At 50.7% G+C, this 59,906-nt stretch overlaps 2 protein-coding genes and 1 pseudogene across 3 annotated transcripts; all 3 read right to left on the reverse strand.

Moving 5' to 3' along the window:
* Positions 1-6,405: 6,405 nt before the first annotated feature.
* On the reverse strand, positions 6,406-36,916 carry GGT5 (gamma-glutamyltransferase 5). Of its 2 annotated transcripts, XM_045457389.1 has the most exons (12): positions 36,254-36,915; positions 15,048-15,178; positions 14,059-14,154; positions 13,348-13,543; positions 12,593-12,750; positions 11,908-12,054; positions 10,880-11,016; positions 10,309-10,499; positions 9,795-9,901; positions 9,483-9,601; positions 9,264-9,374; positions 6,406-6,879 (listed from the first exon to the last, which is right to left on the reverse strand). In XM_045457389.1, exons 1-12 carry the CDS (start codon positions 36,424-36,426, stop codon positions 6,733-6,735), a joined length of 1,713 nt encoding a protein of 570 aa, XP_045313345.1. In that variant the 5' UTR covers positions 36,427-36,915; the 3' UTR covers positions 6,406-6,732. The 2 variants fall into 2 exon arrangements, with proteins under 2 accessions (XP_045313345.1, XP_045313347.1); XM_045457391.1 differs by lacking the exon at positions 14,059-14,154 and having other exon boundaries at positions 36,254-36,916.
* On the reverse strand, positions 31,057-32,975 carry LOC123588339 (annotated as a pseudogene).
* A 2,565-nt stretch (positions 36,917-39,481) lies between the features above and the next one.
* On the reverse strand, positions 39,482-53,956 carry GGT1 (gamma-glutamyltransferase 1). The gene is made up of 14 exons (XM_045457165.1): positions 53,548-53,956; positions 51,197-51,371; positions 50,272-50,446; positions 49,540-49,670; positions 49,298-49,384; positions 46,035-46,227; positions 45,542-45,699; positions 44,374-44,523; positions 43,865-44,001; positions 40,879-41,066; positions 40,534-40,661; positions 40,325-40,437; positions 40,131-40,244; positions 39,482-39,799 (listed from the first exon to the last, which is right to left on the reverse strand). Exons 3-14 carry the CDS (start codon positions 50,430-50,432, stop codon positions 39,653-39,655), a joined length of 1,707 nt encoding a protein of 568 aa, XP_045313121.1. The 5' UTR covers positions 50,433-50,446; positions 51,197-51,371; positions 53,548-53,956; the 3' UTR covers positions 39,482-39,652.
* Between the last annotated feature and the right edge of the window lie 5,950 nt (positions 53,957-59,906).

Raw genomic sequence — 59,906 nt, forward strand, 5'->3', positions numbered from 1 at the left:
TCATTGTAGAGGCCTTGCATACTGATGTTAGTTTCATTTTTAGGCTTTGATTTTGTTTATGCCTTTATGATTTCTGTTCCAAAAGATGTTTTTTGGGGCACCTGGGGGGCTCAGTCAGTTAAGTAGTCAAACGTCTGACTTTGGCTCAGGTCGTGATCTCATGGTTCATGAGTTGGAGCCCCGTGATGGGCTCTGTGCTCACAGCTCAGAGCCTGGAGCCTGCTTCGGTTTCTATGTCGCACTCTCTGTGCCTCTCTGCCGCTTGCACTCTGTCTTTCTCTCTCTCAAAAATAAGTAAACATTTAAAAAAATTATTAAAAAAAAGTAATTTGTGGCTGGTATGTAGAAATACCATTGGTTTTTTGTGTATTTTCCTTGATTCCAGCAATTGTGTTAAATTCGCCTATTTCTAATGGTTTATCTGTAGAGCAGCTATATAGCGTTATGCTCTCCTTTCCAATTTTTATGCCTTATTTTTTCTTCCCTCACCTTATTACACTGGTGAAAACTTACACAGATGAAAGGAAATGATGAAAGCTGGCCATGCTTATCTTGGTCTCGAAGGGATTGAGCCTTCCATCTCAAAAAAAAAGGCTTTTTGTGTTTTACCATGAAGTATGATGTTTACTGTAAGGTTCTGCAGCTGTGACTTATCAGGTTAAGGAGGTTTTTTTTTTCAATTTACAGTTACTAAGGGTTCTTATTGTGAGTGCAAGTTGGGAAATTTTATCAAACTCTCTTCTGCATGTATTGAGATGGTCAATCCTTTTTTTTTTTTTCTTTTTCTTTATTCTGTTAGGCTATTAGCGCAATGAATTGCATTGCTTGATTTTCTCATATTCGACCAATCTTGCACTCCCAGAATAAACCCAAATTGGGAGTGATTTGGTTTGCTTGTCTTTCATTTAGGAACTTTTGCATTTCTGTTCATGAATGAAATCACCCTCTACTTTTCACTGCTCGAAATGTCTTTGTCAGATTTTGTTCTCAAGATGACGCTGGCCTCGTTTAAAGCCTTGGGCAATGTTTCCTCTTTTCTGTTCTCTGGAAGTTTGTGTAAGACTGATGTGTTTCCCTCCATCAGTGGCGGGAAGAATTCACAGAAGAAGCCTTCTGAGCCGAGTTATTTACTCTGTCCCTGTGGGGGCCTCACTGTTTTTATTGGCCACGCTTACTCATGAGTGAGGTTAAGCAACTTTTTCTATGTTGAAGCGGCCATTTGTAGCTCTATTTCTGTGGTCTAATGTGCATCTCTCTACTGGATACTTGCTCTTTGATATTAAGTATTTAAGTATTTAAATATTAAAGAAACCAGCCCCTTATATTTTTTGTACTGAAACGATTTTTCCCAAGTTTTTCCCTGGTCTTTTCTAATTTATTTTTATTTTTTATTTTTAAGATTTTTCTTTAATTCCAAGGTATTTAACATACAGTGTTATTTTAGTTTCAGGTGTACAATATAGTGATGCAACAATTCTATACATCACCCTGTGCTCATCACGATAAGCACGTTCCTTCCTGCCATCACCTACTTCCTCCACCCCTCCACCTACCTCCCTTCTGCTAACCACTCTTTTGTTCTCTAGAGTTAAGAGTCTGTTTTTTGGTTTGTCTCTTTTTTTTCCCTTTGTTCATTTGTTTTGCTTCTTAAATTCCTCACATGGGAGAAATCATATGGCATTTGTCTTTCTCTGACTTATTTTGTTTGGCACTATACTTTTTAGATCCATTCATGTGTTGCAACTGTCCATTGGTCTTTTAAGATGTTTTCCACATCAAAATTTTTACTTTTTCTGTGTTCAAATGTATCTTTTTTTTTTGGTTTTTTTTTTTTTTTCTTTCACAACTTCTTGATTTTATGCCATGCCTGAAAAGGCTTTCCCCACTCTAAGAGTATAAATAAATTTCCCTGTATTCTTTGTGTTAAAAAAAAATTTTTTTTAATGTTTATTTATTCTTGAGAGATAGAGAGAGACAGAGAATACCAGGGGAGGGGCAGAGAGAGAGAGAGGGAAACACAGAATCTGAAGCAGGCTCCAGGCTCTGAGCTGTCAGCACAGAGCCCAACGTGGGCCTCGAACCCACGAACTGCGAGATCATGACCCGGGCCAAAGTCAGACACCTAGCCGACTTAGTCACTCAGGCGCCCCTGTGGTTTCCTTTGTTTTTGTTTTATATTTATATGGTTTTACTCTTAAATCTTGATCTGACTGGAATTTATTTTGATGTAAATAAAAAGGCAGGGATCCCCCTTCATTATTTGCCTAGATGGCTACCCATTTGGTCAGATAGATATGGCTAATAATCTTTTTCTTACTGCTTTGAAATGCTCCTTGTCTGCTAGAGACAAGATTTCCGTATTTATTTACATCTCTCTGTGGAGTTTGTATTGTGGTTGATTTCTTAGCTTTATTCACATGCTGCTTTAACAGCATATGCTTAACAGCTGCATGTTTAACAGCTGTATGCTTATAATTTGTTTTAAAATTTGGTGGATTTGTTTACTTAATTTTTAAAATTGATTTCTAATGTTTATTTTTGAGAGAGAGAGAGAGACAGAGCACAAGCAGGGGAGGGGCCGAGAAGGAGACACAGAAACCAAAGCAGGCTCTGAGCTGTCAGCATAGAGTCCAATATGGGGTTTGAACTCACAAACCACAAGATCATGACCTGACTGAAGTTGGACACTTAACCACTGAGCCACCCAGGAGCGCTTTGTCTTTTTTAAATCAAGAATGGGTGTTGAATTTTGTCCAATGCTCCTTCAGTCTCTATGGAGATAAATACGCCTGTGACTTTTCTCCCTGGGTGAAAGATAAGAGGTAAGAGTAACAGTCACACCAAGAGAAGACCTTCCTGGCTGTGCTGGTGTCGACACCACTGAGATAGGCAGGACACTTTATTGCTTTAATGCGTTGCTAGATTCTCCTTGCTAATACTTTCTTTAGGAACTTGGGATTGAGTTTCATAAACACAATTGGCCTGTGGCTTGCTTTGGCAGGTTTGGGGTCAGTGTTTTGCTGGCATCATAAAGTGAATGTGGACATTTTCCTTCTTGCTCCTCATTGTGGAAGCTTAACTGGCAGGACAGGTCTCTGGCCTTAGTGGCAGGACACACTTCACCTGAGGAACTTTCTAGAAGGGTGTTTGAGGTAGGCTAGTGGTCCTGCAATGTTCTTAATTTTTTCAATGATCATTGACACATCTAGATCTTTGCCCCTTCTTGGATCTGTTTGTCATTTATATTTAAGGTTGCCAGATTTAGCAGATAAAAGTATAGGAGGTTCAATTAAATCTGAATTTCAGATAAGCAACATTTTCAGTATGAGTATGTCCCACATATGGCAACCCTACTTATGTTGTCCTAGAAAGTAATTTATTTTATCAAAGTTGCCAGCTTTATTTGGACGAAGGTGAGTGATCTTTTATACTTTTTTTAAAAAATGTCTTAATGTTTATTTATTTTTTAGAGAGAGACAGAGCACGAGCTGAGGAGGGGCAGAGAGAGAGGGAGACAAGAATCTGAAACAGGCTCCAGGCTCTGAGCTGTCAGCATAGAGCCTGACTCAGGGCTTGAACTCACAAACCACAAGATCATGATCTGAGCCAAAGGCAGATGCTTAACTGACTGGCCCACCCAGGCGCCCCAGGTTTTTTATACTTTTAACTGTCTCTATATCTTAGCTAATTTCCCCATTGTCATTTCTTCTTTTGTGTATTCACACTTCTTTCATTTATACTGTAGGCAGTTGAATAACGTTTTCTGACCTGTTTTTCTGATTTCAAATTTATCAGTCTCTCCTTCAGTGGTTACTGAACCTCTCCTCTTGCTTTCCTGATTGTTCTGATTGTTCCTGCACTAAATTTCACTTAGATGCTTTATTCATTTTGATTCTTATTATTAATGCAACTGTTTAAGGCAATGAATTTACCTTTGGTCCTGCATTAGCTATAGGCTCTAGGGGCTCATCTGTACTCTGCCAATGTTATTTTGAAGATACTGCAGCCCTGGTTTGTTTTTTTTTTTTTTTTTTTTTTTAATGTTTATTTATTTATTTTGAGAGAGACAGAGAAAGCGTGAGCAGGGGAGGGGCAGAGAGAGAGGGAGAATCCCAAGCAGACTCTGTGCTGGCAGAGCAGAGCCCCCGTAGGGTTGAACTCACGAAACCGTGAGATCACGACCTGAGCCGAAATCAAGAGTCGGACGCTTAGCCAACTGAGCCACCCAGGGACCCCAACCCTGGTTTTGATTTCCCCTGTGTAACAAGATGTGTAAAGAGCCAGCAGTAAGAGTCCCTTGCTGGGCTGGGAAGGGGGTGACTACCTGGCATTACTGGTGGGTGGGATGTGAGCAGGGGCTGGGCAAGTCCCTGAGGGTGGGAGGAGCAGGGAGGGAGAAGAGCAGGCTTCCTCCAGGAGCAGCAGGAACGAGGAGGAATCCATGCTGCCTCGTGGCAAGATCAGGTATGCATCTTCCAAGGCCCATCATTGTCTGAGTGGGGAGCAGATCGAGGCAGTGGCAGCAACAAGGAGGTGGAGAAGGATAAGGAAATGGAGGCAGGGCTGAGCCACGCAGTCGGAGAGAGGAAACTGGGTGACTGGAGGGGGAGAGGTAGACAACAGAGAGCTTCCGGTTGCCTCAGAGCTGGCTTCCAGTTTGGTGTGTTGAGTCCGAGGTGCCTGTGGCCCTGGCTGGTGTGTGGGTATGGGGTCTGATGACCCAGAAACCTGAGACAGAGCTGGGATGGGGACCCATCACTCATGTGTGGTAACTGAGCCTCAGGGAGAGACCCATTGGGCCCATGAGAGCCGGGCCTGGGACTTTTGTTAAGCCTCAAAAGCAGTGTAGAGAAGAGAAGCTCTGTCATCCTTTCTGGCTGTGAAGTTCAGTGAATGATGTGCTAGAGCCACCGGGATGGTGGCCAAGGCCAGCCTCTGGATCCCACTAGGTCAGAAACACCCCCACTCCTGCTTGTCTGAGCCCACTTTTTCTGCACCCCTGACTCCTGAGCCATAGCTGCCTTTCCCTAAAGCCTTCTTCCCACTCCCTCCCAAAGTCAGACTCTAGGAGGAGTTGCGGCCCCCAGGCTGCCTGGGTGCAGCAGTGAACGGCCCCGAGGTCTTTTCTCTTAGAGTCTGCCAGAATACCCCCCTCTGTCCTCCCAGTCAGGCTCAGATCAGAGACTTGGCCCATCCAGCCCTCTCTCCCCGTTTGTGGTCAACTAACAGTCCCCATCCCGATCCTTAGCACGTTATATGGCAAAAGTGCCTTTGTGACTGAGTTAAGGATCTTGAGACAAGAGAGCATCCTGGAGTATCTGGATGGGCCCTATATGCCCACAAGTGTCTTTACACACTTCCCGAGGGTGCCTTCTCCACCCAGCCCTGCCCAAAGCAGAGGGAGACTTCCACACATACAGAGGAGAAGGCCACATGACCTCCCCACAGACGGAGCACCTAGAGTGATGTGGCCACCAAGGGACACCAGCAGCTACCAGAAGTGGGCAGAGGCAGGAAGGGTTCTCCTGAGAGTCCCCTGAGGGAACTCGTCCCTGGCTTCCCCTTGCTTTGGGCCCCATCATCTGATTTCAGACTCCTAGCCTATGGGAACATAGATTTCTGTAGTTGGAAGGCACTTCGTGGTATTTTATCTCAGCAGCCATGGAAACAGTACCTACTCCTGCCCTGCTTGGCCAAACTCCAGAGCAGGGTGGGAGGCCGTGGCTCAGCGGTAGAGCTGATCCCCAGAACCTGCCAGGTGGAGGTATGCCCCTGAGGGACATTTGGGCGACACTCAAGTGCTCCCAGGAACCGGTGTGGGGTAAGACCCCCCAGGTCAGTCCAGCGAGGCCCCTCCAGGACAGGCAGCCCACCCAGCAGCTGGCAAAGCCCTTCTCAGCAGTGGGGGGCTAATGGGTCCAGAACAGCAGTTCTTAACTGGGGATGATTTGGCCAGTGGTTGTGGTAGCGGGTGCTGCTGCGTTTAGCGAGCAAAAGCCAGGGATGCTGCTCAACATCCACAATGTGGGGACAGCCCCCCGACAAAGACTATTTCACCAAAAGTGTCAACAGTGCCGAGGGTGAGAATGGGGCCAATGGATGGGGCTGGGGGCTGAGGTGGGGTCCCAAGTTCTACTTCATCCAGCCTTTTCCTGGCACACAGGACAAGATCCAGAGATGGTCCTCAGGCCTGGCAAGACTGGGGGGCAGACGCCCCCAGGCCACAGCCCTGCCTTCCCACTGATAGGTCCCAGGCAGGCACACTGCAGAGGCCCAGCAGCGGTGGCCTGGGCAGGGCCAGCCAGTCTCTAGGCCTCGGTTTCCACACCTTCACGGTGGTGTGTGGTGAAGGACTGTAAGAGCTATGTGTGTGCTAAGGGTCCCTTCCCATACCTACACCCCAAATCATGCCGAGGTCCACCCTCCTCTTTAATCTTGGACTAGAGGGTATACAGATGGGGAGTGGGGCAGGTGGGGAGGGAGAGTGGGCCACGGTCCTGAGTAAGAGGTCTAGGGGAAGCTTGGGGGGCCAGGGCAGGGCCACATGGGACTCTGGGAGAGGGCTCAGTCCCCACAGTCGTCCATCTTCCAGCCTGTCCCCACCTCTTGCAGCCCAGGCTGACCCTCCGCCGAAGGGTCCAGATCTTGCTTGGGTGCTGGGTCCCACAGCCAAGGCCCAGCCTGAGCACACACTGACGGTGGGCTGGATTGCAGCTGCCAGAAGCAGTCTCCTCAGTAGCCCGAGGCCTCCCCACCTTTCCTTGGGTCCGTTGCGGCATACACACAGGCCCCGTCCTGGGACACGGCCTGGACCACGTTCAGGAAAAAGGGCCTCATGGTCTGGTTGTGGCCCCTGTCCTGGAGCCCCTTCTGCACCTCCTGGAGAGGAGAGAAGGCCAGTGAACAGGTGAAGGCAGCTTAGCAACACCTGCAGAGGGGGCAGGGCCCCGGGTAGAGGTCTGACAGCCCCAACGGGGAAGGCAGGACTGGGCACCAGTGGCGGTGAGGATGGGGGGGTGCTAATGCAGCCTCATCTGTAGGGCGAGGAGCCTGTGACCTCCCACCAAAGGTCCCAGTGGAGAAGCCAGGCTCCAGGGAGCATGGTGGGGAGGATGTCACCCAGGCCAGAAGGAGCTAGAGATGCACGATCACTTCTGTCCTGGATCTGAGGATACCAGGGGCCTAGCTGCAACATCTGAGGAATCCAGCAGCTTTGGCAGAGAAATGGCTTATGGGGACTTACACTGCGAGACCTCTAATTTTGAGGACTTTGAGAGCAAAGCCTTCTTAAGGCAGAGCTTGGGACCTTTCTCAGAGTCCCAGATCCTCCATACATAGGAACTGCCCAACTGAAGGGTGGGGAGTGCCCAGGGGCCCTGGGGCATGGAAGAGGAAAGATCTTGGCACCAGCAGTCAGGCTACATAGGACCTTCCATCTCAACACTGACATGAGAAGACCAGAGATCCTGGTTGCCAAGAACATGGTAAACTTCTTAGGACCTTGGGCCCTGAAAGCTTAGGGCCCCAATGGTTGAGGAATCAGCTGGAGGAAGGACTCAAATTTTCAGATACCGTTTTCTCTGAAGATCCATGAGCCCAAGGACACTGACCCCCAGGCTAAAGGCACCAGTGGTCCTGAGGGTAAGGTGCTCAGAGTATGTGGCTCAGGTCTGAGACAGTGAGACTATGGAATTTGAGGGTGTCAGAAATCCAGGCAGGTGTAGGTTTCTAAGAACTGAGTACCTTGCCTTAGGGTTATGGCACTTACACATTTACCAGTCTGTAACATTTACACAGATCCTGGAGTGTAGAGGCCTGTGCTACTCAAGCCCCACATTTCCACTTAGCATTTTGGACCAAGAGACTAAGGACCTTAGCCCACTGACCCTAGGTGCCAGTCACTTCTATTTACAAAGACGTTGATGTTCTACAGTCCCCAACACCGGGGCCTCCAACCTGATATCACAGTGGTAGGGCGAGGTCTCCAGAGCACCATGTCCTTGGGTTATGTTTCTCTGCCTGATGCACCAATTGCCCAAGGTCCTTAGATTTGAAGGCTGAGGTCCTCATAGCTGAGGCCACAACAGGACCTGTGGTCATCGGGGATTCTGTTCCTTAGCATCTAGTGGCCAAACTCCAAGGCCCTCAGGAAGGAGGACCCTTCTGGCCTTTAGTCCCTGGCCTTGGCTATGATAACCCTTGGAGACTCAAGGTTTCCACCCAGGGTCTAGGATTTTCTCCATAGAAGGCCCTGGATGTATAGCCAACACTCAACCTCTCCAAGAGAGCTGAGGATCTTGGCCTTATGGGTTGCTGGATTCTCTGAGATCTCAGAGCACAAGGTCCTCAGGGAGTTGATGTTCACAGAGTGAAAACCTCAGTTAAGGGTCAAAGAGGAGGGCCCAAGAAGATGAGCCCTGAGGGCATACTCACTGTCCTTCTGCCATGGGGAGGACCCTATACAGGGAGGGAGCTCCTTGGACTCTGAGAGTCCTTAGTCTCCAGCCCCCAAGACCAAGGTTCTCAGGGACTATATATTCCCTTGGAGTAAATGTTCCTCTATCTATGGTCCTCAGTGTTCTAAAGGCCATGGGAGGCAGCTCACAGCAGAAATGGCAGCTTTGAGGACCTTTAACCCCAGCTGGCTGAACTGACCCCAGGCATGAAACTTGGAGGCTTGAAAAGCTGCCAGACTTTGAGATCTTAGTGAAGGGAAGGCTTCTGCCAGCCCAGCAAAACTCTGAGGAAGGTTGGGGCAGAGGAGTGGGGGCAGGGAGTTGGACAACAGAATTTAGCTCTGAGCACCTGCTTGTGTGGGGGAAACCAAGAAACATCCATAAGAACCAGCACCAGTGCGACCCTCATGCCCCAGAAAGAAATCCCTATGCAGACTGTCACAGGAATGATACCCTTACAAATAAACTCACACATGAAAGCTATAAATCACACAAGGAAACAGATTACCATGAGCAAGTCTGAGAGACCACAGCCAGGAAAACTAGCTTCTGGAGAGAACAGAATAGAGCAGGAACCAAGGTGCAGAGGTACTTGGCCTGGGAGAAGCATGGACAACACCCTGTTTTCTGACTTGGGGGCCACAAGACTGGCCTGGTGCCTCCCCCACTGAGCTTCTGAACCCGCGATGGCCCCGGAAGTGGAAGTGTACCCATCCTAAGACACTCAGCGACTGAGATCCTACCAGGGGCTTTGAGCAGCATGCACTGAGGCATCTGTCCTAGCAGTGTCAGGGACAGTGGCCTTACCCGGCTGAAGTTGGGCTCATATTCCACATGGCCCTCACTGTTGACATGTAGGATAGGGGCTTCAATAGCAGTCCTCAGGTCAAAGCCAAGCCATAGCTTGTTTATGATGGCCTGGGGGAGGGAAGAAGAACACAGGAAGGGAGGATACCAGCCACCCTACACCAACCCCTCCCTGTCCCTGGGAGGGAGGATGTTCCAGCCAGGAGTTCCCTGACTCACTTGAGCCACAGCAGGGATGATGAGCTCCCCACCAGCCCCACCGATCACCAGCTTTGACCCCTGAGCTGCATTGATCAAGATGGAGGGGACCATGGATGATGGAGGTCGCTCGCCTGGAACTAGAGGCCAGATGGGTGTCACCCGCAGCCGCACTTCCAGCCAGCACCCTCCAGACCACCCCTCCATTTCTGTCTCCATTCACCGCTGTGCAAACAGGGGCTGGGCGAGGCAGCGGGGCTGGCCCAGGGGCCAAACTGCATCGCCCAGCCTGCCTGCCTCCCCTTTTCTTGCCAGTGGGGTCCTCAGTCTCACCAGGTAGTGGGGTGACTCTGGAGTCCGGTGAGCGCCTCCAGCATAGGTCCAGAAGCTCATTGTTGAGAAGGATGCCCGTGCGTGGCGAGTACAGCATTGCTCCAAAGCTGCAGACAGAGGCAGAGCCTGGGCTCGGGCTGTGGGCGCCAGTCTCCCACACCAGCAAAGCTGTCGAGCACCGCTTTCCAGGAGTCCCTCATTTTAGTGGCAGCCTTCTAGCATGCTGGAGCTGCCATTCTCTCCCTGGCACTGCCCCCCAAGGATCCACCTGTGCCCCCCAGTTAGGGCATCCTTCTGGGTAAAGCTCATTCCCAAGCGGGTCGTGGTTCAGGGCCACCCATCTGCAGCCTTTCAGCCAGAAATGACAGAGGTGTGTGGCCCCTCTGACAGAGAAGAAGAAGCAAAGGGAAAAGCAAGGTACTGCCCCATGGACGCAAGCAAGGAGATACTAGGGGGCCCGTAAAACAAGCTGAGGGAGCAAAGGAGCAGGGCCTGGGAACAGGCAGGAACATACGGCGTGTTGATTGTGCTCGTGGCTGACACAGCACTGCCATCCTCCCCCAGCACAGAAACGTGCGCTGTGCCCATCCCGTGGCCCCAGGCGCCGGCCAGGCTGTAGTGGCTGAGATGGTGGTCACCCCGAGCGTCGATCTGCTGCTGGATGTGCTGGGCCAAAGCCTCTCCCAGCAGGTCCTGGGAGGCGTTCTGGGGTGGCCGGGCAGATGGTAGGAACAGTAAGGTGCCAGGTAGGCCCACAGAGAAGAGGGTCTCCTTTGGAGGCCCTCTCCCGTACACCCCCCTTGAGCCCAGGCTACCACCAGACGCTGCTCATCCTCTGGGCCCTCTGAGATATGGAGCCATCACAGCCTCTCTCACACCTGCCACTCTGGGCCCCTTCTAGTCCGCAGACCTCTTCACCCTCCCTGCCCTGGGCCACTGCCAGGCTGTCCTGTCCTAAAACCTCATACATCTCCCTCCAATCTCACCCAGCCAGACTCTTGGGGTCCAGGAACAGCCTGGCCTTCCCTTCACGCTGAGCCCTGGGGCTGGGACGGGGGCTCTCCACCAGCCACAGGCCATCTCACCTGGATATCCGGGTGGCTACGAGGGTCCCACAGTCGCCACCTCTGTCCCCCGGCAAACTTGAGCGTCTCCACAAGGTGATGGTACAAGTTCACGCTCCTCTCGGGCCTGGCCACCGACTCAGAGGAGAAGTTGAACCCTGGGAAGGGGAGAGGTGCAGATATGGATGACCCCGTGTAGCGGATGGAATGTTGGCCCCCCTCAAAAAAGATTTGTCCATGTCCTGATCCCCAGAACCTGTGAATAGTACCTTATATGGCAAAAGAGTGAATTTTATCTTATATGGCAAAATGTGTGATTAAGTTAAGGATCTCGAAAAGAGCAGATTATCCTGGATTATCCGGGTGAGCTCTAAATGTAATCACACAATTAAATGTAATCTTATAAAACAGACACAGAGAAGAGGAGGAGGCCCTGTGAGCAGGAGGCAGAGACTGGGAAGATGTCGCCGCAGCCTGGGAGTGCTGGCAGCCACCAAAAGCTGGAGGAGACAAAGAACAGATTGTCTCTCAGAGTCCCCAGAGGAGCCATGGCTCAGCTGACACCTTGATTTTGGACGTCTGGCCTCCAGAACTATGAGAGAGTGGATTTCTGTTGCTTTAAGCCACAAGTTTGCGGTAATCTGTTATGGCAGCCAAGGGAACTGAGATAGTCAGCCTCGGGCAGCTCCAACCCTGGACACTGCGAGGACCCCCTTTCACCATCTCACAGTCCAGGCCTCAGCTCTGGATGCACACACGGGCCGGACAGCTCACCACCTGCACCGCCCACCTGCTCCTGTGCCCTGGGACTGGATCGCCTGCAGGGGAGGACTCACTGGGTGGATGGTGTCAGACCCTTCAGCAAAGCCCCGAGTGTGGACTGCTCCAGAGGCTCTAGAGCACAGTATCTTGCCTGTTTCTACAGTCGCATCTTTGGTGTCTGAGGAGGAGGCTGAGCTGGAAAAGGAAGGCTGCCCAGAGCTACCGCTGGGCTTGGAGTTCCCAATGGGGGCAGGACTCTGGGTGGGAGGGCTGAGAGTCTTTCTTACCTTTGAGCACGTTGAGGATGAAGCTAAGAATCGCACCCCCTGCGGGTGGTGGCGGTGAGTATAGGGTGTAGTCCTCCAAGGGCATTGCCAGGGCATCCACTACCTCCGGCTGGAACTCTGCCAGGTCCTGCAGGGTCAGCTGGCTACCTGAGATGAGACAGAAAAGACTCCATGTACAGATGGGAAAACTGAGGCAAAGTGACAGCCACGGATCCCAGGTCACCTGGTGGGGCTTCCCCCATCCCCTAGGCTTCTAGAGCCCTAGGGGTGATGGAAGGTCTGTGGGCAGCGGCGTCAGGGCTGGGCCCTAGAGCCAGGCAAGGGATGGGTGGACAGAGGCCGAAGGCAGGCAGGTTGGTGGGGAGAAGAGGGGAAGGTGAGAGAGGCAGGGTGGCCTCTGATAGACTGTGAAGGTGGTGGACAGCTCCAGGCCCAGGAGCCCACTGTGGCCACCACTAACTCCCCTCTGTTGGCACTAATTTCTGGGAGCTCTGCTCCTCAAGGACTCTGACCACGGGGTCCTGGAGGCCAGCAGCCGGCAGGCCTGGATACATGGCCTCTCCAAGTCCTGGGAGCGGTCCACACTCCGGCAAGGATTAGGGAAGGGCCTGCCTTCACTCCTAGCATCCAGAGCCAGCTCCTTCTCAGGCAGAGCTGCGGGCTCTGGGAACGCAGCATAGCTGACCTTGATTGGCAATGTCCTCCAGCAGCGTCCGGCCCAGCGTCCCTGTGTAGAAGACCTCTGCACCTTCTGTGGCCACGGTTTCCAGGGTGGCAGCCAACGCGGGCCATGGGAATGGGTCCTGAGCCTTCAGAGGTTCTGTCCCATTGAAAAAGAGCTGCCTGGGGAATTGGGGGCAGACTCAGGGTGGGGCCGGGTCCTGGAAGGCAGCCACACTTCTGTGGGGGCTCTTGTGGGTTCTTTGAGACCCTACAGGGAGGCAGTCCTGATCTGGGGTCCTGAGGGCCTGGTGTAGACATCAGGGGAGATGGTTTCTCTAAGACTGGGTGGGGCTGAAGCCTCTCACCTCACCCGTCACCCTGGCCTAAGGAGTGTATGCGCCCTAGTCGGGCCTGGGACACCCCTGGGAAGACATGGTCAGCGGACTGGCAGGGTGGGCAAGGGGGGTGGCCAAAGCCCTCCTGCCAGCCCAGAGGGGCCAGAGGACGGTGGCAGAGCCCAAATCCACACCCTGGAGTCCCATCACGTGGATATGGCCTGAGCCGCTCGGATTAGGTTCTGCCACATGGAGCCTGAAAGTCTGAAACCGCAAAGTACTGGCCTTCCTGGCCTTCAGGCCCCCGATACCACCATAGGATCAACCCTCCAGTTTAAGGAGGCTCTGAGGTAGAACCGGGGTAGGAGCCAGACAAAGACAGGCCAGAGCCTGAACCCAGGAGATGAGCAGGAGCCCTGGGGCTCCCTGGGGAAGTGCTCACCTCAGAGAAGTCATGTACAGGGAAGGCCGTAGGAAGTCACTCTGCAGGAACTGACTGAGGATAAAGGGCATGCGGTAGTCCCCTCGGAGCAGGGAGATGGTGGGCCAGAACAGCTGTGCCCACGGCAGGTGGCCGTGGCGACGGTGGGCCTCAGCATAGCCACGGAGTTCCCCGGGCACTCCAATCCACTGGGCCCCTACGAGGCAAGTGGCATCGTGTCCCTGCCCCCAGGCTGCCCCCACCTTGGCCTCAGCCCTGTAGCCTGCCCCAGGGGTTCTCCACCACCCCCACCCTTGCCCCTCCAGCTTGGCCCTCTTGGCGTGGCAGCCAGAATGAGCTTTCTGGAGCCCACACCTGACCATGACCCTCTCTGCTCAAACCCCCATGGCTCCCCACTGCCTTCCCTCAGGGCCCAGCACAAACTGGCTCCAGGAACCCCCACCCCACCCACCACCCCATCTCCACTGAACCCTCCAAGCCTTTGCTAGGCTGGTTCCTGTGCTTAGATCACCACCCCCTACTCAGAGAGCCCCTCCCCCAACTCCAGCAGGTCAGGACCTCCATGGGGGCAGGTTAGGACCTCCATAGCTAGCTGCTATCTCCTGGTACCAGGGTGTCAGAGCCTGTCCAAGACGCCCCTTCAGGGGAGTGTTTTGGTCAGTCCCAGTGGCCTGATGGGGTGGGAGCCTGTGGTCCCTCCAAGGGCTTCACCTGTGCCCAGTGGCTGGGCCTGCTCACACTGGTCCAGCAGACGGGGGACATAGCTGGCAGGCACCGTCTCCCTGGCATTGATGACTTCCACCTTCCCTGGAGTTGGGGCAGAGTATGTGAGTGCTCAGGGGCACTCCTGTAGCTGCCAGGCCTCATCCCACACAAACCACCCCCCCCCCCACCCCGCCCCGCCACAGCCCTGGCCCTACTCTAGGCCTCACTTTCTCTCTTTGTACCATGAACTAGCCTCTGTGCTGTAGGGGCCAAGAGCAGGCTTCCCAAAGATGGGCCACTTTGGCATGAAGATTATTTGTGAGTTAAAAGCAAATTAAAACCCAGCAGAATCCAGAAAAGCTTTTTACCTCCCCCACCCCCTCCACTACTGCCTGAAAGAATTTACACAGAGGACCAGCTCCAGGAGGACAGCTATCACCACAGACAACTATATTAGGATATGAATGAGGTAGGGTAGGTAGACTGGACCTTGCAAGGCCTGTTTGGTCAAAGTCTTCTGTGTCTCATTGTTTCCCAGGACCTCCCCCTCCCCACACACATTTGTTTAGCAAATATTTACACTTCTTTATCTTCCTGTGAATTGCACTCCTTCCTTTTGAAGTCCCAGACCCTTACCCCTTCTCCTTAGCTCTTTTTGCCTGTCTTTGGAATTTCCGTATCTGTGTGGATTCCCCAGAAATTAAATTTGATTTTGTCCTATTAATTTCTCTCAGATCAATTTAATTCTTAATCCGGCCAGAAGGACCTTGAAGGGCAAAGGAAATTCCTCCTCCTTGACAGTGCTAAGATTTGAGATGGCCGTAAAGTCTTCACAAAGACAAGCTGGGGGGAAGGGCAGGGGCACCAAGAGGACCCAAGAAGGGGCATGGGTGGGCAGGACAGCTCAGCAAACGCTGGGGATGTTTATAAGCACCTCACTGTTAGCACTTGTGGACAAGCCCATCCTCCCCACGGGGTTCCCCATGCGGACTCACCTGTGGTGGCGTTGTAGATGGTGAAGATGACCCCTCCGCCCAACCCCATGCTCTGAGGGTTGACGACTCCGGTGCAGACCAGAGCTGCAATGGCGGCATCCACAGGTGAGCCATGTTGCTGGAGGATGGTTCTGGGGGACACGGCATACAGTAAGAGGCCTGGCTCCCCTGCCCCAGCCTCCCAACATGGGCTTACTCGGTTGGCATTTACTAGGGAATGGTGACAGGTAGGTGACCTTCTGCTGCCACCAAACCCTGGGTTAGGTCAGAGACCACACTGGGCTGCCCCCTCAAGTCCAGCTGCTCACAGGTCCACAGCCCTCTACAGATGGCAAATTGTCATACCATTTACAATGCCCCTTGACATATATAAGGAACTTCTCAGTTTGTAAGAAGATTTTGCTGTCATGATTCCCTAGGCCCTTCCAGCAGCCCTGGCTCATTTGCCTGAGCCAGACCTCCAGGCCCTCCCAGCAGTCCAGGAGCCCAGCCTGGGCAGCTCCCTGCCCCCCCTCCATCTCGCTGGGGGCACACGGGCCCCAACCCCTTTAAGACTGAACTTTTTCAGGTGACCCCAGGTTCTTGCCCTGCCACCAGGGGCTTGGGTTCCCCAGCCCCCTCCTAGGGCCCCAGTGTCTATGGGAATGCTCTCTGGCCTTAGTCTCCACATCTGTCCATGGCCCCCCAGGGGTGGGCCCTTAAGCTCCAAGGTGCTGGTCAGACTGGCCTGTGTCAAGGAAATGACCCTGTCCTTAGGGTACAGCCCTGTATAGTTCACTGGGGGCTGCCTCCTCCTGAACACCCAGGAATCCTCTCTAGTACTTCAAGGAAGCAAGCATTTAAACCAGTTACAGATGGGGAAACCAAGGCCCAAAGAGGGAGTGGACCTGGTTCCCCTCCTCCACCACATTGGACCTCTGACCCCAGCACCCTCCCTCAGCTCAGGCATCTCAGCCTGACCACTCCACTCTGGGCTCACACCCTTCTCTGAGTCCTTTCTCTGGGCTCACACATGGGCACACATGGCTACCACATGGACATCTGCAATCTTGGAATGGGAAAGGGACACATAAAATACAGTCACATCCAGACACAGAGAAACACAAATGCTTAGTAAGAAAACACCATAAGCAAAAACAAAAGACAAACTGTAAAACCTTTTTTTTTTTTTTTTTTTTTAATTCCCATTACAAAAGCCTCATCTCACCTGACTCATTGCTTCCTGACTCTGGAAGTGCTTTCTATACTCACCTTCCAGAAGACACCTTCCCACCACCACCACCACCATCACCACCATGCTCTGGTTTTCCCCCCACCTCCCTGACCTCACATTGCTGAAGGCATCAGGCTCAGTCCTCCATCCTTGTGCGCTATATCTCCTCCCAGACGAGCTGATCTAGGCTCACAGCTTAAATCGCAACCTCCACCCTGATGATCCTTAAATTTTATCTCCAGCTCAGTCCTCTCCCCTAAACTCCAGTCACATCCACAGTCATCCACAAGATACCTCTTCTGGGTGTCTAAGAGGCATTTCACCCTTTTTTGTGTTTGTTTTGTTTGTTTCTTAAGTTTTTATTTGAGGCATTTCACTCTTAACATGACCTAAACTGCATTTTCCTACCACCTCTTGTCCCGCCAAATGGCTCCCTTCCTACCTTCACTATCTTCGAAAGGACACAACCATTCACACCTTTGTGCTGGCCATGAATGCTGGAGTCCTTCATGATTGTTCGCTTTCTTTCATCCCCAGATCCAAGCTACCAGCATCTCTCACCTGGGCTATTGCAACATCTCTTACTTGGTCCCCTGCCTCTGCCTCCCCCCCACCCTTACATATTTAACAAAATTACCTGTCAAAATGTAACTCAGACATCCCCACAACAGGAAACTAAATAATTCAGACCAAACTTCCTACAGACCACTAGAAAATCCAGACAAATAGAAAACATCTGCTTAAAGACATCACAAGCTGGGAAGAAATACAGGCCTAGAGAAAGAGGAGCCTAGAGAGAGAAAGATGTTTGCTGCTCCTGGAAGAAGTGGCCAAGAAGCCACACAATGCTTTTGACACCCTAGTGTGGCTGGGGGTTGGGTATGCTGGTGAATCACACTTGGAGATGAGTCCTTGCTCTGGAAGTAAAATGAGAAATGGGTCAGCCTTGATGAGCCCAGTGGCCCAAGCTTCAAGTCCTTACTGTTAGTCAAACTGGATTAAGATGACATCCTGGGCTCAGATTATTTCTAAAAATTATTTTTAATAATTTTTAACACATTCCCCAAATGCTAAATTTAAAATAGCCAAGCAAACAAGGCAGTAAGACAGCATAAACAAAGCCCAAGAGAAAGCACAAACAATGAAGAAAGACCCATGGGATCTCCAGATTATGAAACTGTCAGACCATAGTACATTGAAGGGTATAAAAAACAAGATTAAGAATTTCACCAGAGAACTGGCAACTATAATACATGGAATTAGGAGCTCAATGCTAATAGTAAATTAGCAACAGGTTGGACACAAATTTTTTGAAAAGATTAATTCAATACAAAATATCCAAATCTGGGGGGCCTGGGTGGCTCAGTCGGTTAAGCGGCCAACTTCGGCTCAGGTCATGATCTCGCGGTCCCTGAGTTCGAGCCCCGCGTCAGGCTCTGTGCTGACAGCTCAGAGCCTGGAGCCTGTTTCAGATTCTGTGTCTCCCTCTCTCTGACCCTCCCCCGTTCATGCTCTGTTCTCTCTGTCTCAAAAATAAATAAACGTTAAAAAAAGTATTAGAAAAAAAACAAACAAAATATCCAAATCTAAGTACAGAGGGGGAAAACTATAGAACATATAGAAAATAGACTAAAAGACATTGGGATAAAACAATAAAAAAATCATGCAAACGCTAACATTTATAACTATATTCATTTCAGACAAAGTAGATTTTAAGAAGACAGATATTATTCGAGATAATAGGGATACATTATTATTATAAAAGCTCAATTCAACATGAAGACATAAGAATCTGAATGCATGTACACTTAGTTTAAAAATGCAAAGCAAGAATTGGCAGAACAAAAAGAAAGAGACAAATATACATGGTAGAAACTTTTAGGCTGGGAGGCAGGTCAGAAACTTATAGAATAAGTAGGATAAAAATCTGTAAGGCTGTAGACGATTTGAATAACACCACTGTAATAAAATGACTGAACTGACACATACAAAGTGATGTACTCAGAAATCATGCAGTTGAATACACGTTCAAGAACACATAGAATATTTATATAAACAGATCATATTCTGGACCTTAAAGCAAGCCTCACAAGTTTCAAAGAACTGAAATCATACAAATGACTTAGAAAATCCCCACATATTTGGAAACCAAGAAAAACACTATTAAACAGCTCACAGAACAAAGAAGACATTACAACAGAGATTAGAAAGTGTTTCAAACCAAGTGCAGTGAAAATACTACACATCAGAACTTGGGTTATCAGCCATCTTATGGGAGGAAGGAAAGGGGAGGCAATGGGTCTGAAGAACTTCCACATCCCCCACAGGGTCTCAGAGGGAAGAGATCAATGTGAAAACCTTCACTCAGATGAGTGTTACAGGTTGTGTTAGGCAGTCTCCAGCTTATGGGTGAGTGAAAGGTAACCAAGAGAAGACATGGTGCTAAAGAGTTCTGGGTCCTAGAACTCTCAAAATGAATAAACCAACACCCTCCTCCAGGGCAGAGAGCCCTGCCCTGATGAGAGGCTACTGTAGTAGAAGCAAATTGAACAGGACAGGAACCACAGAGGCAAAAGAAAGAGAAAACAATTGTCAAGTAGGAGACCACATATATTTTTCCAATCATTTTGTGAAAACAGCAGAAGGAATTCAAGAGCTATGAAGTAATAAAAGCTGTTTTGACCTGCCTTCCAGCCTAAAAGTACAGGAAAATTCATCTTGCTTTACCATGAATAGTAAAACATGTTGAAGTCATACCCCATACAGAATTGTTATAAGAAAAAAAGATAATAAGGAGCAGCATAATGATCCATGGAGGCATGCTAAAAAGATAAGCCTACAAAGCAGATGTAAATGGCAACTTAATATATCAAAATGTGCCAAAATAAATTAAAAGAGTTATAGAAGCAACGAAGGGACAGCATACATCAGAATTAGAAAAACTGCAAATGAAGAGACTAGAAAAGATGACTTAAAAAAACAAAATTATAGAACTCAAGAAAGAATAAAACATAAAAGAAAAAATTCCCTGAAATGAAGGCTAAGCACAAACACAGGGCAAATGCCTACAGAGGTTCCTTAAAAGAAAGAGAAGATGAGGGTCACCTGGGTGGCTCATTTGGTTAAGCATCTGACTCAATTTCAGCTCAGATCATGATCTCACGGTTTGTGGGATGGAGCCTCGCATCAGGCTCTGCACTGACAGTGTGGAACCTGCTTGATATTTTTCTCTCCCCTCTCTGCCTCTCCCCACTTGCTCATTCTCTCTCTCTCTCTCTCTCTCTCTCTCTCTCTCTCTCTTTCTCTCCCTCTCTCTCTCTCTCAAAGTAAATAAACATTAAAAGTTTTTTTAAAAGATGGGGCACCTGGGTGGCTCAGCTGGTTGAGTGTCTGACACTTGATTTCAGCTCAGGTCATGATCTCACAGTTCATGGGTTCGAGCCCCATGTCAGACTCTGCTCTGGCAGCATGGAGCCTGCTTGAGATTCTCTCTCTCCCTCTCTCTCTGCCCCTCCTCTTCTTGTGTTCTCTCTCTCTCTCTTTAAAAAATAAACATTTTTTAAAAAGAAAGAGAAGATAAAAAGGGGAGAAATTTTTAAATCAAAAAGAAATGAAAAAGGAATTTTAAAATACAAAAGACAGGCAAAGAAGATCAAACACAAACATAATAGGAGTCCCAAAGCAGAAAGCCAAATCTATGGGACAGAATAAGTAATAAATACTATAATTCAAGATAACTTTCATAATTTAAAAGGAAAAAAAACCCACAAAATTTACTCTGTATTGAAAAAGGCACTCCACTATGTGGGAAAATCAATTCAGAATAGCCAACACTGAGATATATTCTAATAAACCTTTTGGACTTTAATAACAATTAATAATTATTTGGGAATATAGATAAAAAGACTCTTCTAGAAGAGAAAGAAAATAAGATTGTCATCAGACTTTTCAACACCAATGCTTTGTTCCAGGGATGGTGAAGTGTTATAATCAACACATTTAAGGAAAGAAAAAGTGAACCAAAGATTTTATATCCATCTAAACTGACCATCACCTACAAAGGCCACAAACTGTTATAAACGTGCAAGAGGGAGAGAGTTAAGATGGCAGAGTAGTAAGGGGACCCCAGGCTTGCCTCATCCCTCAAACACAGCTAGATTAACATCAAATCATTTTGAACACCTATGAAATCAATCTGAGGATTAAGAGAACAACCTGCCCAATTAGAGGGAGAGAACGTGACAGGTACAAGATGCTGAGATGTGAACTGGGGGAGAGAAAAGCCATGGTGCCAAGGTGAGAAGGGAGCCCCTTTCGTGGAGAGGAGAGAAGGGAAGAGAGAACAGCACATCAGGCCCACACAAGAAAAATACTTCTTCCCTGAAACCATTGACTGGAGAATCAAGAGGAACTGATTATCAGAAGTTTTTGCAAACAGTGGAGCTCAAAATCTGAGCATTTAGAAGTCTGCGCCATTCAATGGAGTAGATCTGGGCAGGCAGTGGTGCTCCTGTGGAGAAGGAAGGCAGAAGCCCAAGAATGGACAGCATGGTGTAGGGATCCCCTGGGTTTCACTGGGAGATCTGAAGGAAGCCTGGAACACAGGAAGGGAGATTGTTCACTTGTCTGTGAGGGCTACCTGAACAGCGTGGACACCAGCTTCTCTACCCTGCGATAAGAGAGCAGAGTGATGCCATCTTCCCTCACCCACCAGCACTGTTGGACTTCAGCAAGCAACAGAACACTCCCAGTGGAGGCTGGAGTTGCTTACACCAAAACCCACCCTGCTGTGCCCTGCAGGTGCACCTTCACTAGGGCAGGTCTGACTGAGCCAGCACAGTGGGCCTCTCCTCAAGAGGACCAACACAAGCCCCACACATGCACCAAGTCTACTGATCATAGAGTGCTCCAAAGCATCAGCTTCAGTTCTGATGGAAATAGGACCAGGCTTTTTCCTTCCTTCCTTCCTTCCTTCCTTCCTTTTTTTTTTTTTTTTTTTTTTCTTTGGAATCAGGCATACAGTTTTTGGTCTGTTTGTTTGCTTGTTTGGGTTTTTTGTTCCTTTTCCTTTCTCTTTTTTTGGAACAGTCTTTAAAAAAAAAAAGGCTTATTTTAACAAATCAAAGCACACCTAGTCAAAGGTCCAAACACTCCCCACTGCAACCAAGAAAGAGCTCTGCAGAGGGCTGATGTGGAGAAAAGAGCAGACAAATCACAACAGCAGAGTGCACACAGCATACACCAGAAACACTTCCTGACATGGCAGTTCCTGGACAGTGTATGACCTCTTCTTATAGAGCATTACTCTCAGGAACAGGAAAAATAACAAGTTTTCATAACACACAAAAGGCAAAAAGCTAGACAAAATGACAAGAAGGAGAAATTCTCCCCAAAAGAAAGAAAAAAGAAACCACAGCCAGGGACGTACTCAAAACAGACATAAGCAATATACCTGAACAAGAATTTAGAGCTACAATCATAAGAATACTATCTGGGCTTGAAAGCATAGAAGACACCAGAGAAACTCTTGCTGCAGAGACAAAAGACCTAAAAACTAGTCAGGCCCAATTAAAAAATGCTGTAACTGAGATGCAAAATTGACTGGATCCTCACAATGAGGATGGAAGAAGCAGAGGAATGGATAGGTGATATAAAAGATTAAATTATGGGGCGCCTGGGTGGCGCAGTCGGTTAAGCGTCCGACTTCAGCCAGGTCACGATCTCGCGGTCCGTGAGTTCGAGCCCCGCGTCGGGCTCTGGGCTGATGGCTCAGAGCCTGGAGCCTGTTTCCGATTCTGTGTCTCCCTCTCTCTCTGCCCCTCCCCCGTTCATGCTCTGTCTCTCTCTGTCCCCCCCCCAAAAAAATAAAAAAACGTTGAAAAAAAAAATAAAAAAAAAAAGATTAAATTATGGGAAATAATGAACCTGAAAAGAAGAGGGAAAGAAAAACTATTAGATCACAAATATAGACTTAGGGAATTCAGTGATTCTATAAAGCACAATAACATCCCTATCATAAGAGTCCCAGAAGAGCAGGAAAAAGTGACAGAAGGTTTATTTTAACAAATTATAGCTGAGAACTTCCCTAGTCTGGGGAAAGAAACAGGCATTCAAGTCCAAGAGGCACAGAAAACTCCCCTCAAAATCAACAAAAGCATGCCAACACCAAGACATATCACAGTGAAACTTGACAAAGAGAATTCTGAAAGCTAAGAACAAAAGGTCCTTAACCAAAAGGGCAGATACATAAGGTTTGCAGCAGACCTGTCCACAGACTTGACAGGCCAGAAGGGAGTGGCGTTACATATTAAATGTGCTAAGTGGGAAAAATAGGCAGCCAAGAATACTTTATCCAGCAAGGTTGTTACTCAGAATAGAAGGAGAGTAAGGAGTTTCCAAGACCAGCAAAACCTAAAGGAGTTCATGACCGCTAAACCAGCCCTGCAAGAAATATTAAAGGGGACTCTTTCAGTGGGAAAGAGAGACCAAATCAACAAAGACTAGAAGGCAACAGAGACAATCTACAGGAACTATTACTTTATAGGTAATACAATGGCACTAAATTAATATATATCAACAATTACTCTAAATGTAAATACACTAAATGCTCCAATCAAGACATAGGGTATCAGAATGTATTAAAAAAACAAGCCCCATTGATATGTTGCTTACAAAAGACTCATTTTAGACCCAAAGTCACCTCCAGATAGAAAGGGAAGGGATGGAGAACCATTTATTATGCTAATGGACATCAAAAGAAAGCTAGAGTCACCTACTTATATCAGACAAACTAGATTTTAAAACAAAGACTGCAAAAAGAGATTATATCACAGTAAAGGGGTCTATCCAATAAGAAGAGCTAACAATCATGAATATTTATGCTCCCAATTTGGAAGAAGCCAAGTATATAAATCGATTAATAAGAAACTTAAAGAAACTCATTGATAATAATGCAATAATAGTAGGGGACTTTAAAACCCCACTTATAGCAATAGATATATCTAAGCAGTTCAACAAGGAAACAATGGCTTTGAATGACACACTGGGCCAGATGGACTTAGCAGATACATTTAAAGAATTTCATCCTAAAGCAGCAGAATACACATTCTTTTTGAGTGCACACGGAACATTCTCCAAAATAGATCACATACTGGGTTACAAATCAAGTCTCAACCAGTGCATACCATGCATATTTTCAGACCACAATGCTATGAAACTTGAAGTCAACCACAAGAAAAAATTTGGAAAGACCACAAATACATGGAGGTTAAAGAACATCCTACTAAAGAATGAATGGGTTAACCAGGAAATTAAAGAAGAAATTTGAAAATACATAGAAGAAAATGAAAATGAAAATACAACATTCTAAAACCTTGGGACACAGCAAAGGTGGTCATAAGAGGGAAGTGTGCAGCAATACAGGTCTTCGTCAAGAAGCAAGAAATGTCTAAAATACACAACCTAGTCTTACATCTAAGGAACTGGAAAAAGAACAGCAAATCAAGCCTAAAATCAGCAGAAGAAGGAAATAATAAAGATTAGAGCAGAAATAAATGATATAGAAATAAAAAGAAACAGAACAGATTGAAACTAAGAGCTGATTCTTTGAAAGAATTAGTGGGGTTCCTGGGTGGCTCAGTCAGTTGAGTGTCCAGCTTCAGCTCAGGTCATGATCTCAGGGTTTATGGGTTTGAGCCCTGTGTCAGACTCTGTGCTGGGAGCTCAGAGCCTGGAGCCTGCTTCCAATTCTGTGTCTCCCTCTCTCTCTGCCCCTCCACCACTAGTGCTCTGTCTCTCTCAAAAACTAAATAAACATAAAAAAATAAAACGAAAGAAAGAAAGAAAGAAAGAAGGAAAGAAAGAATTAGCAAAATTGGTAAACTCCTAGCCAGACTTAAGATGAAGAGAAAGGACCCAAATAAATAAAATCACAAAATTTAAGAAGAGAGATCACAATCAACACCACAGAAATACAATTAGAATATTATGAGCAATTATATATAAACAAATTGGGCAATCTGAGAAGAAGTGGATACATTCCTAGAAACATATAAACAACCAAAACCAAAACAGGAAGAAAGAGAAATTTGAACCGACCCATAATCAGCAAAGAAACTGAATCAGTAATCAAAAATCTCCCAACAAACAAGTGTCCAGGGCCAGATGACTTCCCAGGGGAATTCTATCAGACATTTAAAGAAGAATTAATACCTATTCTTCTGAAACTGTTCTAAAAAATATAAATGGAAGGAAAACTTCATTAGCTTGATTCCAAAACCAGACAAGGACCAATTATAATGACAAGGACCAGACAAGGAGAATTATAGACCAATATCCCCGATGAACACAAATGCAAAAATTCTCAGCAAGATACTAGCAAATTGACTCCAACAGTACATTAAAAGAATTATTCACCATGATCAAGTGGGGTTTATTCCTGGGCTGTAGCGGTAGTTCAATATTCACAGATCAACCAATGTGACACACCACATTAGTAAAAGAAAGTATAAGAACCACATTATCCCCTCAATAGATGAAGAAAAAGCTTTTGACAAAATACAGCATCTAATGTTGATAAAAACCCTCAAAAAAGTAGGAATAGATGGAACATACCTCAACATCATAAAGGCCATATATGAAAGACCCACAGCTAATATCGTCCTCAAGGGGGAAAAACTGAGAGCTTTTTCCCCAAGGTCAGGACTACAACACGGATGTCCACTGTCACCACTGTTGTTCAAGATAGTACTGGAAGTCCTAGCCTCAGCAATCAGACAACAAAAATGTTTATAGCAGCACTAGCAACAATAGCCAAATTATGGAAAGAGCCCAATGAATGAATAAAGCCCTGATGAATGGATAAAGAAGATGTGGTGTATATATATACACAATGGAAATATTACTTGGTGATCAAAAAGAATGAAATCTTGTCATTTGCAACGACATAGGTGGAACTAGAGTGTATTATGCTAAGCGAAATAAGTCAGTCAGAAAAAGACAAAAACCGGGTGCCTGGGTGGCTTAGTCAGTTAAGCGTCCACTTTGGCTCAGGTCATGATCTCATGGTTCGTGAGTTCGAGTCCTGCGTCGGGCTCTGTGCTGACAGCTCAGAGCCTGGAACCTGCTTCAGATTCTGTGTCTCCCTATTTCTCTGCCCCTCCCCTGCTCATGTTGTCTCTCTCTGTCTCTCAAAAATAAATAAACATTAAAAAAATTTTTTTAAAAAAAGAAAAAGACAAAGATCATATGATTTCACTCATATGTGGAATGTAAGAAGCAAAACAGATGAACATAGGAGAAGGGAAGGAAAAATAAAATAAGATAAAAACAGAACGGGAGGCAGACCATGAGACTCAATTATAGAGAACAAACTGAGCATTGCTGGAGGAAAGGTGTGTGTGTGTGTGGGGGGGGGGGAGTTAATGAGTGATAGATGCTAAGGAGGGCACTTGTAGTGAGCACTAGGCGGTATATGTAAGTTAGGAATCCTTAATTCTACTCCTGAGACCAGCATTATACCATATGTTAACTGACTTGAATCTAAATAAAGACTTGGAAGAAAGAAAAAATAAACATGCAAGAACTCAGTGAATATTTTCCCCATGAACCCTTCCTGAAGAATCTAATAAAAAGCAAACTTCAGAACCAAAATAACTGGAAAGACTTGGACATGAGTGGGAGTAAGAATTGAATATATATTTACATGTAGACCTAAAACTAAAAATGATGGTTGTAATGGAATTAGTACAGCAACTTACTGGCTCTTGTTCTGAAGATGTAGGTACAGCACAACCATAAAAAATGGATTGGAGATATGGTTTTGAGGACATGACTGTTGTCTTTTACTTATGGGCCAGTCAAATGACAATTTAAAAGAAAAAACTCTTTGGAGGCATCTGGATGGCTCAGTTGGTTAAGAGCCTGACTTTATAGCTCAGGCCATGATCTCATAGTTGGTGAGTTCGAGCCCCGCATCAGACTCTTGGCTGTCAGCACAAAGCCCACTTGGAATCTTCTGTCCCCCTCTCTCTCTGCCCCTCTCCTCCTCCCCCCCCCTCTCTCCCTTTCTCTCTCTCTCAAAAATAAATAAACATTAAAAAAATACTCTTTGGTTTACAGACCCCCCGGTATTGATAAAAGTAAATGTGCCTGTGTTCTTACACATGAAATTGGATGCGTAGATGGGTTAAATGAACCAATGAAAAATTTCCTTTTAATGATTCTGTGGACAGAAAACTCATTTGGTGGGAAGAGAGAAAATTAACTAAAAAAGTGGTAGAAACAGCTAAAGCTGTTATGGATGGTGAGGCCTATTGTGTGGATACAAAAAGGAAGATGGGAGTGAGAAGAAAGAGGCTGTATAAGAAATAGAATAAGGTTTGATAGAATGATAGGTATTAACTAAGAGTAAGAAGATATCCCATATCCCTTCAGATCCTATCTTGGGAGAGAGAAAAAACAGGGGGAAGAAGAGGTTTCCAGGTAATTTCAGTATTACCCATGGTAGGGAATTCTATCAGTCCAATAGAATAGACATAAAGATTTTTATTTTGAGGAATTGGTTCATGTTATTGCAGAGGCTGGCAAGTTCAAAATCTGTAGGGCAGGTCAGAAGGATGGAAACTCAGGATTTTTATGTTACAGATTCTTTTCCCAGAAACCTGTTTTTGTAGTTCCGGTCTTCAACTGATTGGCCATGGCCCACCCAGGTTTCGGGATGATCTGTTTTAAAGTCACCTGAATGAAATGTTAATCACATCTATAAAATACCTTGAGAGAAACATCTAGACTAGTATTTGACCAAATTACTGGGCACCATAGCCTAGTTTAACCATCAGAGGAGCAAATAGAGAATATGCCAAAAAAAGTAGGAGAACTACAAGTATCATATTTATATATCTAATATTGTAATTACATATAATATATAACATACAATAAAGATACCAACAGAAATATAATAATCATTAGAGCAAAAATACAAGCCTCTTGATATTAAAAGCTATGCCAAAAAGAGAAAGTAAGTGATATATTTTCTTGTTTTGCAAAAAAAAAAAAAAAAAACAAAACAAAAACAAAACAAAACAAAAAAAAACAACCCAGACATAATAGCAAAAAAAGAAAAAGAAAATGAAAAGGAGATATATAAATTTAAAAAAAACCAGGAAAAATAAATCAGAGACAAATGAAAATGATTCCCGCTAAAAGACTGAATAGGAACAGAATGAAGGTAAGGTGAATGAGATCTTTGAGGATATCTTTTTACATAGTTTTGACTTGTATTCAAAAATAAAATTAAAACAGGGGCGCCTGGGTGGCGCAGTCGGTTAAGCGTCCGACTTCAGCCAGGTCACGATCTCGCGGTCGGTGAGTTCGAGCCCCGCGTCGGGCTCTGGGCTGATGGCTCAGAGCCTGGAGCCTGTTTCCGATTCTGTGTCTCCCTCTCTCTCTGCCCCTCCCCCGTTCATGCTCTGTCTCTCTCTGTCCTAAAAATAAATAAACGTTGAAAAAAAAAATTAAAAAAATAAAATAAAATTAAAACAAAAAGGATGAAAGAGGAAACCCTAACATTGAATATGAACTGAAAAAAAATTAAGCTAACATATATTGAACTGATAACCACATAGGAAAAAAATTTAATTGTACCATACATCTTTTGTGGGATATAGGCTAAAGACAAACACAACAACAACAAAACCATGCAAAGAGATCTCAAACTTTACTTAGATTCATTGAGTGATACTATTGAACTAACTTGGAGACTATTTTGTGAGTACTTGGGGATAGAATGAGTAAGTAAATATATTTGATGGGAACTTCTCTTACCATGGTAGAGACACACAGATGAGAGGAAAATGAGAGGAAAATGAGAAGAAGCCTATCATGGTGGATCTGAACTGGAGGTCTCAGTACAGACTCATGACATTTGTATGTTTCTTCTGGTTCTATGCATTGACACATCATAGAAGCAATGGCTTCCCCATATCAGTGAACACTCCTAGCACTTAAATCTTGGTTTCTGAAATACCATAATCTACTAATTCCTGATTTCAGATCTGGCTGAGGGGATATACAAGCAGATCCTGGAACATTTTGGGCTAGAAGTCAAGAAAATTTTCTAAGACTAATGGATTTGTGTAAAAGAACATAGTTGCTGGCTTAGAGGGGCTCTCTTTGGTCAAATCTGTAACAGTCTGGGCATCAAAAACAATAACAATGTTGGATTATAACATATTGAATTAAGACAATCCTTGAGGGGTGCCTGGGTGGCTCAGTCAGGTAGGCATCCGACTTTGGCTCAGGTCATGATCTCATGGCTCCTGGCTTGAGCCCCACGTCGGGCTCTGTGCTGACAGCTCAGAGCCATTAGCCTGCTTTGGATTCTGTGTCTCCTTCTCTCTGCCCCTCCCCCACTTGCTCTCTCTTTCTCTCTTTCAAAAATAAATAAACATTGAAAAAAAAGTTTTTAATTAAAAAATACATTAAAAAGATAATCCTTGAGTCAATAGTGATACTCAAGAACATCTAGGTTGGGTAAGAGGGGATCTCCTTTATAAAAGAATGCCAGCTAATGAATGTTGAAGAAATGACAGGTTTAGAAATCACCTTTTTGCAAACACAAATTTATTTATTCAGACAAGGACCAAAATAGATGCTAAAACATGGGGTCAAGTGTTGTTTAATAAAAGGATACTTGCCTGGTCTCAAAGTATCAAACCATATGTTACTTATTTAATAGGGAACTACCCCTTACAGTGGAGAGATCTGGAAGATACCACTTTTATGATGTGATCCAACTTAGCATCACCAATGATAGGAGATCCTTTGTGTTTAACCTGGATCTGATCATGAAGAAATAATTAGAGGAGCGCCTGGGTGGCTCAATCGGTTAAGCGTCCGACTTCAGCTCAGATCATGATCTCATGACTCATGAGCTCGAGGCCTGCATCGGGGGTCTCTGCTGTCAGCACAGAACCCACTTCGGATCTTCTGTATCCTCTTCTCTCTCTATGCCCCTCCCCCCCCAAAAATAAATATCAAAAAATTTTTAAAGATTAAAAGAAAGAAATAATAGACAATAGACAATACTAGACAAACCAAGATTGTGAAACAAGACTGTGATACAACTGGACTGGCTTCCTTAAAAACGTTAATATCATAGAAGATCAATTGTTTGTTCATTTCTTTTAAAGAGGCAGAGAAGGGGCACCTGGGTGGCTCATTTGGTTGAGTGACCAACTCTTGATTTTGGCTCAGATCATGATCCCAGGGTTGTGAGATAAAGCCCCGCATCAGACTCCATAAGTGTGGAACCTGCTTAAGATTCTTCTCCCCCCTCCTGTCTCTCTCTCTCTCTTCCCCCACCCCAACCCCTCTCCCCCACTCACACACTCTCTCTTCTAAAATAAATAAATAAATAAATAAAATAAAAATAAAGAAGCAGGGGGAAGTTCTAGATTAAAGAAGACTAAAGAAACATGATAATCACTGATTGGATACTGGATGTAAAGAGATAAGTAGAAGATAGATGATAGATGATAGACAGGAGGGAAGGAAGAAAATAGATGATAGAATTATTGGATCAATTGGGAAATTTTGAACTGGATGAGGTATCAAATTTTCTTGAGCGTGATAATGGTATCAGTGTTATATAGAGAATATCTTATTCTTAGTAGATATATACTTAAGTAGTTAGGGATAAAGTGCCATGATTAAAGCAACTTACTTTTAAAAACATATAGATAGATTGGGGCACCTGGATAGTTCAGTCATTTGGGCATCCTACTTCGGCGCAGGTCACGATCTTGCGGTTCGTGAGTTCAAGCCCCACATCGGGCTCTGTGCTGACAGCTCAGTGTCTGGAGCCTGCTTCAGATTCTGTGTCTCCCTCTCTCTCTGCCCCTCCCCTGCTCGCACTCTGTTTCTCTCTCTCTCTCAAAAATTAATAAAGATTTTAAAAATTAATAAAAATAGATAAATAGATAATATATGGAGTGAGAAAAAGAAAACAAGGTGAAATATTAACAATTGGTGAACCTAAGTGAAGGGTAAATGGGTATTCTTTCCATTTTTCTGTGGATTTAAATTTTTTTCAAAATAAAAATATAAACATTTAGGGGGAAAATAGCCACAACTGCAAAAAACTTGTGAAATGCATCTGAGCCAAACTTTGAGGGAAAATGATAGCTTTCATGTATCAGAAAAGAGTTTAAAAATCAATAACCTACGTACCCATCTTATAATTTGTGTATCTCAAGATGAGTTTTTTTGAAAAGCAACTCAAACTCAACAGAAGTAGAAGAATCAAGATAAAAATAGAAACTAGTGTAAAAGGTTATAAATGTATAATAAAGAAAATCAACAACACTAAAGTTGATTCTTCAAAAAGACACTAAAATTGATAAAACCCCTATCAAGATTGGTCAAGAACAAAGAGAGAAAACACTAATCACCAATACCAGGAATGAAAGAGGACTCACTACAGACCCAACAGACATTAAAAAGGTAATAAGAAAATGGTATTGACCAACTGTCTATCAATAAAGGTGACAATTTGCATAAACTGAACAAATCCCTTGCAAAGAATTAACTAAAATGGATACAAGAAGAAATAAAAATGTGATAGTCTTATATTTATTAAAGAAATAGAACCCATTATTGGGGTGCCTGGGTAGCTCAGTCCACAGAGCATGGAACTCTTGATCTCAGGGTCATGAGTTTGAACCCCAAGTTGGATGTACAGATTACTTAAAAATAAAATCTCTAAAAGAAAGTAATAGAATCCATTATTTATTTATTTGTTTATGTATTTATTTATTTTTAAGTTTGTAAAGATTTAAAAATATATATTTAAAGAGAATACAAGCCCTCTTTGAAAGTAGTTAAGATCATTGATGTGTTGACTTTGTCTCTCCTAATGAAACTTAGGAGAGGTGCATGACATCTCCCTCTACCCTCAAGTGGCGCAGTGTAGAAATCGCATTGTTCATGATCCCAGACACATTCACAGAGGACAGAACCACACAGACAGGCCCTATTCAAAATGGGAACTAGAAATACGCCAGCTCGTCATGTCTGGCTTTGTGGGTCTGATAGTTGGACCAGGCCAAGGGCTTGTTTTCCTGTGGGAGACTTTCAAATACTCAAATGTGCACAAACTCATCATCATCAACTTGAACCTTGATGAAGTATTTCCTCCCCATGACCACCTGGCTCCTGAACTCCACAGCCTTAAAAGTAGCAAACTTGTTCTTTTCCTGCTCTTCCAGTAGTGGTTTCACATGGTTGGTGATGGTCTGGGTCTCAGCCGTGGCAGACTGCATGGCTGAAGGTGCCCCCACACATCTCGCTGGCAGCTATCAGGAGATGGGCCGAGCGGAACCCAGACCTGAGGTCCCTGCTCTGCTTAAGGCAGGTGGCCTTAGAATCCATTGTTTAACACCTTTACACACATACACAAATAACTCCAGCTCAAAAGCCTTAACCAGTACATTTTTCCAAGCATTTAAAGAGAAAATAACTTCGGCGCCTGGGTGTCTCAGTCAGCTGAGCGTCCGACTTTGGCTCAGGTCACGATCTCGGGTTTCGTGAGTTCTAGCTCCGCATTGGGCTCTCTGCTGTCAGCACAGAGACCACTTCAGATCCTCTGTTTCCCTCTCTCTTCCCCTCCCCCATTGGTTCTCATTCTCTCTCTTCTCTCTCTCTCTCTCAAAATAAAGAAACATTAAAAAAGACAGAGAAAATAACATCAATCTTGAAAAACAACAGGGGCGCCTGGGTGGCTCAGTTGGTTAAGCATCTAACTTTGGCTCAGGTCATGATCTCGCAGACTGTGAGTTCGAGAGCCCCACATCGGGCTCTGTGCTGACACTTTGGAGCCTGGAGCCTGCTTCAGATTCTGTGTCTCCCTCTCTCTTTGCCCCTCTCCTGCTTGTGTTCTGTCTCCCTCTCTCAAAAATAAACATTAAAAAAAATTAACAAAAAAAGCAAAAAACAACAAAACCTTGTCTCCTAGAGCGTAGAAAAAAGAGAACACTTCCCAGCTCTTTTTATGAGGCCACTATAACTTTGATACCAAAACCTGATAAGGACATTATAAGAAAGGAAAAATACAGACCAGCATCTCTCATAAACATAAAGACAAATATCCTAAACAAAATGTTAACAAATCAGAGGTGACTGGCTGACTCAGTTGGTAGAGTATGCCACTCCTAATCTCTGGGTCGTAAATTTAAGCCCCATGTTGGGTGGGGCTTTTAAGTTTTAAAAACAGTTAGCAAATCAAATAAAAATGATATTAAAATCATGAACAAATGGGGTTCTTCCAGGGATGCAAGGGTGACTTAACAGTCATTGCATATCTTAAAAGACAGAAAAATTATTTGTCTTGATAACACAGAAAATACATTTGAAGAACAACCTGATAGGAAAATGGGCAGAAGATTTTAACAGAAACTTCATAAAAGAGGATGTTCAGATGACCAAGAATTACTTCCAACCCTCAGCATTAGGCATGGGTTTGTTCATTGTCTGTCTCACCCACCACAAAGGCAAGGACTTTGAACATCTGGGTTACCACTGTGACCCCAGCACAATGGCTGGCAGATAGTAGGTGCTGCTCATTCCTATTTGATGAAGCACCTTTTGGGAAGAGAAGCATTCTTGCACCCGCAAGGCCCACTGAGTTGTACTCTGTACACATCCATGTCCACAGGCATAATGGCTGGGGCTCAGGCCACCTGGGCTGGAGTTCCCACTTACCAGTTACATGATACTGGACACATAACTCAACCTCCCTGAGCCTGGCTCTTTTTTTTTTTTTTTTAAGTATATTCTACACCCAACGTGGGTCTCCAACTCACAACTCTGAGAGCAAGATTCCCATGCTCTACCAATTGAGCCAGCCTGCTCCCGGAGCCTGTGAGTGGGAGCAGTTCTCACCAGTAGAGAGCTAGAGTGCAGAACGATCATGAATTTTGAACATGTTTGGCTTCGAGGAACTGAGAGGCTGCTGTCACCATCACTGCTATCACAAACCCCCAGATGTGCACATTCACACATGCAGGTGCACACTGCCCAGGCAAACAAGTTCTTTTCTTTCCACAGCCACAGCCCTGAGGGAAGGAAATGCAGCAATTTCCCGGTGAGCTGGCCGGGAGTCCAGAGAACCACCAGGGCCACAGGGGCTGGGAGGGGAAGGGGCTATGAACCTACTCCACAGTGGGGTCCCCTGCTCGGACCCTGGGTCCTACTCCTAACCCTGAGATGTCAACCCACATCCAATCCAATCTACTGTAACAGTGGTCAGACTGCTGCCATCAAGGGAGCATCTCCTATGGGCCAGGCAAGCTTCATGCCTGCCCTTAAGGGGGCAAGTGCCAGCATGAGTCTCATTTCACAGAGGCTCAAAGGCCGCAAGAGCCTGCCAGAGTTTCTGCTCACCCCTGTGCCGAGAGTGAAACCCACAGATCCTTGGATGGGTCGGAGCAGCTGGTAAGACCCAGCTCTCAGGGGCCCATCCCCATCCCCACCTCCACAGCCCAGTGCTAGCCCAGACTCCAGTGCCCTAAAAGGTGAGTGCTCTGGACCCCACCATCCTCTTCTACGACTACTCCCTTTATCAGTAAAGCTCTGACCTTTACAGGCTGGCTAGGAGCTAGGCAGACATTGGAATCCAGGGCAGGGGGTGGAGGATTCTGAGAAGACCCCACCCTTCCAGCAGCCCAGGACAGTTTCCACCCCTGCAGAGGCCTCCTCCCTCTGTGACACCAGGCAGCTCCCTCCTGTGCAGGCCTAGTTTCTTTATAAATCAAGTGCAGCAATGAATCCCACTGGATTCTGGGAAAAGCAATGAATCTTCCCACCGAGGATCCTGTGGGAGGGCAGGTATTTCTGAGTGGCAGGTATATGTCACAGAGCCGAAAAGCCAACACTACCCTGAAGTTCATGCAGTCTCCCTAGAAGACAAGCACTTGCTCAGAGCCTCAGAACACCCAGTTTGCATGCAAGCCTAACACATTGGGCCATAAGGCTGGAAGATGACAGACTAGAGAGAAAGGAACCTCACTGTCACCATGTGTCTATTTACCCATTACTCGTGGTGCTGGGTCTCTACTCATGCCAACTTTAAGACCCCTCCCCCAGGGGCCCTGGCTGCAGAAATCATGGCCCCAAAGGAACAGACCTGGCACGGTAGGCTAGGAGGAGTTCGGGTCTGGGAGGCCTGCTGCTAAAAGGAGATGGCGGTAGGGAAGCTGGAGACAGCAGGGAGGAAGGAGAGTGGGCTTCAGGCAGGCAGCTCCCTTCAGAGCCTGCAGCAACATGGCCAGGAGCCCTCAAAGGGGAATCTTGGCCAGGAGGACCCCAGCCCAGCCAGGGTCTCTTGACCCCCTGTTCCACAGCAGCTGGGGCCAGCTCCAGGCTCCCTCCCACTCCTGGCTTCTTAAAACAAGAACAGGAAGTTGAGAGTGCTGTTTGACAAGTACACAAAACACCTGGGAGAAACCACATCCGCCCTCCTCACCAAGGAGACTTGCAGGGAAGATCTTGGGCTCAAGAGCAGAGACCCCAACCGCAGACCCTCACACATGCACAGCAGGACATTCCACAGAGAACCACAAGACAAGAACCTCTCCAAGGGGAGACACAGTGGGCCCAAACCCCCTCAAAGAAATGTGGCAGCGGCTCTCAGTCCTGGGGACCATGTCCCCAGCACTGGTCTCTGGGGCCTGAAGCCCCTGCCTGGTTTGCAACTACAGCTATGGTTCAGGTGGGCACAACACCTCTGTATGTTCTCCAGAGCATGGGGGAGGGGAGGTTCACTCCCCTCCCATCACCTGGAAGGCCCCTGGGGAGACCAAACAGCCTGTCCCCCACTTGTCGCTGAGCTGCCACCTTCAGCCACTGTCATCATAGAAGGAGCCCTGAAGGAGGAGACAGAAAGCCCTGAGAAGAGCCCAGAAGACCAGGTCAGAGGACCAGAGACAGATGAACAGATGCACAGACAGACAGACAAAAGAAGGAAGGAAGGAAGGAAGGAAGGAAGGAAGGAAGGAAGGAAGGAAAAGGCAAATTAATGCAACAGAAGGATAAAGCATACAGGAAAGGTGAAGCCAGAACAAAGACAGCCCAGAACACCACCTGCCCAGCAGTGGCTGGGCCAGGACTCGGCCGTGCTCCCCCTTGTGCTGGGACTGTCCCCTCGGTTTATAATGCATTTCTGATCCTGACAGTGATCCATGAGGCAGATATTCCGGGAAGCAGACCCGGCCAGCAGGGAGGGAATGATTTCTCAGGCTTCTTTCTTACAGGCCCGGGCTGGGGGCCAAGGGCCAGGAGGGGCATCTTGCTATGTTCTGCTCTGGTGGGCAGTGGAAGCCTCTCATGGGCTAGGCTTCCTGGAAAAGAATAGGAAATGCAGGCCCCCTCTCCACCACCCACCTTGCCCCGGCCCCAGACATCAAACAGTCACTGGCTGGGCCCAGGCCCTGACATCAGAAGGGGAGGCTGTGGGGGACATGGTGCTAGCAAGGGCAGATTTCCTAGATCCTGGGTCAGGGTGAGAGACTGGCCCCGGGCAGCACTGAGTGCACCCTGGCAAGCCAGGACTCACCCATACTTCTGGAAGAAAACCCCAGCCTTAGACAATTGTGTGGCTTCTCTGAAGGGCCAGTGCCAGTCATCAGGGTCAGCCCGGGCCAGACCAGGGACACTGTGGCAGTCCCCTCTTGGGGCTTCCCGAGGCCTGGAGCTAGAATAGACTCACACACCACCTCTGTCAATATCCCCAAGCCCCCTTCTGTCCTCTGCGCACACTTTTCTCCTGCTCTATGCAAGGGTCCTGGGGCTGCCTCCTTGCTGGACTCCAAACTCACGTGACCCCCACCACCAATGCACACACACCTGCACCTTCTCCACACTCTCACCACGGGTCACAAAGTGTCCAGGAGGAGCCAGCCACTGAGAGCCACCCAGCTCCCACCCACCTCTTACTCACCGTCCAATCTCCGAGCAGACCTTGGAGTCAGCGGCGACCGCAGCGTGGGCAAAGGCCTGGGAGCCGCAGTGGGCATGGTGGCGAGAGAGGACCACGGCGGGCACGATGATGGCTAGGGCCAGCCCCAATCCCAGAAGGACCATGCTGACCATGGCCCTGCGTCCCTGGGCCATGGCTCTGAGGTCCAGGGTGGAGAGAGAAGGCAGGTAGACAGACAGATGGGTGGATGAATGAACAAGATGGGCAGATAGACTCACAGGTGATTGGACAGATGAACAAATAGATGGAGGCCAGAGACAGACAAACAAATGGATTGACAGTCCAGATAGCTGAACAAAAGATAGTAAGAGAAGGTTGGACAGAGACGGGATTACAGATGGTGGACAGACAGGTTTACCAACGAACAGAGGCAGCCAGAGGACAGGTGGGTGTATGGACGGACAGCTGGCGATGGCAGGGCTGCTGCCCGACTCTAACGCTTGCTATGAGAGGCAGAGCTGGCCACACGCCTGAACTTCCAGTTTTCAGTCCCTGTTCTTGGCCCTGGCGGGAGGCCAGGGACCAGGGCGTTTGTGGGGAGTTTTCCTTCCAGAAAGGAGAAAGCAACCGCCGTTAACTCCCTCATTCCCACAGCCTGCCTCCTGCAAGCCTTGATGATACCAACACCCCTCCTCCCGAGGGCTATCCCAACCCACGTGCTTGAGGACTTGGCGCCTACTGCCCACAAGACAGCTGGGGTGCAGGATGCCCAGAGCCCCCACGGCCATTCTCCAGTTCCCAGCAAAGCCAGGACAGCAGGGTTCAGGCCTGCCTGCCCAGTCCCCTCCACTGGATCAGGCTCAGAGAGACAAGGGGGCCAGAGTGGCACCCCGACTCCTGCCTTCTTGGTGTGACCCTGCCCAGCAACAGCTTGCCCTAGTATCCTCAGAGTCAGAGGACAGTGGAGATGTTTGGGACACAGAGGTAGGGCTGAAGGGGGCCAGAGACAGAGGGAGGGAGGACCTTAGGCGATGTCACTCAGGACCCAGGTTCAAGTCCCAGCTCAGCCACAGCCTAGCCAGGGAACAAGGGTGCTAGGAAGGGGTTCAGCTTCCCAATCTGCATCAAACACCCAGGACTACAAGACGTCTATGTGAGGAATGCAGACAGGGCCTGCATCCAGCCCTTGGCACCCACTACCCCTGGGGCCTGCTGTCCTAGAAATGCCACCATGGGCCTCCAGAGAGTAAGGCTGCCCTCCCATCTGCCTCTCTGCCCTCCCCTGGCAATGTGTCTGCTTCCCTGTGTCTGTGGTGACAGTGCCTCCTCTCCTGGGGACACTGGCTTAGGCCCTCCCTTGCCCAGACCTCAGGGTGTCCAACAGGGAGGCTGCTGGGGGAGAGGGGACCCTTTGAATCCCCTCTTGACCAGGCTCACAGGGGCACAGGGTGCAGGGGCCACAGGCTGGACTCCCACTCACAAAGCCCCCATGCCCTCCCACCCCGTATGTCCTCTGTCTTCCTTCCCAGCTGAGCACTGCCCTGCCCAGGCCTCTCTACACCTCCTGGTATAGCAGAGAAACCATGCCCCTTCAGCGACACAGACTGCCGGGCTCTGTCCCAAGCTTCTGGTCAGCCTGGACAGGCTCTCTAGTAGGCCCGTTCCCACAGCTGCCTTGTGGGATGGGGAGGGCTGTGAGCACCTTTTCCTGCCCCCACTATCCCCCACAGCACAGTGACATTGCTCAACCAGGAAACAAAGTGCATTCCTGGGCCAGTGCCAGCCCACCCGCTAGGAGGCAGGGGCGGCAGAGACAGCAGGTCTGAGGCATCAGGAGTGGGACATCCCCCCTCCTCTCCCCAGCCATCCTGGTCAGGCTGAGGCCAGGGTGCGAGGGCTGGAGGAACAAAGGCCCAGGAAAGGAAGAAGCATCAAGGTAGGCCTGGCTAGAGATGCGGCTGGGGAGGCTTAGCTGAGAAGGGTCCTGAGTATCCATGTCCGGAGGGGAGGGGTAGGAGATGATGGGAAGGAAAGAGAGAGGAAAGCAAGTCCCTCAGCACCTGAGGGAGGCTTCAGCTGAGCCCGTGGGGTCTGGGGAACTGGATGCACTCTGCCCACATGTGGGAGCCCAAGGAGCTTCACCTCCAGCAGGAACAAGACCAGCCCCTCAGGCCTCAGTCTTCTCTTCTGCAAACAGGGCTATGGCCTTTCCTCTGGCACCAAAATGAAGGCTGAGGAGGTTTGCACACCCCAGCAGCCCAGCCTCCATCCTGTCTCCGGGGGACCCCAGCAGTACTACCCTCTGGGGCTCAGGGCCCAGGCTGCAGATATAAACCCCATTTCCTTGTGAGCACTTTGGAAACACCGGGTTTTCCTGCCTTGTGAAGGAGAGCCCAGACCTGGTCTCCCCCGGCCTCTGTGCCCCTGGTCTCAGGGGTTCCCACTCATGTTCACTGGTCAGGGGGACATCTGGCCATCAGGTTGTGACACCCCCTCCCCTGCTCACCCCCTCTAGCCTTTCACAGCTCCTCACATCAGGCATCACAACTGATTGTAGGAGACAAGTTAGCAGACCCCAAGGGAGGGCAGGAGGGGCTGGCCTGTGGTGGAGGGGGCAGGGTGCTGTGGCCCACTGCCCCTCCAGGCCCCGCTCCTGGGCTGCATTCTCTGGCTGCCCGCCAGTCCAGCTCTGACCCTCAGGATCTGGGGACCTTTTCCAGCTCACTGTTCCCTGAGAACTGGGCCTCTTTCTGGAGCTGATCACAGCTTGAATTTCATTCTATTCTAGGTTTGTGCTTGGAAAATCCCCCGGAACCTGACTCTGACTAAGAAGTTTTGCTCCAGCCTCTTGCCCAATCCCACTCTTCAGACCTCAGGTTCACTTCCATGTGTCCTCCACAGTGTGAGCGGGGGCACCCACCAGGCTGAAGAGGTAGCAGAGTTGACAAGATTTTTCTGCTGGGTGCACTCTGGCCCAGTAAACTCCGGGGCTGTGACACCCCCTGGTGGTTAATGCTGGCAAGTGCCACTGTCCGGGCCAGAAAAGCGGCGACCTGGCCCCTGAGGCTCAGGGTACAGAAGGATAATGTTTGGGATGGGTCTGCCCCGCCCCTCACCCACCCTCCCACTGGGCTCTCATGAAAATTCTGAGGCTAGCTCCAGCACCTGAGGGGTAAAGACCTCTGAATCCCACCTCTTCACCCTTCCCCACCTGACAGCTCCATTTCACACACACAGGATGCTGAGGTCCAGGGATATGGAAGCCTGGCTGGCAAGGCTGCCCAGAGCCTGATGGTGTGGCCCCCATTTATTGCACTGCTTTATCACTCACAGGGGAAGCAAATCCCCTCAAAGTCCCACTTTGGCCCCAGCGGACATCTCATCCTTAGGTCGCCAGTCAGCCTTGCCCGCCCTGAGTACTCAGTAGCCAGCAGGCTCCCCGCCTTTCCTGGAATCTGAGGCAGCTGCCCAGCCACCAGCCGTGTGGACAATGGCCTGTACCACAGCGATGAAGTTGGAAGTGACCTCAGCGTGGTGGTGCCGGGTCTTCAGGGCTGCAACCACCGCCTGGAGGTGGAAGGGGATAGAGAGGCCTCAGCAGGGCCCAAGATGCCATGCGAACCACACAGACCCACACTGAAACACACAGGTAGTGCCATTTCTGCCCCAGTGGCCAGGAAGAGCAAGTTGGGGGCAGACGGTCCTATTGGGTCTCACCGGAGCAAGTAGACTGATTCACATCCCACAGGGGTTCAAGATGGCCCAGGCAGTAGGTGTGAAGGTATCTGCCCCAGGCAGAAGGGCAGTCTACTCCATGATGACTCAGGAGATCCAGGCCTCCCTCCCAGGACACCTTGTGACCCCCACCTTGTGACTATTTCTTTGACTCTTTACCCACCTGGTCAGTGTCTTTCTCCAGGGTCGTGGTGTTAGGCAGAAGCTGGTTGTGCAGTCGGGGCTCCTCTACTGCCCGCTTCACATCGTAGCCAAACCACAGGCTATGGATGATGGCCTGGGGGTGGCAGGGGGGGCGGTGAGGGGGTCAGTGTGGTCCAGGGACAGGGGCTGGGGGGATAAATGGGTGATACCTACCAACGCAGTGGCTGTGGTGATTTTCGTGCCCCCGGAGGCACCCACCACCATGCGGACCTGGCCATCCCGGCCCACGATGATCGCTGGACACATGGATGAGAGTGGCTGCTTCCCTGTGATCACCAGGTGGATGGGTGGGGACAGAGATGCTGGTCAGCTGCCTGCCCAGGACACCAGCCCTCTCCCCACCTGAGCCCCCTGCCCCACACCTGGTTTGATGAAGTTGGCTGGTGAGGGGCGCACCCCAAACTGGTTGGTGATGTTGGGGGAGCTGAAGTCATCCATTTCATCATTGAAGAGGATCCCACTGACCCGTGATCGTACCTTAGAACCGAAGCTGAAGACCAGCTGAGTCAGCCAGCTATGGCGAACCCAGCCCCACCCTGCCCAGCCCCTATCCACCCCCCAAAGCTCCAGCTCTCTCCCGGTGAGGCTGAGGGTACATGTTCTACCAAGGTGGGGCCTCAGTTCCCACCATGAAAGAGGTCGATGGAGCCCCCTTCTAGGACATGCAAGCAGCCCCCAGACCACCCAGGTCACCCGGCAGCCCCTACTGGAGGTTGATGGTGCTGGTGGCCGACACAGCGCTGCCGTCCTCTGCGACCACGGACAGGTGGGCAGTGCCACCATCATCAGGCGTGTAGAACTCAGGCTCATAGTAGGGGAACGGGTAAGTGGTATCATCAGAGATCCGGGCCCGGAGCTGGGCGGCAAAGAACTCGGAGCTCATGTTGCGGACCACCTGCCGAGACCCCAGAGCTGGCCTGAGGAGGTGGGGGGGGGGGTGGGGAGGGGGCACAGGCTTGTGCGAGCAGCTCTTGGGAAGCCCCCAACATGGCCCTGACCACAACCCTCCTGCACCCTCAACATCACATGGCCCTCTGATCCCCTCTTTCCAGCCTTTGTCTGTACTGTAGTCCAGAAATTCAGTATTTATCTGTCCACCTCACAACACCCCACTCTTGAAGCATTCAATCATTCATTCATTCATGGAGCTTGTGCTGTGTGCTTGGATCAACAGGGAACAGACGTACAGATCCCAGCCCTCCTGGCAGGGAAGACCAAGGCAGGCAGGGACATGTTGGAAAGAACAAGCCAGGTAAAGGGGATAGGGAGGGATGAGGTGGGGACCAAGTGGTCAGGGAGGGCTTCTCAGAAGAGGTGGTATCTGAAAAGAGCTGTGAATGTGGCCTGAGTGATAAAATGCAAAGGCCCTGAGGCAGGCCTGGAGTGATAGAGGGTGAATAGGGTCAAGGTGGTAGAAAATGTCAACAGGGGCTGATCCTATAAGTCTTCATAAGCCCTATAAGGACTTTGGCTTTTGCTCTGAGCCACCTGGTCCTGGGACAGAAGAGTGACCACACTGGTGAGTCACAGGACCCCTCTGGCAGCTATGTGAAGGTATAAGGGTAGAACCCAACTGGGAGGCTATGACACCCCAGCTGGGAGAGAATCAATGGCCCCAATGTCTTCAATCCAGAGTGCCCATTAACTGAGGAGATGAACACTGCAGATGGCCAGTGTAGGAGACAGTCAAGAGCTTGATTTTGAACAGGTGCCCTTGGGACCCTGAAGAGCCTATCTCAGGTGGGTGGTAGACCTACATGTGGGCAAGATCAGGCTGAGGGATAAACATGGAGCCATTAGCTTCTGGTGGCTGCTTAAAGCCATGAGTCTGGGGGCACCTGGGTGGCTCAGTTGGTTGAGCATCTGACTCTTCATTTGTGGCTCAGGTCATGATTCCAGGGTCATGGGATTGAGCCCTGCATCGGGTTCTGTGCTGAGCATGGAGTTTGCATAAGATTCTCTCTCTCTCTCTCTCTCTCTGTCCCTCTCCCCAGCTTGTGTGCTCTAAAAAAAAAAAAAAAGCAAAAAAACAAAAACAAGAACAAAACAAACAAACAAACAAAAACTTAAAAAAAAAAAAGCCATGACCCTGAATAGGGTCCCCACAGTGGTGAGGACAGAGAAAGAGGAGAGTAGATGAGACAGGAGCCAACAAGGAAGGCCCCTGGGGACTAAGCAAAGGAAATGCCTCCAGAATTTTCCAGCAACATCCCACAGGGAAAATGTTCAGCCTGAATCTACTCCTAAGAAAACACAAAGTCAAATCCAGGATGTGGAGTGATTCTGCAAGATGACTGCCTTGGGCTTTAAAAATCAGCAAAAGAGCCAAGAGGCCTAGTGTAGGCTCAGAGACCAGAGGGACATAAACAGCAACTGTAAGGTATGAGTTGGACGGGCTCTGGACCTAACAACCCTGGGACTGTTGGGAATACAGGTATCTAACAGGTCAAGTCCTCTCAATGTCAGGGAATAGGAGTCCTCAGTTTTAGGAGTGACAACCCAAAGTGTGATATCAGTGACTGACCATCTGATACCCCAAAAAACACATGCATATTGATAAAGGGGTAGATGGAGGCAGAGAGAGAGGAAGGAAATGTGGCAAAAGCCTACAACTTTGCAAAATGAAAAGCTGAGCAAAGGAGGTGGTAAACTGTGTGAGATGCTGCAGTAGGGTGCCCAAAGGGGAAACTGAGGTTGGACTCAGGGGGCAGGGTGAGGGGTCATGGTGGGGGGTGGTGGTGGAGCAAGAAGGGCACAGCCTGATGGGAGAGGACTTGAGAAAGGGACAGAGTGGCCAAGTTTGCTCTGAGCAGAAGCCAAGGAATGGGGTCAGCAGCTGAAGGTTCTGAAGCAATAAGAGTATGATTCTCGCTCCAGAATGATCCGTCTGAAAGGACAGACTGGGAACGCCAGAGGCAGAGCAGTGTTGCAGGAGAGACTTGCCGAGTCAGCAAGTGCATGAGCAGAGGAGCTGGCCTTAGCCAGGCCAAATGGCAGATAGGGGTGCGATGCAGCAGCCTCAGGGATATGAGACACCGGGTCACCGGCTGCAGTCGGGAGTAGTACAAAATGCTCATTGGGGAAAAAAAAGAGATCCGGGAAAGCAGAGAGGCTGCTGAGCAGCTGAGAGGTACAGGCCAGTGTGAGGGAATCTGCAGGTCTACCGCGGAATGGGTGATCCGAGTAGGTAAGGAGGGCGGTGATGGGAGTCTTGATGGAGGCCCAGCCTGGATCTGGCAGTGAGTGGGTTGGGCTGTGCAGGATCCGTGTAGGGCCTAGGACACATTAGCTCCTGGGTGTGACCACAGAACCAGTGGCCGAGGCCCAGAGCATTGCTCCTCTCCCCCTCAGCCATCCTCCTCATTACCCTTGAGGGTTGCAACGTCCCCATGCATTCCCCACCTCAGCACCGAACACTCCAAACCCTTCTAGGACAAGGGTACAGCCCCCAAGGTGGGAGCACAGACACAGGTAGGGGACACTAATTACTCATTGTCAAGTCTGTCACACTGTGAGCTCCGTGTGGCAGAGGGCCAAACTCGGGCGTCACCAGGCCATCCCAGCACATGGTAGGTCCACCACCAAAGTTGGTGGTGAAAGCATGTGTGAGGCTGGGGTGGTCCCAGGAAGCCCTCCTCGCACATCCATGGCAGGCCCTCCCGCACCCATCACGGGCCACCCCCTGCCTCTTACCTCCGTCATATTGACAAACTTGGGGTCCCCAAGCAGGGTCCTCTTGGCATAGGCAAACCGGAAGGCCTCCACGATGCGGTGGTAGGTCAGACCCTTCTGTTCAGGTGTCTCCACACTTGCTGGGGAGAAGTTGTACCCTGGTTGAGCAGAGATGGGGGCATGTTAGCAGTCCCGGGGCCCTCTGCGGAGACAGCTGGGTGCCCCAGGGTAGGCTCACACCTCCCTGAATCACTTGGCCCAGCTTGAGAAGGGAATGCTTAATAAAAACCAGTGGACACTTTGGAGGAATGTAAGAATGGAATGAGTAAGGGACCCCAGGGCCTGGGATGACCACTTAGATTTACCAGATGCGTCCTCTGGACCAGCATGGCTATTCCCACCCCAGGACACTGCTCTGTACCTTTTTAGCTCCCAACCATTCCTCCTCCTCCTCCAGCCCCTGATCATCGCCTCTCACAGCCCTGGTCACTCTGCACCGCCTCCTGCGGAGCCACGGTGGGAGGGCTCACCCTTGAGGATGTTGAGGATGAGAGCCAGCACCGGCCCACTGAGTGGGGCACTGGGCACGTAGAGCTGGGCGTCCCCGAGGCTGATGTTCAGTGGCTGCTCTATCAGCTCGGCACGGTAGTTGTTCAGGTCCTCGGTGGTCATAATGCCCCCTGCAATGAGACAGCAGCTCAATGGGTGGACACAGGGATGGGGCCCCCAATCTGAGGGGAGCACAGGACCATCACGCTGAAAGCCCTGCCCGCTCTTGAGGGCCCCCCTCCTCCCCCTCCCCACTGCCCCATCCGCCAGTCCCTCTGTGCTCCCTGATGATACCACCTCTCCACTGCCAGGCTCAGGCCATCTGCCCTCTATCTGTTTGCCCCACTGGCCTCCAGGTCTGCCTTCTCTCCTCTTGGCGGCCAGAGAGTCTTCTCTAAGTGGAAAGTATCTGCTCCCATCTCTCCCCTGCTCAGTCCCATCCTCCAGTGACTACTAATAGGTGGGTGAAAGGAGGCTCTTTAATTCTACAGGGAACTGGCTCCAGAAAGACCAAGTATTTATAGGCTAATTTCCTGCCTCAGTGGTAAAGGTCAACATGCTAATCACTCTCTTCTGTGTCTCTGACAAAAATAACAGCAGGAAGAAATCCACAGCTGGGGAGGGAGAGGCAGCACCAGGCTTCTTGGCTGAAAGTCATGAGAACTTGTCTCTGCTTGCAGCCCCTCCAGTGCGTCTCTCACCAAGCCCACCCTCATCCACTGTGACCCTCAGGGATAACTAAAGCTCATCCTCTCTGGGCCTTAGCCTATTCCCTCTGCCAGGAAGGCTCTTCCTCTCTCCAAGCTCATCTGTAGCTCAGGTACCACCTCCTGCTTGGGGAAGTCCCCTCAGATCTGCATTTCAATGCTTCCTCAGCCCCAGTTCCAGCCTAGACCTTCATTTAACTTAACAGAGGACTTTCCCTCCTGAACTGCACTGGTCTCTCAGTTTTGACCTAACCAAGATCTATGGATCTATGTGGCCTGTCACTGACTGCAGACATATCTGTGACCCCCCCTCCCTCCAGGCACTGCCTGAGGGCCCAGTGCCCAGGTCGGGCAGGACCAGAGGACCTAAGTCCTCTGAGCTCTGGCTCAGAGCTCCTGCTGCTGAGTTCCTTGCCTAGGGTCCCTGAGGTTGCCCACTTACCAGCCGCCTGGATGTCCTTGACAATCTGGGCTGTGAGGCTCCCATTGTAGAAGGCCTGGGCTCCCTCCAAAGCCAGCGTCTCGTATGTGTTGGCCAGCTGCGGCATGGTCAGTCTGTCCCCCTCCCGCAGCACCTTCCCATCCCGGCAGAACACCTCACTGGGGCAGAGGGGCTCCCGTGAGGCAGGCAGGCAGGGTGATTCGGCCAGCCATTCCCACCCAACCACACAGGAGATCAAAGGAAGGGCAGTGAGCACCTGTCCACAGGTGAGTCATCCTCTGGTGTCCAGCCAATGCTTCCTAGAGTCCCTTGCCACTCAGGACTCACAAGCCGGGACCCCAGGCACCAGGCTCAGAATGTGATCCCACACACATTGGGAAAGGCTTTTATATCCTAGACCTCATCCCTCTGCCAGTCATTCATGGCATGCAGGGACCTTGGGCCACATCTGCCCAGCCTGTGCCCCAGGGCAGGCCAGCACCCACAGACATACCACAGTGCAGGCTGTTCCTCGATGACAGCCCTGTATTTCTCCAGAGCTGCCGCCAAGCTCTTCCCCACAGGGAAGCCCTGGCGGGCCAGCTGGATGCTGGGCTGAAAGAGGTGAGCCCAGGGCAGCCGCCCATGCCGCTGGTGGGCCAACTCATAGCCTCGGATCTCACCGGGAACTGCCACCGACAGCCCTCCTGCAGAGGGACAGGAAGACAGTTAGTGGCTCCAGTCAGGGGACATCAGGAGGGGTGTTCTCCCTCAGCAGCAACCTAGGCACAGTCTCCAGATGGGATCAGTGAGGTTTAGGAAGGAAATGGAATTGTCATATGTGGACTCCGCTGGCAAGAGTGTAGATTGGCCAGGGATATGTGACAAGGCCACAGTCCTGCTGTCCCAGGACTAGATGTCTGCCTCTGCAGGTGCTACCAGGTTTGAAATCCTGTGCCAGGCCCACAGTTGCACAACAAGACTGTGGGGAAGCCAGACCCCTACCATCTCTTAGTCTGAGCCTCCTAGCCCACAAGGCCTCTCATCCCATAAGACTCAAGGGGTCCACCGGAACCCACCAAAGTCCCCAGGGCAAGCCCAGGCCACCCTCGACACTGAGCCAGTTCCAAGACAAGGCCTCTACCTTCCTCCCTTCTACTGTCCCAGACCCAGGACCTGAGCCCGACTCCCTGCCCTATATGTACCCTCACTGGGTTTCAGTTTCCCCATCTGACCATAAAGAGTTTTGTCTCTTGCAGCTGACCTTAGAGGAGCCCACAATTCCACTGGAAACAGACTCCTGGACCCTGCTCCCCACCCACCCCCACGGCCCACTATGCCCTAAGCTGGGCACTGATACAGAAAGGCCCTTGCTCCCAGACACCTTCTTGCTTTCACCCCTGGATGACCAGGGCCATTTCAGCTACACTCAGGCTAGGTGACTGCAGCTCTGGAACTACCTCTCCCATCCTGAGGTTGGGCACAAGGTTCTGAGAGCCAGGTTGTTATGGTCTGTATGTCTGCACATTTCAGAAGGTCTGACACCCGGCCCATGATTCCTGCCACCTTAAAAAAAAATGCTGCCCTGATCTTGGGCTAATAGGTCTCAGACCACCCTGCTAACCAAGGTCACCAGTGACCCCCACACTGCCAGACCAGGGTCCTCTCTCAACTTTACCTTACTTAGCCAGTCACTCCTCCAGGGTCACCTCTGCATCCCATATGCGAGGCTCTGTTAGGGTCTCCTCCGTCTACACTCACCGTATTGGTGACCTCCCCCAGATCAGGGCTTCAAATTTCATGTATGTGCTGCCAGTTCTAAATTTACTCTCTGGCCTGGACTGCTCCCCCGATGGCCTGATCTGAGGATGCACCTGCCCATGAGAAAGGCATCTCAAACTTAACACACTCGGGGCGCCTGGGTGGCGCAGTCGGTTAAGCGTCCGACTTCAGCCAGGTCATGATCTCGCGGTTCGTGAGTTCGAGCCCCGTGTCAGGCTCTGGGCTGATGGCTCAGAGCCTGGAGCCTGTTTCCGATTCTGTGTCTCCCTCTCTCTCTGCCCCTCCCCCATTCATGCTCTGTCTCTCTCTGTCCCAAAAAAATAAATAAACGTTGAAAAAAAAACTTAACACACTCAAAACCCAACTCCGGACTGTCACCCAAACCCACTCCCCCACAGCCTTGCTGGCCTCTGTTAGGGGCACCCCATGCTTCCAGGTGCAGATCAAAGACCAGGGGTCATCCAGGACTCTTGGTATAGGAGTTGGTGTCACACCCGACCTCTCAGCAAATGCACAGGCTCCACCTTCTAGGTATGTTGAATACCAACCACCTCCCAACACCCTCATCTCCCCATGGTCATCGTGGTGACCTCCTGACGGGTCACCTGATGGGCAGGCGGCTTGCTCCTTGCCCCTTCTCCAGCTGCCCAAGGGGTTCAGCCAGACATAGGCTAGATCTACCCCCACAAACACCCCAGGGGCCACTGCTACCTCTCTTGGACAAGAGACAGGGTCTTCACAATGACCCATAAGGTCTGACACCACCTGAGCCATTCTGACCCTGGGGTCGCCCATTGCAGCCTTGCTAGTTCCCGCAGTTCTCTGTCCCATCTTCCCATGTGGGTCACTTGCTCTTCCCCCAGACGCCTGCACAGCTATCCTCACCCACTCCAGACCCTGGGTCTTTGCCCAGACACCTCCCCCGTGACCAGGCTACACTTGGTGAACTGCACGCCTTCCAGCCCTTCCCACCTCTGCTGTTCTGGTACCACCTGGCTTGGCTGGGCCACGGATTTTATCTGTTGCCTTTGTTTTGTCCCCAGGCTTGGGGAACAACCCCTGACATTTTAAGAGATTCCCAATAAGTCCTCATTAAATAAGTGAATTCCGAGCATCCACAAGGTGCTAAGTCTGTAAGATTCCAGCAATCACACTGAATGATTTCATTTCTACACATTCTGAGTCTCCCAGGGGATATAAAAATTCAAAGAGGCTGTATGTTGGAGGAGACTCCAACAGGGCTGCTCACAGGGCCTCACCTAGGGCCCCAGCCCGAGGGGCAGAGCCTGCAACTAGGGATCAGACCTGCTATGGCCAACAGCCCCCTCGTCCTGCCTCTAATCTCCTATCCTGCTTTCCTCCTATCCTCCTTTTGGGTCCTTGGAGCTGCAACCCCTGTTGGCCACTGGCTTCCCCTCAGCTGCATGGGGAGGTTGGGGGCCTCTTCTCTGCATGAAGGCCTTGTTAAAAAAGATAGACTCGACTGCATTTTTGGAGCTATCTCCACAAAATGAACGAATAAATGAAAGCCTTGGATGCCTTTGAAAAATTCAGGACTTTGACAGCCCAGGTTCAATTTGGGCCTCAGCACCATCCAGCTGTGTGACCTCAGTTGGTTTGCATGACCTCTCTGGACCTATAAAATAAGAATCAACACAGCACTTCCCCTGACTCCCAAGCATACAGGGAGGATTCAAGGGGCCCATTGGTGAAAACAGCTAAGCAGCATGCTGGCCCCAGTGCCCCCCGATATGTGCAAGTTGTTGAAATAATAATTATTCTCTCCATGCCCTAGCACCCTGGAGAGGCCTGAGTGGAAATAACAGAAGCTCCATGTCTTCACCCTCGGGAGGGTGTTGTCGGGCCAGGAAGGGTTGGATGGGAAGGGTGCACATCAGCACTGCCAGAACTGTCCCGAGCATCAGACAGGGGCATGCCCATGCCTTCCTGGCAGCTCACCCCAGCTCTGCACCCACACCTGAACTTGCACCTCACCTTTCTGTGACTGCTCCGGGCTTTTGAACATGCCTTCGGAGGCCAGCCCAGGGGCCACCTCACGGGCGTTGATGATCTCAACTTTTCCTAGAAGGAGAAGAAGGTGGGCAGTCCAGACCAACACCAACCCCTCACCCCGTGTGAGCCCAGGGGCCACCCGGCTCTGCTTGCCCCCAGCCCACATCCAGCCCAAGATGGACAGCCCCTGCCAATTACCTCCCCGACTCCCCGTGGGCACTCACGCGTGGTGCTGTTGTAGATGGTGAGGAACAGGCCGCCCCCGATGCCCATGCTGTGGGCGTTCATGAGCCCCACACACAGCAGAGCCGCAATGGCAGCATCCACCGCCGAGCCACCGTCCCTCAGCATGTCCCTACCGGCAGCAGGTGGTGGGGAGTGAGCACCTGCGGGCTCCCCAACCCCCCCGACACATGCACACTCCCACCCAACTCCACCCTTTCTGGCCACACTGCCCAAAGGAGGATGGAAGAGGAAACTGTAGTTTTGGTTTTTACATGTCACTCTAAGACCAATGGGCTTATATGTTCTTCCTTTCAAGCAAACAGATGTGCATGACATTTATAATAGAAAGAAAACGGAAAAACGTTACTTTTTATTAGCAATCTTTTTTGTCTGTTTACGTCTTTTGGGAACTGATCTTTGTACATAATGTGAGATAGGGGTCTAAAATAGCATAAAACAGCAGTTTATCCAAAGGCACAGAGGTCTGAGGAAAGGGACCCAGCTGGGCACCAGGAAATCCACATCCTGCTCTTGGAGTCAGTGTCCCCTTCTGCCCTGACCAGAGGCTGCTGTGAAGGTCCAAGGAAAGGACAGGCAGCTCCATGTGCATCAGACACCCCTTGTCCGGGTAGCTCGTGTACAGACGGGGAAACCGAGTCTCAGAGGGATGAGGATCTTGCCCAGATCCACTTCCAGTGGTCCTCCTGTATTCCCACGCCCTGCCTGCTCACCTCCCAATCTCTGAGCAATACTTGGCATCTGTGGCCACAGCTGCCCTGGGGTAGACGTGACTCTGTGGCTTGGAGGTCAAGAGCAGGCAAAGGCACAGGATGATGATGAAGATCACTAGGACCACAGCTAGCAGGGCCAGCACCACATACCGCTTCTTCATGGCTCTGCAAGTACCTGTTTGGGGTCAGGGGGGAGGGCTGGTGGTTAATAGGGTCAGGGGACTGCCACTGGCCTGGCCTTGGGCACATCCTGACCCTCACCACACAGGGCACAGCCAATAGTCAAGCCTCAGAAACATGTCCCTGGGGGCACCTGGGTGGCTCAGTTGGTTAGGCTTCCAACTTCGGCTTGGGTCATGATCTCACCATTCATGAGTTCTAGGCCCGCATGGGGCTCTGTGCTGACAGCTCAGAGCCTGGAGCCTGCTTCAGATTCTGTGTCTCCCTCTCTCTCTGCCCCTCCCCCGCTCATACTCTGTGTGTGTCTCTCTCTCTCTCAAAAATAAATAAACATTAAAAAAAATTTTTCAAAGAAAAAAATATGTCCCTTTGTTTCCTTCCAGCCCCCGGCCACTTGCTCTGCCAGAAACTCCCAGCGCCATCTCTCCCTTCCTAAATTGCCCTGCTTATCCTCAAGGCCCCATCCCAGTAAAGACCCCATGTCCAACAGAAATCTCTCTGGGAGCCCCCAGATTCCATGTGTCCCACAGTCAGAGCCACTGCCAAGCAGGGAACTCCACCAGGAACAAGCTTGGCCTGATCCCTTCTGTGACCCCCACCTCAGCCCAGAGCCAGACACCATCCATGGGCCCCCAGAGTGGCCTGCCACAGACCGTGGGGCTCGGCTTCCATTGTACCCTCAAAAAGGACACCCACAATCTCCTTGTAAAATTGTCAGACAAGCTGCCATGGGGCAAGGGCCTACCTTTCTCAGCGGATGGAAGCCCCACACCTTGCCTGGGGAGGTGGCCACAAAAGCCGGAAGGGCTTGGCTGAAACAGCTAAGGAAATAACTGGGGTCTCCCTCACAGACAGTAGAAGCCGGTGTCTGCAGAATCTGCTCCAGACAGACACCTCGATCAGGCAGCCTCTTTGCTCTCCTGAAAATCAAGATAGTGTACCTGAAACAGGCCTCCCCAGGGAGGTCCTCCCCAGGGAGCTCTGTGAGGTTCCTCTGACCCAGATGAACTCTGGAGTCGAAGAGGAGGCTGTCCGACTCTCCCACATTTGTGTGAAATCTCCAGGCACAGCCAAGAGGGGGTTCGCCCAGAGCAAGGCTCGAGTTCGGTGGTGTGAGTGTCATATGACAAAGTGGTGAAGCCCACGTGGGCCAGGCCAAGGAGACGGGGTATGCAGGCTCTCAAGCCAGCTCGTCCCATCTGAATCTTGCCCCTCGTCTGATGTGGGGCCTTGGGCAAGTCACTGACTACCTGTCCAGTGGGAATGACAGAGGCATCCTGCTTGGGGATGTTGTAGAAATGAAGTGGATTGGAAAGCATGAAGTGCTAGGTGAGTGTTGGCTATAATTGCCATCAGCTAGTAGGGTGACGCCCTGGAGGCTGGCGGTGCAGAAGGAAGCTGGTCAGCCACTTGCTCACTGTTTCCCTGTTGACTCCTTTCCAGGCCATGCAGGGAGGGACAGCAGTGAGCCTTTGGGCTCCTGTGGCGGTGACAGCGGACAAGGGGTGTGACCCCCACAAGGAAGGAGAGGTGTGAGGACAGTGGCAATCTCCGTTACTTCCGAAAGGTGAGTGTCGGCCAATAAGCCCCAGGCTGGGATGCCTCTGGTTCACCTCGTCTCTGTTCAGGGGTCTGAGCTCCAGGGCCAGACACAGTGTTCCAGAGATGGTCTAGGAGTGGAGTCTCACTTGCACGGAGCCTGGGAGGGGATAGCCCTCCCACATGGGGGGCCTCCAGAAGCCAGCATGGAAGGGCTTTCCCCTCCCAGGCTCAGTGGGCAGCCACACAGCAGACCACCACCCTACGTCCCCAGTGGGATTCAAGCCAGCCTTTCTTCTCCATGTTGACTGAATCCAGGCACCACCCTTTGAAGGCTGGACTATAGAGCCTCCTCCCTGCACTCCCTCCTGTCAGTATCACCTGCTCCTCAGTCCTCCAAAAAGCAGCAGAAGGCTCTCTCCAAAGTGCCAACCAGGACTTTCTCCCTACCACTGCTCCAGGGGATAGTCTATGCCCCCGGAGCACACCCTAGAGGCTGGGTCAGGGTTAAGGATTCCCAACAGAGATAGCTATGCTGGGAGGTGTGAGGGGCCTTGGGAGCTGGGCCAGGAACATGTGGGGTCTGTTTCCAGACACAGAACTTTCCCACCACATGTGGTGGGGGTGGGTGGGGCAGGACAGAAACCAGTGACTCTCTTCCCAGCATGGGCACAGGCACACTTGCCAAGGAGGCCCCCCAGTCCTTGCCCATGGGACACCTTGGGGACATTGTCTCATTTCTCCTGGGCTTGTGGCTGTGAGGTGAGACCGCCCCCCTCACGGCCCTCCTTTCTCCCCTCAGGCCCCTGTGGTGATCCAGACATGACTTCCTAAAGTCTGTACTCCAGCCTCCCCTGTCCATCCATCTGTTCATCCATCCATCCATCTACCCAAGGACCCAAGTGGGCTTCCAGAGGGACAGGGGGCACCCAGCAAGGTTCAGACTGCCAGGGAGTATGGGGAGGGGTGGGCAGTACTGACCTCCATCCCTCCTCCCTGGCCAGGGCAGCAAAGACACCAGCCCAGACCCTGCAAGCAGACATCACCAGCCCTGCGGAAGACACCCTGCTGGGGACTGGGCTTCCGTTTCCCAACCCCCCCCCCACACACACACACACACACCCCACATTTTTCCCAAAGACTCACTAAAAGAATGTCCAAATCCAGAAGTCTGGCTCTCACCCAAATCAGTGTCAGGAAGGGAAACTGAGGCCAGAGAGTAGGTGGGGCACAGCACTTGGCCTCAAACTCCCACACCACTCCTCATGACCCTTGTGGGCTTACCTGAGGCCCGGAGCTGGCAGGGGCCCAGGAAAGCTCCTGGTCCTCGGAAGAAGCTCCAGGCTGGGACACGGCCAGATTTGTCTGCCTGGGAAAATCTGGGCCACAGCTTCAGCCGAACCCCCCCATTCCTAGGAGTGGCCCAGAGCCACGCCTGCAGCCCCTGCAGAGCTCCTCAGGGTGCCTCTGAACTGGGATTGGGATCTGGGGGAGGGCACCTCCAAGGAGGAGCAGAGACAGGAAAGGGGCAGGAGAAGGCAGAACTCTCATGCTCACCTAGTCCCAGAGCAGGCAAGAAGCTGGCTGGGAGTCACTCAGCAACCCCATGGGACCGTTGAAAGTGTCTAAGCAGGGTGGAGAGCAGGCTGTCCTCTAAAAGGTCCAGTCTGACAGGGAGGACAGCCCCAGGGGCTGATGTTGAGGAAGCAAGGAGACACAGTGACTTGGCCTGTCAGCAGATGACTAAAGTTCACACAGCTCTGGGAGGGCCCTAGGTAGGAGATGGGAGGTGTTATGACAGCATGACTTCTGGGGTTCCCAAGGCAGTGGCAGCAGGTGAGGGGTGTGACCCCAACAGGGAAAGAGAGGTGTGGTGCCAGGGGCAAGGAGTCCCCCTCTCTTGGACACAGTTCTCTCCAAAGGGCAGGGTCTCCTGGCGAACACCCCTCCAGCAAGCCCCAGGCTGGGTACACCCCACTCCTGTCAAAGTGTCTGAACCCCAGGGCCAAACACAATGTCCCAGAGATGGTTCCTGAGGCAACGCAGCAGAGGTGCCGCCAGCACCAGACCAGAACCAGGACCTGAGAGCCCTCACCACAGCCCTCAAGCAGATGCCAAGGGTGCCTTCCTGGAACACAGCCTGGGGCCTCGCGTCCAGACCGGTTCCACCGCCTATCTGGGAATGTCAGCACCTCGGGCCCAAGAACCCCCCTGAGCAGCCTGGAAAGGCAGGGCCCGGACCTCGCCAGACCTGGTTCAAGCCACGCAGCCCAACAGTGCACACCTGGCCACTTGATACCTGCACCCAAGTTCCTGCATGTCCCTGACCAGGCCAACAAAGAGATCTCAAGCCAGGAGTAGGTGCATGCCCAGCCCAGGGACCTTGGACGCTGCTTTCCATCCCCCTTTGGCCTCCATGTGCCAAGAATAAGGATCAGCCACTCCCTGAGTCATTGCTCCATCCCTGGCTTCCTTGCTAGCTGTATCTAGGCTGCCCAGGAGCCCCCACAGTCCCTATCTGTAACACCTCAGCTATGACCACCCTGCAAGGCTGTGGCAGCTGACAGACAGGAAGAGCTATAGAGGTCTCATTGCCCCTACGGAGTATTGCTGCACACTCTGGGTCGCACAGTCAAAGCAGGCCTTGTCTTGTTACTCACTGCCCTTGAACAGGCTTGGGATGGAATCCACCGGACAAACGCACTCCCATGAAATCTTCCACGGCCCTGGGACGGGGTGCCATGACTCAGCTCTTTTCCCCTGGACATCACCTGCAGACCAGGGTGACTGAGAAGATGGACAGGGCAAGCTCCAGGGACCAAGGCCCATAACCTGTCCTTGAGGGCTAGCCACCAGCCAGGATGTCAGGGGATTTGTGTTGCAGGCCACTCAGCTGGCAGGGGTCTAGAGTGGAGAGACACAGGGCTCTGTCCCTAGCCTAGGCCTGCTTAGCCACTTCCTCCTCACCTGGGAAGGCATAAGACATGGCAGTGTCAGCAGCAGCTTGAGGGTAGGAAGAATGTCTGAGCGGGCAGAGGATGGCCCCACCCAACAGGTGATCCCAGTAGGGTCCCAACAGGAAAACCGCATCCTGGGGCAAGGTGAGGGACCAAACACTGTCTGTGACAGAGCACAGATGAAGCCTAGCAGCAGCTGCAGGCCCCAGAGAGGAGAGTCCGGGGGAAAGGTATCTCATTAAAGGCTGTGTCAACAAACGCCTGAGGTACAGAACCAAGAACCTTCCTTACGTGGTGGTTGTCACGTGGTGAGCGTGTCACGTTTTATTCTGGTCAGCCCCCCAACCCCTATATGCTGAAAAGCGACCTGAGGGGAGTCAGTCTGGGGAAACCATGCCACCCTAGAAAAGGCTGCAGGGGCTGGGCTGAAGAGTCTCCTCCAGACCCCATGGCTCCTGTCCTTGGCACAGAAGATGGTAAGCTCCCCGTCCCCAGGAATGTGCAAGCCTCACCCACCAGAGATACTGACTTTGCCATCAGCACCACCCCCTCCCAATACACACACACACACACACACACACACACACACACAAGCTGAACCTAGGCTGAGTGGAACAGGTTCCCAGGATGCATCAGAGAGCGGAGCATGAGGAAGCCTAAGGATTCTCTGTTAATCCTCCAACCCAGTTGTCACCTGGCTGTGTCACCACCACCTCAGAGCCACAGTCCTGGTGCATGATCCTAGACCCATTCACAGACAGGAAACCAAGGCTTAGGTTGAAGCAACTTGCGCAAGTTCAGCTGGCCCCCGAGGGAGACATGTGGACCAGCAGGTGGGCCCAGAACCCATGCCCCTGGCCCTAACACCACCAGCATCAAGGAATCGTCCCCATCGCTGACCCCAGGCATGAGAACATAGCTCTCAGCAGCTTCCTGAGCCCTGCCCGCCACTGGACTGGAAGCTTACCATTACCCAGGCCTGGATTTGGGATCTGTCTCCCTTGCTGCCCACCCTGGTGGCATAAGGTTGAGAATTAGAAAAAGTCACCTTCCCCAGTACTTGATAACCGCCATGCCAGACACCTGTTGAAATAGCTAGGTATGCCTGCAATGACCACAAGGTGGTGGGTACCCCCTAGAGTTGTGCAATGACCCTTGCACAACTGAGCCGGTTTCAGGCCCCACCATAGCCACAAACCAGATCCCGGAGAGGGGCAAGCATGGCCAGAGGACCCAGCGCCTCAGCCTCCATCATGGGTCCCCTACCCCCATGCTGCCAGATCCTCCTGGGCCTCAGTTTCCTCATGCTGCACCCCTCCCGCTTAATTCCAAAACGTCCCCTTCTTTAGAGCAGTCCAGCAGTTCTACCCGGCCCTCCTCCACCCACCCCACACCTGTGACACAGTGAGCCAGACAGCTTGGACAGGTAGTTTCAACCCCCCTAACCAGACAATAAAAAATCCGAGGCCTCTCCAGCCTGGACCCAGTCTGTGCAGCCCCTCTTCAGGGTCCATTCACACAAGCCCTGTCCCCTTCACCCTTAAGGTCCGCTCACTCCCATTATGCAGGTATGTAAACTAAGGCTCCAGCCTCTCCAGAGGAAGAGGCCAGCACATGGCAGAGCTGGGACTGGAACCCAGGCTTCCTGACAGATGCTTCTGGGAGGACCTAGCCTGAGCTACCCCAACCTACAATGTCCAGCAGCTCAGAAAGAATGAGCTGTACTTTGGGGTCACACAGCACTGAGGCACAGCCTGATGCCCCTCCTGGCTCACCTGGCTCTACGCTGGTCCTCCTGCTGCTCTCCAGCACAGAGCTGAGTCCCCAGTGCCCCGCTCTGACCCAGCTCCTCCCCTCCCTCCCCCTGCAGCCTGAGTGGAGGGAGGCTTTAAAGGCACAGGAATCTTTCCAGGTGGGAAAAGGGCTGGCTCCTAGCCCTGTCTCTGGGACAGCTGCTGGCCTCTTTGAGTCCCGTAAGATCCCCAATCCTGAATGAGAGACCTGAGCTTTGAAGCCTCCGTGGTGCTGAATGAGGCTAGGTTTCAGGCAGAGGTAGGTCAGGCCAGGGGCTCCTGGGAGGAGGTGGGACCCCCCCAACTTACAATGTCTAGAGCAGGTTCACGTGGTGCTGGGGTGCAGTCAGATGCCCACCCACTGGGGTTGGGAGTGTAAACCTCTGAATCCCCATCAGGCCTGAGGAATCCTACCTACTCCAGAACTCTAGAGTAGGAGATGCTCCTCCAAACATGTCCTCTCCCTGACCCTTGGGGCTACAGGGGGAGTGTGTAGGGACTGTCACTCCAAAGGCCCTGGCCACCTGAAGGGAGTTACACGACCCAAGGGAGCCTCTCTTCATCCCTGACATTTCTGGGGTCATGAGCGAGAGGGTTGATGGAGGACACACAGCAGTGAGGGCAGGAGATAGAGTTGTTTGCTCATGCCCCTGCCTACTCTGGCCCATCAAATGAGACAGGGTGGGTGCCTCACAGGGCTGGCAGCCCCAAGACTCCCTGTGTCTGAGATCCACTTGTGGCCTGCTGTCTGCCAGAACTGCCACCACTAGCACGGCCCTGGCTTCAACACATTCATTCATTCATTCATTCCTGCCTCTAAGCCTGGCCTGTCCAGATTCTCTTCTCAAGGAGCCCCCAGCAGGATTCTAGATGGGCTTAGTATGGCCAGCCAAGGAAGAGGAGGAGCCCAGGGCCCTGGAGGAGAGGCAGACACAGTGACAGGGGCCTTAAGAATCAGGGCAGAGCTGGGATTGGATTGGGTAGGACATGCCAGGTAGAGGGAACCACTTGAGCCTGGAAGCTGGCACTGGAGGCATGTCTGGGAGTAGTAAGGGCCTAAGGGAGCCTCTTGACCTCCCTGGGCCCTTTCTGAGCCCTGAGATGTCAAGGCTAAGAAGGGAAGTGGCTGAGCTCAGATCAGACCCTGAAGGCCAAGCCAGTGCATCTGGACTTTGAGAGCCCCAGGAGGCTGGTGAATGTGTCACCTGGCTGGGTAACCCATTAACTGCAGCTCACTCATTAAGACCCTGGTGGGTGACCAGAGGGTAAGGGCCGTGGGAAGAAAGGAGTGTTAATGGCTGGGGACTGGCCGAGATGGGTTCTCTGTGTCCTTGTTCCTTGATGAGTTTCCTGGGTGAGGCTGGCCTCCAGCCAGGGATTGCTGCCAAGGCATCATGGGGGGGGGGGGGGGACGGCGAGCGGTGCCACCCCACCATCCTGATGCCTTTTTTCTCCTAACCACACATACTATGTAGGCACCAGCAACCTAGGGTACCCCAGGGGTCTTGGTCAGACAGGAGGGGATGGGGGGCTGGGCACCTGGCCCATCTCCTCCTCTGAAAAATGAGGAACCACAGTGGCCTCCAAGGTCCTTCCTGTTCTGACAGACTCTGGTTTGCCCCAGCTCTGTGTCTGGGAAAACAAGGCATTGGTGGAGGAAGAAGGGTAGTCAAAGGAAACCACGACGTGAGAGAGGAAGGGACTTGCCCAAAGCCATTAGGTAGAACAGTGACCCATGACATGGGGAAGGCCTTGCAAACCACTTCCTGCAAGTAGTACCTCATTGCAGCCTCCATCATGCCCCACCCTGCTGTCACATCCTGGAAGAGGCTCTGCCTGAGCCTCAGGAAGTGCCAGGTGAACCTCCTGCCCCGGGTGGGCCACAGCTGGTAGAGACACAACATCCCAAAATGCAGTCAGGAGCCTCACACTGAGTAAGCCAGGAAGGCAGGTCCAGATGCAGCAGTGCCTGACCTGTCCTCCAGAACTGCTGGGACAGGATCTCAGGGCCCACTGGGAGCCAGGAAACCTGATATTACAACAGGCATTTTGTGTCCCCTGGTATCTGCACCAAGGACACATTTGGTAAACTGGCTAAATACAAGTGACTTTGATGCCAAACATCATAGCACCTTAATCAACTTTAGGATCACAGAATCTCAAATATTTGGTCTCTGATCTCCTGTCTCCAACACCCCAAAAAGGTTGGCTTGCATACTTGCCTTGACAGGGACCTCACTACCTTTAAAGACAGCAAGACTGTGGTTGGTTGGCAAGTTCTTCCCAATGTCAAGCCCAATTTGCCTTCTTGGAATGCCTTCTGCAGTTGTGAGAGTTGGCATGCTTTAAGGTGGGCTTGCCTCACTTCCTGCCCACCGTCTGAGGCCACAAGCAGAGGAGCAGGGGCCACCTCAGACCCTGTGGCTACCTGGCCACAGCCTCCCTGAGCCACACAGACCACACTGCCAGGATGGAAGGAAGACTCTAGCTCGGTGAAGAGACTGGTGCTGTCCAGGGGTAGCAGAGAGGCAGAGCCCCTGTGCGCCCAGAGCCTGGCTGCCAGCCCCCAGCACCATCTGAGGCGTTTGCCGTTGCAGCACCTACCTTTGATGTGTGGAAGAAGGCTGGAGCACTGCCAGCGTGTGGGCCTTCAGAGATGTCAGCTCCTTAACGCCTGAGAATGTCTGGCTGCAGGGCTAGTCTGGCACCTGGTGGACCAAGTCCAACTCCCAAACCCAGAAGCAGGGTAGCAGCACAGCCAAAAGCATGGGCTCAAGAGTTCCTAGGTTCAAATTTGACCCCTGCCACTCATGGCCCAGGGTCTCCTCTTCCTGCCCTCAGCTTTCTATCTGGAAAGCAGGAATCATTAAAATAATTGTTGGGTGGATTCACTGAAATGGCTGTGCACAGGCTATTGTCAGCGCCTGCTATCTCCATGGTTCCCACGCCCAGGCCAGCAGCAGCCTCTGTCCTTGCCTGATGAGCAGCTCAGGGCTAAGAGGTCATAAATGCCCCCCTCCTGCCTGCCCTGCCCTCTCTGCCCAAGGCACCCTGATCAGGTAGCATTTACCATATCACCTCATAATTATCTGCAGTGTCTGGTGAAAGGAACAATCCAAATGACAGCCCTACCTTAGTTTAAAGCTAGGTTCTCTTTTCTGCTTAT

Source organism: Leopardus geoffroyi, chromosome D3 (assembly GCF_018350155.1).
Source record: "Leopardus geoffroyi isolate Oge1 chromosome D3, O.geoffroyi_Oge1_pat1.0, whole genome shotgun sequence".
NCBI classification, from domain to species: Eukaryota; Metazoa; Chordata; class Mammalia; order Carnivora; family Felidae; genus Leopardus; species Leopardus geoffroyi.

What these genes read in the sequence shown, in the direction of transcription:
- GGT5 (XM_045457389.1), bottom strand. Translation starts at nt 36,426, where the DNA reads ATGGCCCAGGGACGCAGGGCCATGGTCAGCATGGTCCTTCTGGGATTG. An exon ending in GTAGCCACCCGGATATCCAG is followed by an intron (nt 10,500 to 10,879) that starts GTGAGATGGCCT and finishes CGGCCACCCCAG; the next exon opens with AACGCCTCCCAGGACCTGCT. An exon ending in ACGAGCACAATCAACACGCC is followed by an intron (nt 9,902 to 10,308) that starts GTATGTTCCTGC and finishes CTCTGTCTGCAG; the next exon opens with CTTTGGAGCAATGCTGTACT.
- GGT1 (XM_045457165.1), bottom strand. Translation starts at nt 50,432, where the DNA reads ATGAAGAAGCGGTATGTGGTGCTGGCCCTGCTAGCTGTGGTCCTAGTG. An exon ending in TATTGCTCAGAGATTGGGAG is followed by an intron (nt 49,671 to 50,271) that starts GTGAGCAGGCAG and finishes TGCTGCCGGTAG; the next exon opens with GGACATGCTGAGGGACGGTG. An exon ending in ACCAGCACCATCAACCTCCA is followed by an intron (nt 40,662 to 40,878) that starts GTAGGGGCTGCC and finishes GCTGGTCTTCAG; the next exon opens with CTTCGGTTCTAAGGTACGAT.